The 71,853-nt window shown below is 44.5% G+C and overlaps 2 protein-coding genes across 2 annotated transcripts; one reads left to right on the top strand and one right to left on the bottom strand.

Annotated features, from left to right (window-relative positions):
- Window positions 1–35,207: 35,207 nt before the first annotated feature.
- On the top strand, window positions 35,208–36,025 carry LOC124025688 (thymosin beta-b). Its single transcript, XM_046339030.1, has 3 exons — window positions 35,208–35,357; window positions 35,504–35,617; window positions 35,867–36,025. Exons 2-3 carry the CDS (start codon window positions 35,518–35,520, stop codon window positions 35,896–35,898), a joined length of 132 nt encoding a protein of 43 aa, XP_046194986.1. The 5' UTR covers window positions 35,208–35,357; window positions 35,504–35,517; the 3' UTR covers window positions 35,899–36,025.
- A 2,955-nt stretch (window positions 36,026–38,980) lies between these two features.
- LOC124025687 (high affinity choline transporter 1-like) lies at window positions 38,981–67,940 on the bottom strand. The gene is made up of 9 exons (XM_046339029.1): window positions 67,695–67,940; window positions 66,220–66,333; window positions 56,407–56,562; window positions 49,446–49,594; window positions 47,716–47,859; window positions 45,233–45,386; window positions 44,747–44,964; window positions 42,308–42,478; window positions 38,981–42,013 (listed from the first exon to the last, which is right to left on the bottom strand). Exons 1-9 carry the CDS (start codon window positions 67,879–67,881, stop codon window positions 41,606–41,608), a joined length of 1,701 nt encoding a protein of 566 aa, XP_046194985.1. The 5' UTR covers window positions 67,882–67,940; the 3' UTR covers window positions 38,981–41,605.
- Between the last annotated feature and the right edge of the window lie 3,913 nt (window positions 67,941–71,853).

The raw sequence follows: 71,853 nt of genomic DNA, 5'->3' as shown, positions 1-71,853 counted from the left end.
TTAATCTGACTGGGTATAGTAGGAAAAGGGTTTATTCATGTTAATCTGACTGGGTATAGTAGGAAAAGGGTTTATTCATGTTAATCTGACTGGGTATAGTAGGAAAAAAAGGGTTTATTCATGTTAATCTGACTGGGTATAGTAGGAAAAGGGTTTATTCATGTTAATCTGACTGGGGGTATAGTAGGAAAAGGGTTTATTCATGTAATCTGACTGGGTAAAAAAGGGTTTATTCATGTTAATCTGACTGGGTATAGTAGGAAAAGGGTTTATTCATGTTAATCTGACTGGGTATAGTAGGAAAAGGGTTTATTCATGTTAATCTGACTGGGTATAGTAGGAAAAGGGTTTATTCATGTTAATCTGACTGGGTATAGTAGGAAAAGGGTTTATTCATGTTAATCTGACTGGGTATAGTAGGAAAAGGGTTTATTCATGTTAATCTGACTGGGTATGTAGGAAAAGGGTTTATTCATGTTAATCTGACTGGGTATAGTAGGAAAAGGGTTTATTCATGTTAATCTGACTGGGTATAGTAGGAAAAGGGTTTATTCATGTTAATCTGACTGGGTATAGTAGGAAAAGGGTTTATTCATGTTAATCTGACTGGGTATAGTAGGAAAAGGGTTTATTCATGTTAATCTGACTGGGTATAGTAGGAAAAGGGTTTATTCATGTTAATCTGACTGGGTAGGAAAAGGGTTTATTCATGTAGGAAAGGAAAAGGGTTTATTCATGTTAATCTGACTGGGTATAGTAGGAAAAGGGTTTATTCATGTTAATCTGACTGGGTATAGTAGGAAAAGGGTTTATTCATGTTAATCTGACTGGGTATAGTAGGAAAAGGGTTTATTCATGTTAATCTGACTGGGTATAGTAGGAAAAGGGTTTATTCATGTTAATCTGACTGGGTATAGTAGGAAAAGGGTTTATTCATGTTAATCTGACTGGGTATAGTAGGAAAAGGGTTTATTCATGTTAATCTGACTCTGGGTATAGTAGGAAAAGGGTTTATTCATGTTAATCTGACTGGGTATAGTAGGAAAAGGGTTTATTCATGTTAATCTGACTCTGGGTATAGTAGGAAAAGGGTTTATTCATGTTAATCTGACTCTGGGTATAGTAGGAAAAGGGTTTATTCATGTTAATCTGACTGGGTATAGTAGGAAAAGGGTTTATTCATGTTAATCTGACTGGGTATAGTAGGAAAAGGGTTTATTCATGTTAATCTGACTGGGTATAGTAGGAAAAGGGTTTATTCATGTTAATCTGACTGGGTATAGTAGGAAAAGGGTTTATTCATGTTAATCTGACTGGGTATAGTAGGAAAAGGGTTTATTCATGTTAATCTGACTTATAGTAGGAAAAGGGTTTATTCATGTTAATCTGACTGGGTATAGTAGGAAAAGGGTTTATTCATGTTAATCTGACTGGGTACATGTTAATCTGACTGGGTATAGTAGGAAAAGGGTTTATTCATGTTAATCTGACTGGGTATCATGAATCTGACTGGGTATAGTAGGAAAAGGGTTTATTCATGTTAATCTGACTGGGTATAGTAGGAAAAGGGTTTATTCATGTTAATCTGACTGGGTATAGTAGGAAAAGGGTTTATTCATGTTAATCTGACTGGGTATAGTAGGAAAAGGGTTTATTCATGTTAATCTGACTGGGTATAGTAGGAAAAGGGTTTATTCATGTTAATCTGACTGGGTATAGTAGGAAAAGGGTTTATTCATGTTAATCTGACTGGGTATAGTAGGAAAAGGGTTTATTCATGTTAATCTGACTGGGTATAGTAGGAAAAGGGTTTATTCATGTTAATCTGACTCTGGGTAAGTAGGAAAAGGGTTTATTCATGTTAATCTGTATAGTAGGAAAAGGGTTTATTCATGTTAATCTGACTGGGTATAGTAGGAAAAGGGTTTATTCATGTTAATCTGACTGGGTATAGTAGGAAAAGGGTTTATTCATGTTAATCTGACTGGGTATAGTAGGAAAAGGGTTTATTCATGTTAATCTGACTGGGTATAGTAGGAAAAGGGTTTATTCATGTTAATCTGACTGGGTATAGTAGGAAAAGGGTTTATTCATGTTAATCTGACTGGGTATAGTAGGAAAAGGGTTTATTCATGTTAATCTGACTGGGTATAGTAGGAAAAGGGTTTATTCATGTTAATCTGACTGGGTATAGTAGGAAAAGGGTTTATTCATGTTAATCTGACTGGGTATAGTAGGAAAAGGGTTTATTCATGTTAATCTGACTGGGTATAGTAGGAAAAGGGTTTATTCATGTTAATCTGACTGGGTATAGTAGGAAAATTCATGGGTTTATTCATGTTAATCTGGTATAGTAGGAAAAGGGTTTATTCATGTTAATCTGACTGGGTATAGTAGGAAAAGGGTTTATTCATGTTAATCTGACTTAGTAGGAAAAGGGTTTATTCATGTTAATCTGACTGGGTATAGTAGGAAAAGGGTTTATTCATGTTAATCTGACTGGGTATAGTAGGAAAAGGGTTTATTCATGTTAATCTGACTGGGTATAGTAGGAAAAGGGTTTATTCATGTTAATCTGACTGGGTATAGTAGGAAAAGGGTTTATTCATGTTAATCTGACTCTGGGTATAGTAGGAAAAGGGTTTATTCATGTTAATCTGACTGGGTATAGTAGGAAAAGGGTTTATTCATGTTAATCTGACTGGGTATAGTAGGAAAAGGGTTTATTCATGTTAATCTGACTGGGTATAGTAGGAAAAGGGTTTATTCATGTTAATCTGACTGTATAAGGAAAAGGGTTTATTCATGTTAATCTGACTGGGTATAGTAGGAAAAGGGTTTATTCATGTTAATCTGACTGGGTATAGTAGGAAAAGGGTTTATTCATGTTAATCTGACTCTGGGTATAGTAGGAAAAGGGTTTATTCATGTTAATCTGACTGGGTATAGTAGGAAAAGGGTTTATTCATGTTAATCTGACATGTTAATCTGACTGGGTATAGTAGGAAAAGGGTTTATTCATGTTAATCTGACTTTATTCATGTTAATCTGACTGGGTATAGTAGGAAAAGGGTTTATTCATGTTAATCTGACTGGGTATAGTAGGAAAAGGGTTTATTCATGTTAATCATGTAGTAGTAGGAAAAGGGTTTATTCATGTTAATCTGACTCTGGGTATAGTAGGAAAAGGGTTTATTCATGTTAATCTGACTGGGTAAGTAGGAAAAGGGTTTATTCATGTTAATCTGACTTTAGGAAAAGGGTTTATTCATGTTAATCTGACTGGGTATAGTAGGAAAAGGGTTTATTCATGTTAATCTGACTGGGTATAGTAGGAAAATTCATGGGTAGGAAAAGGGTCATGTTAATCTGTAGGAAAAGGGTTTATTCATGTTAATCTGACTGGGTATAGTAGGAAAAGGGTTTATTCATGTTAATCTGACTGGGTATAGTAGGAAAAGGGTTTATTCATGTTAATCTGACTCTGGGTATAGTAGGAAAAGGGTTTATTCATGTTAATCTGACTGGGTATAGTAGGAAAAGGGTTTATTCATGTTAATCTGACTGGGTATAGTAGGAAAAGGGTTTATTCATGTTAATCTGACTGGGTATAGTAGGAAAAGGGTTTATTCATGTTAATCTGACTCTGGGTATAGTAGGAAAAGGGTTTATTCATGTTAATCTGACTCTGGGTATAGTAGGAAAAGGTTTATTCATGTTAATCTGACTGTAGGAAAAGGGTTTATTCATGTTAATCTGACTGGGTATAGTAGGAAAAGGGTTTATTCATGTTAATCTGACTCTGGGTATAGTAGGAAAAGGGTTTATTCATGTTAATCTGACTGGGTATAGTAGGAAAAGGGTTTATTCATGTTAATCTGACTGGGTATAGTAGGAAAAGGGTTTATTCATGTTAGTAGGAAAAGGGTTTATTCATGTTAATCTGACTGGGTATAGTAGGAAAAGGGTTTATTCATGTTAATCTGACTGGGTATAGTAGGAAAAGGGTTTATTCATGTTAATCTGACTGGGTATAGTAGGAAAAGGGTTTATTCATGTTAATCTGACTGGGTATAGTAGGAAAAGGGTTTATTCATGTTAATCTGACTGGGTATAGTAGGAAAAGGGTTTATTCATGTTAATCTGACTGGGTATAGTAGGAAAAGGGTTTATTCATGTTAATCTGACTGGGTATAGTAGGAAAAGGGTTTATTCATGTTAATCTGACTGGGTATAGTAGGAAAAGGGTTTATTCATGTTAATCTGACTGGGTATAGTAGGAAAAGGGTTTATTCATGTTAATCTGACTGGGTATAGTAGGAAAAGGGTTTATTCATGTTAATCTGACTGGGTATAGTAGGAAAAGGTTTATTCATGTTAATCTGATCTGACTGGGTATAGTAGGAAAAGGGTTTATTCATGTTAATCTGACTGGGTATAGTAGGAAAAGGGTTTATTCATGTTAATCTGACTGGGTATAGTAGGAAAAGGGTTTATTCATGTTAATCTGACTCTGGGTATAGTAGGAAAAGGGTTTATTCATGTTAATCTGACTCTGGGTATAGTAGGAAAAGGGTTTATTCATGTTAATCTGACTGGGTATAGTAGGAAAAGGGTTTATTCATGTTAATCTGACTGGGTATAGTAGGAAAAGGGTTTATTCATGTTAATCTGACTGGGTATAGTAGGAAAAGGGTTTATTCATGTTAATCTGACTGGGTATAGTAGGAAAAGGGTTTATTCATGTTAATCTGACTGGGTATAGTAGGAAAAGGGTTTATTCATGTTAATCTGACTGGGTATAGTAGGAAAAGGGTTTATTCATGTTAATCTGACTGGGTATAGTAGGAAAAGGGTTTATTCATGTTAATCTGACTGGGTATAGTAGGAAAAGGGTTTATTCATGTTAATCTGACTCTGGTATAGTAGGAAAAGGGTTTATTCATGTTAATCTGACTGGGTATAGTAGGAAAAGGGTTTATTCATGTTAATCTGACTGGGTATAGTAGGAAAAGGGTTTATTCATGTTAATCTGACTGGGTATAGTAGGAAAAGGGTTTATTCATGTTAATCTGACTGGGTATAGTAGGAAAAGGGTTTATTCATGTTAATCTGACTGGGTATAGTAGGAAAAGGGTTTATTCATGTTAATCTGACTCTGGGTATAGTAGGAAAAGGGTTTATTCATGTTAATCTGACTCTGGGTATAGTAGGAAAAGGGTTTATTCATGTTAATCTGACTGGGTATAGTAGGAAAAGGGTTTATTCATGTTAATCTGACTGGGTATAGTAGGAAAAGGGTTTATTCATGTTAATCTGACTGGGTATAGTAGGAAAAGGGTTTATTCATGTTAATCTGACTGGGTATAGTAGGAAAAGGGTTTATTCATGTTAATCTGACTGGGTATAGTAGGAAAATGGGTTTATTCATGTTAATCTGACTGGGTATAGTAGGAAAAGGGTTTATTCATGTTAATCTGACTGGGTATAGGGAAAAGGGTTTATTCATGTTAATCTGACTCTGGGTATAGTAGGAAAAGGGTTTATTCATGTTAATCTGACTCTGGGTAAGTAGGAAAAGGGTTTATTCATGTTAATCTGACTCTGGGTATAGTAGGAAAAGGGTTTATTCATGTTAATCTGACTCTGGGTAATTCATGTTAATCTGACTCTGGGTATAGTAGGAAAAGGGTTTATTCATGTTAATCTGACTGGGTATAGTAGGAAAAGGGTTTATTCATGTTAATCTGACTGGGTATAGTAGGAAAAGGGTTTATTCATGTTAATCTGACTGGGTATAGTAGGAAAAGGGTTTATTCATGTTAATCTGACTGGGTATAGTAGGAAAAGGGTTTATTCATGTTAACTGGGTATAGTAGGAAAAGGGTTTATTCTGTTAATCTGACTGGGTATAGTAGGAAAAGGGTTTATTCATGTTAATCTGACTCTGGGTATAGTAGGAAAAGGGTTTATTCATGTTAATCTGACTGGGTATAGTAGGAAAAGGGTTTATTCATGTTAATCTGACTGGGTATAGTAGGAAAAGGGTTTATTCATGTTAATCTGACTCTGGGTATAGTAGGAAAAGGGTTTATTCATGTTAATCTGACTGGGTATAGTAGGAAAAGGGTTTATTCATGTTAATCTGACTGGGTATAGTAGGAAAAGGGTTTATTCATGTTAATCTGACTCTGGGTATAGTAGGAAAAGGGTTTATTCATGTTAATCTGACTCTGGGTATAGTAGGAAAAGGGTTTATTCATGTTAATCTGACTCTGGGTATAGTAGGAAAAGGGTTTATTCATGTTAATCTGACTGGGTATAGTAGGAAAAGGGTTTATTCATGTTAATCTGACTGGGTATAGTAGGAAAAGGGTTTATTCATGTTAATCTGACTGGGTATAGTAGGAAAAGGGTTTATTCATGTTAATCTGACTGGGTATAGTAGGAAAAGGGTTTATTCATGTTAATCTGACTGGGTATAGTAGGAAAAGGGTTTATTCATGTTAATCTGACTCTGGGTATAGTAGGAAAAGGGTTTATTCATGTTAATCTGACTTAAGTAGGAAAAGGGTTTATTCATGTTAATCTGACTCTGGGTATAGTAGGAAAAGGGTTTATTCATGTTAATCTGACTGGGTATTTAGTAATCTGGAAAAGGAAAAGGGTTTATTCATGTTAATCTGACTGGGTATAGTAGGAAAAGGGTTTATTCATGTTAATCTGACTCTGGGTATAGTAGGAAAAGGGTTTATTCATGTTAATCTGACTGGGTATAGTAGGAAAAGGGTTTATTCATGTTAATCTGACTGGGTATAGTAGGAAAAGGGTTTATTCATGTTAATCTGACTCTGGGTATAGTAGGAAAAGGGTTTATTCATGTTAATCTGACTCTGGGTATAGTAGGAAAAGGGTTTATTCATGTTAATCTGACTGGGTATAGTAGGAAAAGGGTTTATTCATGTTAATCTGACTGGGTATAGTAGGAAAAGGGTTTATTCATGTTAATCTGACTGGGTATAGTAGGAAAAGGGTTTATTCATGTTAATCTGACTGGGTATAGTAGGAAAAGGGTTTATTCATGTTAATCTGACTGGGTTAGTAGGAAAAGGGTTTATTCATGTTAATCTGACTGGGTATAGTAGGAAAAGGGTTTATTCATGTTAATCTGACTGGGTATAGTAGGAAAAGGGTTTATTCATGTTAATCTGACTGGGTATAGTAGGAAAAGGGTTTATTCATGTTAATCTGACTGGGTATAGTAGGAAAAGGGTTTATTCATGTTAATCTGACTGGGTATAGTAGGAAAAGGGTTTATTCATGTTAATCTGACTGGGTATAGTAGGAAAAGGGTTTATTATTCATGTTAATCTGACTGGGTATAGTAGGAAAAGGGTTTATTCATGTTAATCTGACTCTGGGTATAGTAGGAAAAGGTTAATCTGACTTATATAGGAAAAGGGTTTATTCATGTTAATCTGACTGGGTATAGTAGGAAAAGGGTTTATTCATGTTAATCTGACTGGGTATAGTAGGAAAAGGGTTTATTCATGTTAATCTGACTCTGGGTATAGTAGGAAAAGGGTTTATTCATGTTAATCTGACTGGGTATAGTAGGAAAAGGGTTTATTCATGTTAATCTGACTGGGTATAGTAGGAAAAAAAGGGTTTATTCATGTTAATCTGACTGGGTATAGTAGGAAAAGGGGTTTATTCATGTTAATCTGACTGGGTATAGTAGGAAAAGGGTTTATTCATGTTAATCTGACTGTTAGTAGGAAAAGGGTTTATTCATGTTAATCTGACTCTGGGTATAGTAGGAAAAGGGTTTATTCATGTTAATCTGACTCTGGGTATAGTAGGAAAAGGGTTTATTCTCTGGGTATAGTAGGAAAAGGGTTTATTCATGTTAATCTGACTGGGTATAGTAGGAAAAGGGTTTATTCATGTTAATCTGACTGGGTAAATAGGAAAAGGGTTTATTCATGTTAATCTGACTCTGGGTATAGTAGGAAAAGGGTTTATTCATGTTAATCTGACTGGGTATAGTAGGAAAAGGGTTTATTCATGTTAATCTGACTGGGTATAGTAGGAAAAGGGTTTATTCATGTTAATCTGACTGGGTATAGTAGGAAAAGGGTTTATTCATGTTAATCTGACTGGGTATAGTAGGAAAAGGGTTTATTCATGTTAATCTGACTCTGGGTATAGTAGGAAAAGGGTTTATTCATGTTAATCTGACTGGGTATAGTAGGAAAAGGGTTTATTCATGTTAATCTGACTGGGTATAGTAGGAAAAGGGTTTATTCATGTTAATCTGACTGGGTATAGTAGGAAAAGGGTTTATTCATGTTAATCTGACTGGGTATAGTAGGAAAAGGGTTTATTCATGTTAATCTGACTGGGTATAGTAGGAAAAGGGTTTATTCATGTTAATCTGACTGGGTATAGTAGGAAAAGGGTTTATTCATGTTAATCTGACTGGGTATAGTAGGAAAAGGGTTTATTCATGTTAATCTGACTCTGGGTATAGTAGGAAAAGGGTTTATTCATGTTAATCTGACTCTGGGTATAGTAGGAAAAGGGTTTATTCATGTTAATCTGACTCTGGGTATAGTAGGAAAAGGGTTTATTCATGTTAATCTGACTGGGTATAGTAGGAAAAGGGTTTATTCATATTTTATTCATGTTAATCTGACTCTGGGTATAGTAGGAAAAGGGTTTATTCATGTTAATCTGACTGGGTATAGTAGGAAAAGGGTTTATTCATGTTAATCTGACTCTGGGTATAGTAGGAAAAGGGTTTATTCATGTTAATCTGACTTAAAAGGGTTTATTCATGTTAATCTGGAAAAGGGTTTATTCATGTTAATCTGACTGGGTATAGTAGGAAAAGGGTTTATTCATGTTAATCTGACTGGGTATAGTAGGAAAAGGGTTTATTCATGTTAATCTGACTCTGGGTATAGTAGGAAAAGGGTTTATTCATGTTAATCTGACTGGGTATAGTAGGAAAAGGGTTTATTCATGTTAATCTGACTGGGTATAGTAGGAAAAGGGTTTATTCATGTTAATCTGAATCTGACTGGGTATAGTAGGAAAAGGGTTTATTCATGTTAATCTGACTGGGTATAGTAGGAAAAGGGTTTATTCATGTTAATCTGACTGACTGGGTATAGTAGGAAAAGGGTTTATTCATGTTAATCTGACTTTATAGTAGGAAAAGGGTTTATTCATGTTAATCTGACTGGGTATAGTAGGAAAAGGGTTTATTCATGTTAATCTGACTGGGTATAGTAGGAAAAGGGTTTATTCATGTTAATCTGACTCTGGGTATAGTAGGAAAAGGGTTTATTCATGTTAAAATAGTAGGAAAAGGGTTTATTCATGTTAATCTGACTGGGTTTATTTATTCATGTTAATCTGACTGGGTATAGTAGGAAAAGGGTTTATTCATGTTAATCTGACTCTGGGTATAGTAGGAAAAGGGTTTATTCATGTTAATCTGACTCTGGGTATAGTAGGAAAAGGGTTTATTCATGTTAATCTGACTCTGGGTATAGTAGGAAAAGGGTTTATTCATGTTTAATCTGACTGGGTATAGTAGGAAAAGGGTTTATTCATGTTAATCTGACTGGGTATAGTAGGAAAAGGGTTTATTCATGTTAATCTGACTGGGTAAGTAGGAAAAGGGTTTATTCATGTTAATCTGACTGGGTATAGTAGGAAAAGGGTTTATTCATGTTAATCTGACTGGGTATAGTAGGAAAAGGGTTTATTCATGTTAATCTGACTCTGGGTAAGGAAAAGGGTTTATTCATGTTAATCTGACTGGGTATAGTAGGAAAAGGGTTTATTCATGTTAATCTGACTCTGGGTATAGTAGGAAAAGGGTTTATTCATGTTAATCTGACTGGGTATAGTAGGAAAAGGGTTTATTCATGTTAATCTGACTGGGTATAGTAGGAAAAGGGTTTATTCATGTTAATCTGACTCTGGGTATAGTAGGAAAAGGGTTTATTCATGTTAATCTGACTCTGGGTATAGTAGGAAAAGGGTTTATTCATGTTAATCTGACTCTGGGTATAGTAGGAAAAGGGTTTATTCATGTTAATCTGGCTCTGGGTATAGTAGGAAAAGGGTTTATTCATGTTAATCTGACTCTTTATTCATGGGTATAGTAGGAAAAGGGTTTATTCATGTTAATCTGACTCTGGGTATAGTAGGAAAAGGGTTTATTCATGTTAATCTGACTCTGGGTAAGTAGGAAAAGGGTTTATTCATGTTAATCTGACTCTGGGTAAGTAGGAAAAGGGTTTATTCATGTTAATCTGACTCTGGGTAAAAAAGGGTTTATTCATGTTAATCTGACTCTGGGTATAGTAGGAAAAGGGTTTATTCATGTTAATCTGACTATAGTAAAAATTCATGGTTTATTCATGTTAATCTGACTCTGGGTATAGTAGGAAAAGGGTTTATTCATGTTAATCTGGCTCTGGGTATAGTAGGAAAATGGTTTATTCATGTTAATCTGACTGGGTATAGTAGGAAAAGGGTTTATTCATGTTAATCTGACTGGGTAAATAGGAAAAGGGTTTATTCATGTTAATCTGACTCTGGGTATAGTAGGAAAAGGGTTTATTCATGTTAATCTGACTATAGTAGGAAAAGGGTTTATTCATGTTAATCTGACTGGGTATAGTAGGAAAAGGGTTTATTCATGTTAATCTGTAGGGAAAAGGGTTTATTCATGTTAATCTGACTCTGGGTATAGTAGGAAAAGGGTTTAATGTTAATCTGGGTTTATTTATTCATGTTAATCTGACTCTGGGTATAGTAGGAAAAGGGTTTATTCATGTTAATCTGACTCTGGGTATAGTAGGAAAAGGGTTTATTCATGTTAATCTGACTCTGGGTATAGTAGGAAAAGGGTTTATTCATGTTAATCTGACTCTGGGTAAGTAGGAAAAGGGTTTATTCATGTTAATCTGACTCTGGGTATAGTAGGAAAAGGGTTTATTCATGTTAATCTGACTCTGGGTATAGTAGGAAAAGGGTTTATTCATGTTAATCTGACTCTGGGTATAGTAGGAAAAGGGTTTATTCATGTTAATCTGACTCTGGGTAAGTAGGAAAAGGGTTTATTCATGTTAATCTGACTCTGGGTAAGTAGGAAAAGGGTTTATTCATGTTAATCTGACTCTGGGTAAGTAGGAAAAGGGTTTATTCATGTTAATCTGACTCTGGGTATAGTAGGAAAAGGGTTTATTCATGTTAATCTGACTCTGGGTATAGTAGGAAAAGGGTTTATTCATGTTAATCTGACTCATGTTAATCTGACTCTGGGTATGTAGGAAAAGGGTTTATTCATGTTAATCTGACTCTGGGTATAGTAGGAAAAGGGTTTATTCATGTTAATCTGACTCTGGGTATAGTAGGAAAAGGGTTTATTCATGTTAATCTGACTCTGGGTATAGTAGGAAAAGGGTTTATTCATGTTAATCTGACTCTGGGTATAGTAGGAAAAGGGTTTATTCATGTTAATCTGACTCTGGGTATAGTAGGAAAAGGGTTTATTCATGTTAATCTGACTCTGGGTATAGTAGGAAAAGGGTTTATTCATGTTAATCTGACTCTGGGTATAGTAGGAAAAGGGTTTATTCATGTTAATCTGACTCTGGGTAAGTAGGAAAAGGGTTTATTCATGTTAATCTGACTCTGGGTATAGTAGGAAAAGGACTCTGTTTATTCATGTTAATCTGACTCTGGGTAAGTAGGAAAAGGGTTTATTCATGTTAATCTGACTCTGGGTATGTTAATCTGAGTAGGAAAAGGGTTTATTCATGTTAATCTGACTCTGGGTATAGTAGGAAAAGGGTTTATTCATGTTAATCTGACTCTGGGTATAGTAGGAAAAGGGTTTATTCATGTTAATCTGACTCTGGGTATAGTAGGAAAAGGGTTTATTCATGTTAATCTGACTCTGGGTATAGTAGGAAAAGGGTTTATTCATGTTAATCTGACTCTGGGTATAGTTTATTCATGTTAAACTCTGGGTAAGTAGGAAAAGTTTATTCATGTTAATCTGACTGGGTATAGTAGGAAAAGGGTTTATTCATGTTAATCTGACTGGGTATAGTAGGAAAAGGGTTTATTCATGTTAATCTGACTCTGGGTAAGTAGGAAAAGGGTTTATTCATGTTAATCTGACTCTGGGTAAGTAGGAAAAGGGTTTATTCATGTTAATCTGACTCTGGGTATAGTAGGAAAAGGGTTTATTCATGTTAATCTGACTCTGGGTAAGTAGGAAAAGGGTTTATTCATGTTAATCTGACTGGGTATAGTAGGAAAAGGGTTTATTCATGTTAATCTGACTCTGGGTATAGTAGGAAAAGGGTTTATTCATGTTAATCTGACTCTGGGTATTCATGTTAGTAGGAAAAGGGTTTATTCATGTTAATCTGACTCTGGGTATAGTAGGAAAAGGGTTTATTCATGTTAATCTGACTCTGGGTATAGTAGGAAAAGGGTTTATTCATGTTAATCTGACTCTGGGTAAGTAGGAAAAGGGTTTATTCATGTTAATCTGACTCTGGGTAAGTAGGAAAAGGGTTTATTCATGTTAATCTGACTCTGGGTATAGTAGGAAAAGGGTTTATTCATGTTAATCTGACTCTGGGTAAGTACGAAAATGGTTTATTCATGTTAATCTGACTCTGGGTATAGTAGGAAAAGGGTTTATTCATGTTAATCTGACTCTGGGTAAGTATGAAAAGGGTTTATTCATGTTAATCTGACTGGGTATAGTAGGAAAAGGGTTTATTCATGTTAATCTGACTCTGGGTAAGTAGGAAAAGGGTTTATTCATGTTAATCTGACTCTGGGTAAGTAGGAAAAGGGTTTATTCATGTTAATCTGACTCTGGGTATAGTAGGAAAAGGGTTTATTCATGTTAATCTGACTCTGGGTATAGTAGGAAAAGGGTTTATTCATGTTAATCTGACTGGGTATAGTAGGAAAAGGGTTTATTCATGTTAATCTGACTGGGTATAGTAGGAAAAGGGTTTATTCATGTTAATCTGACTGGGTATAGTAGGAAAAGGGTTTATTCATGTTAATCTGACTGGGTATAGTAGGAAAAGGGTTTATTCATGTTAATCTGACTGGGTATAGTAGGAAAAGGGTTTATTCATGTTAATCTGACTCTGGGTATAGTAGGAAAAGGGTTTATTAATGTTATCCATGAGTTACTCTGGGTAAGTATGAAAAGGGTTTATTAATTGCCAAAATGTGTCACTATCCCTTTAAGGAGGAAATACAGGAGATTGGATGTAGGCCAACAAGCTGGGCTGCATCTCGTGTGTTTGAAGTCAGCCATTGTAAATATAGACAAACTTCCCTCAAAGGATTTAGGAAATATGGATATATATAATATACATCTTGCTTTTTATAACGTACCACCACACCTTTTATTGGAATAAGGTATGAAGCCATTGTGACACTTGGCAAACCTAGTGTGTGTGTAAGCTGATATGGTGACAGAGGAGGTGAAGGCAGTCAACTGGTGCGAGTTGAGTCATAGGAACACAATGGCTTAGGGCTCTGGGTATAGTATGGTTTGCTTTCACCGCAAAGCTTTTTTGAAATCTGACATGCTAGGTGGATGAACAACAAGCTATGTTGTGTTTTGGTATATGCACACAGCAGTAAGGCAGAGGGCTGGCTGACAAGACTTTATCATCTGGCAGAGGGCTGGCTGACAACACTTTATCATCTGGCAGAGGGCTGGCTGACAACACGTTAACATCTGGCAGAGGGCTGGCTGACAACACGTTAACATCTGGCAGAGGGCTGGCTGACAACACTATCACACAGCAGTAAGGCAGAGGGCTGAATCATATGGTTTGCTTTCACCGTAAAGCTTTTTGGTAATTGAATGTTCACTATTTCTGTCTTTGGATTTTCCATTAATCATTGTAACATCAGCAATAACACACAAAAACAACTATTGATCGGCTCTGTCGATCGGCTCTGTCGATCGGCTCTGTTGATTGGCTCTTCAAACTCGAGATGTGTTCATCCTTGACGCACCCATTCCTTCAACAGGATCATTTGTCAACAGCCGGTGAATTGCAGAGCACCAAATTCAAGTTACATTTATGAAATCACAAGTGCAATATACCAAAACACAGCGTCGCTTGTTCATCCACCTGGCATGTCAGATTTCAAAAAAGCTTTACAGTGAAAGCAAACCATGTGATTGTGAGGACAGCTCTCAGCAGGCAAAACATTAAGCAGCAAATTAGGTTAGTCACAAAAATCAGAAAAGCAAAAATCAGAAAAGCAATAAAATGACTCACTTACCTTTGATTTTTGTAGTCACAAGACAAACATTAAAACACATTAAATAAAGATTTACATAAAAAAAAACACTGAATTTGGTTGGCGCATATTGTTTCGTAATCCACAGGCTCGTGCAGTTACGACGAGCAGATAAATTCCAAATAGTATCCGTTAAGTTCATGGAAACATGTCAAATGTTTATTATAATCAATCCTCATGTTTTTACAATAAATAATATTTCAACCGGAGAGAGAAAGGCCTTGCTGCAGTGGAGCGCGCATGAACAAATCTAAGGACATCTGGCTATCCACTGACACCATGTGATCATTCTAGCTCATTTTTCAGAATAAAAGCCTGAAACTACAATGGGGAGAAGTAGTATTTTACACACTACCGATTTTCCTACTTACAAAGCATTTAGAGGTCTGTCATTTTTTATAATAGGTTCACTTGAACTGTGATACGGAATCTATAACAAACATACAGAAAATCATTTTGTATGATTTAAGTAATCAATTTGCATTGTGGGGGGGGGGGGGGGGGGTCCAAAACAGAATGCCTGTGTAAACAGCCTTAATATGAACATAAGGTCATTCAAGATATATTTAACAAATGCCAGCAACACATTGATTAGTCTACATGGCTTTTATTGAGTCGGTGAGTTCAGGTTTGAGAAACAGTCCCTCTGGGATGTAGCTTGTGAGTAATGACAGCAGCCATTTTAGGATTCCACCTGCTTCTCCTGGTCAATGTCTGTAGGTGAGAAGAATGGCTTTAACGGACAGCAATAGAGAATTGTGACATCAATGCTAACGTGACAAAGTTAACCACAAAGCACCGAAATTCAAGTTCACATACCCATCAGAGTGCCTTAATTCAAGGTCTAGTAGTTCTGGTTACCAACAGGTTTCATAATAAAACCAGTGGCTACTAAGGCATTGTATTTACCCTCTTTGGTAGGTAGAGTGTTCTTCTCCTCAGTCTCAGTCTTCTTCAGTTTAGTCATGTCAAACTGAGCGATCTCACTCACATCTGGTTTGTCTGCCATTGTTGATTTGGGTTCTAATGAAACAGATCGGTGTTAAATATACAGCCAGTATGATAAAGTTCCCAGACTTGATGTGGACTAATACTATTAGGCAAACATTTTACTGAAGTTATACACCTGCTGACAGTCTAAAACATAAGCTATTGACACACAGGCCTACCTTAAACCTCCACAGCTACTGCACCACACAAAATGATTTGTAAATAAGGAAGGAATGAACACCTTCATTTCCGGAATCTATTTATGAGAATGGAATCCTTTGAAAACGCTGATTACTAGCAGGAGGGGCCTTCTAAATTTCTAAGTGGTGGCACCTGTTCATTCACCTGTTTAACACATAATTAGCATAATTGGATCGGCTACTGTGGAACACCGAATGAAGTGAGCACCCAACTGTAGGATTTAGAATTAACATTAAAAACAAATTGGTTCTGTCACCTGTAATTTATTGTAAAAACCAAACCAAAGAACCGAACTGGAGACTCCGTGTAAGAGCAGAAAGTCAAGACGTAAAGGTGACCAAAAGTGTCCCCTGTTAAGTGTTTCATTTAGCGACTTAGTAACGGTTTGATTTAGGGACTGTTGGGTTTAAAACCGTGGCGTGAAACATTATTCAGTCAGAGCACCCTGTGCTATTGTGTGTTTGTTGTCACTGTAAATATATCAACACGACTGTATTTCCAACCATCTGTATACAGTCATAACATCATCATGCCCAGTCGTCATTCTCGAGCTGGTATTGACAAGGCTTCTATGTCACTGGCTTCAATGTAGAATATTTGGCTTCATGTCATGTTGGAATAGCCAATAATAAGAGTAGCAAACAAAAGCTAGCTGACCAAAGATGGTATATAGCTACTGTATCAATATTATCCAGCTAGCTGATCAAAGATGGTATATAGCTACTGTATCAATATTATCCAGCTAGCTGATCAAAGATGGTATATAGCTACTGTATCAGTATTATCCAGCTAGCTGATCAAAGATGGTATATAGCTACTGTATCAGTATTATCCAGCTAGCTGATCAAAGATGGTCTATAGCTACTGTATCGGTATTATCCAGCTAGCTGATTAAAGATGGTATATAGCTACTGTATCAGTATTATCCAGCTAGCTGATCAAAGATGGTATATAGAAACTGTATCAGTATTATCCAGCTAGCTGATCAAAGATGGTATATAGCTACTGTATCAGTATTATCCAGCTAGCTGATCAAAGATGGTATATAGCTACTGTATCAATATTATCCAGCTAGCTGATCAAAGATGGTCTATAGCTACTGTTTCAGTATTATCCAGCTAGCTGATCAAAGATGGTATATAGAAACTGTATCAGTATTATCCAGCTAGCTGATCAAAGATGGTATATAGAAACTGTATCAGTATTATCCAGCTAGCTGATCAAAGATGGTATATAGAAACTGTATCAGTATTATCCAGCTAGCTGATCAAAGATGGTATATAGCTACTGTATCAGTATTATCCAGCTAGCTGATCAAAGACGGTATATAGAAACTGTATCAGTATTATCCAGCTAGCTGATCAAAGATGATATTGCTACTGTATCAATATTATCCAGCTAGCTGATCAAAGATGATATAGCTACTGTATCAGTATTATCCAGCTAGCATACCAAAGATGGTATATAGAAACTGTATCAGTATTGTTCTGACACTTGTGTGTTGAGTGCATATTGTACACTTGCATATGTATGTGTGACAGTGTGTGAGACTACAAATCACAGGAGGTTGGTGGAACCGTAATTGGAGAGGAGGGGCTCGTTGTAATGACTGGAACGGAATCAGTGGAATGGGATCAAATACATAAAACATGGTTCCAATGTGTTGGATGCCGTTCCATTTGCTCTGTTCCATCCATTATTATGAGCCGTCCTCCCCTCTGCAGCCTCCTGTGGAAGAAATGCAAGTCAGGGCTTCATTGAGAGGAAGAAGGGCTGGGTAGGTGGGGGTGTCTCCCTGCTTTTTTCTTTGGGTTGTTTGCCAATTCGTTCTTCCTTGTTAATATCTGCTCTTCTATCTAATTTGTGTATATGTCTGTCGCTCCCTGTTCATCTCCATAGCTGTGTCAGCGTTCTACATGTAGCTGTATGGTGTTCTGAATGGAGGACCATCTTTTGGCACCAGAGTGCTGATATCTGTTGTGATGCTGTTGAATGGGGCCCGTTTTCCTGTCCTTCTCCCTCCTTTTCTCTCTGTCCTCCAATACAGGAGGGGGAACAGACTATAGACAGTAGAGGAGGGGGAACAGACTATAGACAGTAGAGGGGGAACAGACTATAGACAGTAGAGGAGGGGGAACAGACTATAGACAGTAGAGGAGGGGGAACAGACTATAGACAGTAGAGGAGGGGGAACAGACTATAGACAGTAGAGGAGGGGGAACAGACTATAGACAGTAGAGGAGGGGGAACAGACTATAGACAGTAGAGGAGGGGGAACAGACTATAGACAGTAGAGGAGGGGGAACAGACTATAGACAGTAGAGGAGGGGGAGAACAGACTATAGACAGTACAGGATGGGGAACAGACTATAGACAGTAGACAGTACAGGAGGGGGAACAGACTATATAGGATGACTAAAGACAGTACAGTATTCTTTGTTTGGCCCTGTCCTATTCGGTGTCCTGTGTGAATTTAAGTGTGCTCTCTCTAATTCTCTTTCTTTCTCTGAAGACCTGAGCCCTAGGATCATGCCTCAGGACTACCTGACATGACTCCTTGCTGTCCCGCCTTACTATTATTTGACCATGCTTGTCATTTACGAACATTTCAACATGTTATAATCTCCACCCGGCACAGCCAGAAGAGGACTGGCCACCCCATATAGCCTGGTTCCTCTCTAGGTTTCTTCCTAGGTTTTGGCCTTTCTAGGGAGTTTTTCCTAGCCACCGTGCTTCTACACCTGCATTGCTTGCTGTTTGGGGTTTTAGGCTGGGTTTCTGTACAGCACATTGAGATATCAGCTGATGTACGAAGGGCTATGTAAATACATTTGATTTGATACAGGATGGGGAACACAGACAACTGAAATATTACATTTCAATGTCATTTCCTATTTATCTATTGATTACTTCCCAAAGTGGACCTGACAGAGACAATGGAATATTTAACATGTTTTGTCTCTTCAAAATCAAGTTGTTTTTAATTCTTTACGCACCCATTCCTTCAACGGGATCATTTGTCAACAGCCGGTGAATCGCAGAGTGCCAAATTCAAATTACATTTATGAAATCACAAGTGCAATATACCAAAACACAGCGTAGCTTGTTCATCCACCTGGCATGTCAGATTTCAAAAAAGCTTTACGGTGAAAGCAAACCATGTGATTATGTGACAGCTCTAAGCAGACAAAACATTACACAGCTAGCAGCAAAGTAGATTGCTTTTCTGACCCTTCAAATGAATCACTTACCTTTATTTTATATTTCACATGACATGTTTGTTTTGTTCGATAATTATTTCTATCCAAAAAACTCCATTTGGTTGGCGTGTTTTGTTTAGTAATCCACAGGCTCGTGCGGTCACGACGGGCAGACAAATCACAAATAGGTATCCGTAAAGTTCGTAGCGACATGTAAAATGTTTATTATAATCAATCCTCAGGTTGTTTTTACAATAAATAATATTTCAACTGGACAGTAGCCTTTTTCATTAGGAGAGAGAAAGTGTCTTGCTGCTGTGGTGCGCACATGAACAAATCTAAGGACATCTGGCTATCCACTGACACCATGTGATCATTCTAGCTCATTTTTCAGAATAAAAGCCTAAAACTAGTGGGGAGAAAGAGTATTTTACACACTGCCGATTTTCCTACTTACAAAGCACGTAGAGGTCTGTCATTTATCATAGGTACACTTCAACTGTGAGACGGAATCTATAACGAAATTCCAGAAAAATCACATTGTATGATTAAAGTCATTAATTTCCATGGGAGGGGTCCACAACAGAATGCCTGTGTTAACAGCCTAGTAGAAATGCCTTAATATGAACACAAGATCAGTCAAGATTAATTGAACAAATGCCAGCAACACATTGATTAGTCTACATGGCTTTTATTGAGTCAGTGACTTAGGCAGCCATGAGGATCCATTCCAGAACAGAGAGTTCAGGTTGGAGAAACAGTTCCTCTGGGATGTAGCTTGTGAGTAATGACAGCAGCCATTTTAGGACTCCACCTGCTTCTCCTGGTCAATGACTGTAGGTGAGAAGAACGGCTTAAAAACGGACAGCAATAGAGAATTGGGACATCGACGCTAACGTGACAAAGTTAACCACCAAAATACAAGTTCACATACCCATCAGAGTGCCTTAATTCAAGGTCTAGTAGTTCTAGTTGCCATCAGGTTTCATAATAAAACCAGTGGCTACTAAGGCATTGTATTTACCCTCTTTGGTAGGTAGAGTGTTCTTCTCCTCAGTCTCAGTCTTCTTCAGTTTAGTCATGTCAAACTGAGCGATCTCACTCACATCTGGTTTGTCTGCCATTGTTGATTTGGGTTCTAATGAAACAGATTGGTATTAAATATACAGCCAGTATGATAAAGTTCCCAGAGTTGATGTGGAGTAATACTATTAGGCAAACATTTTACTGAAGTTATTCACCTGCTGACAGTCTAAAACATAAGCTATTGACACACAGGCCTACCTTAAACCTCCACAGCTACTGCACCACACAAAATGGTTTGTAAATAAGGAAGGAATGAACACCTTCATTTCCGGAATCTATTTATGAGAATGGAAAGGAACGCTGATTACTAGCAGGAGGGGCCTTCTAAATTTCTAAGTGGTGGCACCTGTTCATTCACCTGTTTAACATCCAATTAGCATAATTGGATCGCTACTGTGGAACACCAAATGAAGTGAGTGTGAGACAAATCACAGGAGGTTGGTGGAACCGTAATTGGAGAGGAGGGGCTCGTTGTAATGACTGGAACGGAATCAGTGGAATGGGATCAAATACATAAAACATGGTTCCAATGTGTTTGATGCCGTTCCATTTGCTCTGTTCCATCCATTATTATGAGCCGTCCTCCCCTCTGCAGCCTCCTGTGGAAGAAATGCAAGTCAGGGCATCATTGAGAGGAAGAAGGGCTGGGTAGGTGGGGGTGTCTCCCTGCTTTTTTCTTTGGGTTGTTTGCCAATTCGTTCTTCCTTGTTAATATCTGCTCTTCTATCTAATTTGTGTATATGTCTGTCGCTCCCTGTTCATCTCCATAGCTGTGTCAGCGTTCTACATGTAGCTGTATGGTGTTCTGAATGGAGAACCATCTTTTGGTACCAGAGTGCTGATATCTGTTGTGCTGCTGTTGAATGGGGCCCGTTTTCCTGTCCTCCTCCTCTCCTCTCTCCCTCTTCCCACCTCTCTCTCTTCCTCCTTTTCCCCTTCTGTCTTCTCAGATAAAATACAGCTTCTTATCTTAATCCCGGGGACAAACCCAGTGTACCGTGGTCACAGACGCAGAAGTCTGCATCTTCATATCACAATAACAGCTTTCTAATGCAACTGGAGGTGTCTGAATATCACCACACAGGACAACAACTCCCATTGTCAGAGACATAGACATCTTGTCACTATATACAGATCTCTGGACGCTTGGATACACTTTTCCACCTGCTACGTCAGGTTAGATACACACAGACCACATGACAGAGGGATGTACACAACACAACAACCTTGGCGTGATCCTGGACAACACCCTGTCGTTCTCAACCAACATCAAGGCGGTGGCCCGTTCCTGTAGGTTCATGCTCTACAACATCCGCAGAGTACGACCCTGCCTCACACAGGAAGCGGCGCAGGTCCTAATCCAGGCACTTGTCATCTCCCGTCTGGATTACTGCAACTCGCTGTTGGCTGGGCTCCCTGCCTGTGCCATTAAACCCCTTCAACTCATCCAGAACGCCGCAGCCCGTCTGGTGTTCAACCTTCCCAAGTTCTCTCACGTCACCCCGCTCCTCCGTTCTCTCCACTGGCTTCCAGTTGAAGCTCGCATCCGCTACAAGACCATGGTGCTTGCCTACGGAGCTGTGAGGGGAACGGCACCTCAGTACCTCCAGGCTCTGATCAGGCCCTACACCCAAACAAGGGCACTGCGTTCATCCACCTCTGGCCTGCTCGCCTCCCTACCACTGAGGAAGTACAGCTCCCGCTCAGCCCAGTCAAAACTGTTCGCTGCTCTGGCCCCCCAATGGTGGAACAAACTCCCCCACGACGCCAGGACAGCGGAGTCAATCACCACCTTCCGGAGACACCTGAAACCCCACCTCTTTAAGGAATACCTAGGATAGGATAAGTAATCCCTCTCACCCCCCTTTAAGATTTAGATGCACTATTGTAAAGTGACTGTTCCACTGGATGTCATAAGGTGAAAGCACCAATTTGTAAGTCGCTCTGGATAAGAGCGTCTGCTAAATGACTTAAATGTAAATGATGTAAATGTACAACTATGAGGGGGACAGAGACAGTTGGTGAAAGTTTACCTTATCTACTGTGAAGAACTAGTAAAATGATTAGGTCAGACATTTCTGCAGTAAACTTAGGCTATCTATATAGGACGACTATAGACAGTACAGAATGTGGAACTATCTATATAGGATGACTATAGACAGTACATCCTATCTATTTAGGACGACTATAGACAGTACATGATGTGGAACTATCTATATAGGACGACTATAGACAGTACATGATGTGGAACTATCTATATAGGACGACTATAGACAGTACAAGATGTGGAACTATCTATATAGGACGACTATATACAGTACAGGATGGGGAACAGACTATAGACAGTACAGGAGGGGGAACAGACTATAGACAGTACAGGATGGGGAACAGACTATAGACAGTACAGGATGGGGAACAGACTATAGACAGTACAGGATGGGGAACAGACTATAGACAGTACAGGAGGGGGAACAGACTATAGACAGTACAGGAAGGGGAACAGACTACAGACAGTACAGGATGGGGAACTATCTATATAGGACGACTACTATCTAATCTAATCAAATCAAATTTATTTATATAGCCCTTCGTACATCAGCTGATATCTCAAAGTGCTGTACAGAAACCCAGCCTAAAACCCCAAACAGCAAGCAATGCAGGTGTAGAAGCACGGTGGCTAGGAAAAACTCCCTAGAAAGGCCAAAACTTAGGAAGAAACCTAGAGAGGAACCAGGCTATGTGGGGTGGCCAGTCCTCTTCTGGCTGTGCCGGGTGGAGATTATAACAGAACATGGCCAAGATGTTCATAAATGACCAGCATGGTTGAATAATAATAAGGCAGAACAGTTGAAACTGGAGCAGCAGCACAGTCAGGTGGACTGGGGACAGCAAGGAGTCATCATGTCAGGTAGTCCTGGGGCATGGTTCTAGGGCTCAGGTCCTCCGAGAGAGAGAAAGAAAGAGAGAATTAGAGAGAGCATATGTGTGGTGGCCATTCCTCTTCTGGCTGTGCCGGGTGGAGATTATAACAGAACATGGCCAAGATGTTCAAATGTTCATAAATGACCAGCATGGTCGAATAATAGTAAGGCAGAACAGTTGAAACTGGAGCAGAAGCATGGCCAGGTGGACTGGGGACAGCAAGGAGTCATCATGTCAGGTAGTCCTGGGGCATGGTCCTAGGGCTCAGGTCAGTTGAAACTGGAGCAGCAGCATGGCCAGGTGGACTGGGGACAGCAAGGAGTCATCATGTCAGGTAGTCCTAGGGCATGGTCCTAGGGCTCAGGTCCTCCGAGAGAGAGAAAGAAAGAAGAAGAGAATTAGAGAACGCACACTTAGATTCACACTGGACACCGAATAGGACAGGAGAAGTACTCCAGATATAACAAACTGACCCTAGTCCCCCGACACAAACTACTGCAGCATAAATACTGGAGGCTGAGACAGGAGGGGTCAGGAAACACTGTGGCCCCATCCGAGGACACCCCCGGACAGGGCCAAACAGGAAGGATATAACCCCACCCACTTTGCCAAAGCACAGTCCCCACACCACTAGGGGGATATCTTCAACCACCAACTTACCATCCTGAGACAAGGCTGAGTATAGCCCACAAAGATATCCGCCACGGCACAACCCAAGGGGGGACGCCAACCCAGACAGGATGACCACAACAGTGAATCAACCCACTCAGGTGACGCACCCCCTGCAGGGACGGCATGAGAGAGCCCCAGTAAGCCAGTGAGAGCCAGTAAACGCACAGCAACTCGAAAACAAGCCTGGAAGTTGTGACCGGAAATCTAATAGGATGACTGAAGACAGTACAGGATGGGGAATACAGACAACTGAAATTGAAATAATCTGTCATGTCCTATTTATCTATTGACCACTTCCCAATGTGGACCTGACAGAGACAGTGGAATATTTGACATGTTTTGGTAAATGAATGTTAACTATTTGTCTGGATTTTCCATTAAAAATCTCCAAAATCATTGTAACATCAGCAATAACACAAAAACTTGATTGTCTTTTCAAAATCAAGTTTTAAAATTCTTTAATTCCAGGCGCACACATCCCTTTAGCGGGATCATGTCAACAGCCAGTGAATTGCAGAGCGCCAAAATCAAATTACTGAAAAGGTTACATTTTCATGAAATCACAAGTGCAATATACAAAAACACAGCATAGCTTGTTAATCCACCTGGCGTGTCAGATTTCAAAAAAGCTTTACGGTGAAAGCAAACCATGTGATTGAGGACAGCTCTCAGATAAAACATTAAGCAGCTTGCAGCAAAGGAGATTGATTTATCGCTTTTGTGACACTTAACTTTGATTTTAGTATTTTGCACTCAAGACATGTTCGTTTTGTTCGATAAAGAAAGATAACACCATTTGGTTGGCTCCATTTGTTTAGTAATCCACAGGCTCGTGCTGTCACGACGGGCAGACAAATTACAAATAGTATCCGTAAAGTTCGTAGAGACATGTCAAATGTTTATAATCAATCCTCAGGTTGATTTTACAATAAATAATATTTCAACCGGACAGTAGCCTTTTCATTAGGAGAGAGAAAGAGTCTCGCTGCAGTGGTGCGCACATGAACAAATTTAAGGACATCTGGCTATCCACTGACACCATGTGATCATTCTAGCTAATTTTTCAGAATAAAAGCCTGAAAGTGTGGGGAGAAAGAGTATTTTACACACTGCCGATTTTCCAACTTACAAAACATGTAGAGGTCTGTCATTTTTATCATAGTGTAACGGATGTGAAACTGCTAGCTTAGTTAGCGGTGCGCGCTAAATGGCGGTTCAATCAGTGACGTCACTTGCTCTGAGACCTTGAAGTAGTGGTTCCCCTTGCTCTACAAGGGCCGTGGCTTTTTGTGGAGCGATGCTTCGAGGGTGCGTGTTGTTGATGTGTGCAGAGGGTCCCTGGTTCGCGCAAGGGTATGGGCGAGGGGACGGTCTAAGGTTATACTGTTACAATAGGTCCACTTCAACTGTGACAGACGGAACCCAATACAAAAATCCAGAAAAATCACATTGTATGATTTAAGGAATTAAGTTGCATGGGGGGGGGGGGGGTCCAAAACAGACTGCCTGTGTAAACAGCCAAGTGGAAATGCCTTAATATGAACACGGTCAGTCAAGATTCATTTAACAAATGCCAGCAACACATTGATTAGTCTACATGGCTTTTATTGAGTCAGTGACTTAGGCAGCCATGAGGATCCATTCCAGCACAGAGAGTTCAGGTTGGAGAAACAGTCCCTCTGGGATATAGCTTGTGAGTAATGACAGCAGCCATTTTAGGACTCCACCTGCTTCTCCTGGTCAATGTCTGTAGGTGAGAAGAACGGCTTAAACGGACAGCAATAGAGAATTGTGACATCAATGCTAACTTGACAAAATTAACCACCGAAATTCAAGTTCACATACCCATCAGAGTGCCTTAATTCAAGGTCTAGTAGTTCTAGTTGCCATCAGGTTTCATAATAAAACCAGTGGCTACTAAGGCATTGTATTTACCCTCTTTGGTAGGTAGAGTGTTCTTCTCCTCAGTCTCAGTCTTCTTCAGTTTAGTCATGTCAAACTGAGCGATCTCACTCACATCTGGTTTGTCTGCCATTGTTGATTTGGGTTCTAATGAAACAGATTGGTGTTAAATAAACAGCCTGTATGATAAAGTTCCCAGACTTGATGTGGAGTAATACTATTAGGCAAACATTTTACTGAAGTTATACACCTGCTGACAGTCTAAAACATAAGCTATTGACACACAGACCTACCTTAAACCTCCACAGCTACTGCACCACACAAAATGGTTTGTAAATAAGGAAGGAATGAACACCTTCATTTCCGGAATCTATTTATGAGAATGGAAAGGAACGCTGATTACTAGCAGGAGGGGCCTTCTAATTTTCTAAGTGGTGGCACCTGTTCATTCACCTGTTTAACATCCAATTAGCATAGCATATCATGGTTTTTACAATAAATTACAGGTGACAGAACCAATTTGTTTTTAATGTTAATTCTAAATCCTACAGTTGGGTGCTCACTTCATTCGGTGTTCCACAGTAGCGATCCAATTATGCTAATTGGATGTTAAACAGGTGAATGAACAGGTGCCACCACTTAGAAATTTAGAAGGCCCCTCCTGCTAGTAATCAGCATTCCTTTCCATTCTCATAAATAGATTCCGGAAATGAAGGTGTTCATTCCTTCCTTATTTACAAACCATTTTGTGTGGTACAGTAGCTGTGGAGGTTTAAGGTAGGCCTGTGTGTCAATAGCTTATGGTTTAGACTGTCAGCAGGTGACTAACTTCAGTAAAATGTTTGCCTAATAGTATTACTCCACATCAAGTCTGGGAACTTTATCATACTGGCTGTATATTTAACACCGATCTGTTTCATTAGAACCCAAATCAACAATGGCAGACAAACCAGATGTGAGTGAGATCGCTCAGTTTGACATGACTAAACTGAAGAAGACTGAGACTGAAGAGAAGAACACTCTACCTACCAAAGAGGGTAAATACAATGCCTTAGTAGCCACTGGTTTTATTATGAAACCTGATGGCAACTAGAACTACTAGACCTTGAATTAAGGCACTCTGATGGGTATGCCAACTTGAATTTCGGTGGTTAATTTTGTCAAGTTAGCATTATGTCACAATTCTCTATTGCTGTCCGTTTAAGCCGTTCTTCTCACCTACAGACATTGACCAGGAGAAGCAGGTGGAGTCCTAAAATGGCTGCTGTCATTACTCACAAGCTACATCCCAGAGGGACTGTTTCTCCAACCTGAACTCTCTGTTCTGGAATGGATCCTCATGGCTGCCTAAGTCACTGACTCAATAAAAGCCATGTAGACTAATCAATGTGTTGCTGGCATTTGTTCAATTGATCTTGACTGAGCTTGTGTTCATATTAAGGCATTTCTACTAGGCTGTTAACACAGGCATTCTGTTGTGGACCCCTCCCATGGAAATTAATGACTTTAATCATACAATGTGATTTTTCTGGATTTTTGTATTAGGTTCCGTCTGTCACAGTTGAAGTGGACCTATTGTAACAGTATAACCTTAGACCGTCCCCTCGCCCATACCCTTGCGCGAACCAGGGACCCTCTGCACACATCAACAACAGTCACCCTCGGAGCATCGCTCCACAAAAGCCACGGCCCTTGTAGAGCAAGGGGAACCACTACTTCAAGGTCTCAGAGCAAGTGATGTCACTGATTGAACCGCCATTTAGCGCGCACCGCTAACTAAGCTAGCAGTTTCACATCCGTTACACTATGATAAAAATGACAGACCTCTACATGTTTTGTAAATTGGAAAATCGGCAGTGTGTAAAATATTCTTTCTCCCCACAGTTTCAGGCTTTTATTCTGAAAAATGAGCTAGAATGATCACATGGTGTCAGTGGATAGCCAGATGTCCTTAGATTTGTTCATGTGCGCACCACTGCAGCGAGACTCTTTCTCTCTCCTAATGAAAAGGCTACTGTCCGGTTGAAATATTATTTATTGTAAAAACAACCTGAGGATTGATTATAATAAACTTTTGACATGTCTCTACGAACTTTACGGATACTATTTGTAATTTGTCTGCCCGTCGTGACAGCACGAGCCTGTGGATTACTAAACAAATGGAGCCAACCAAATGGAGGTTTTTTTGGATATAAAAATCTTTATCGAACAAAACGAACATGTCTTGAGTGCAAAATACTAAAATCAAAGTTAAGTGTCACAAAAGCGATAAATCAATCTCCTTTGCTGCAAGCTGCTTAATGTTTTGTCTGCTGAGAGCTGTCCTCAAAATCACATGGTTTGCTTTCACCGTAAAGCTTTTTTGAAATCTGACACGCCAGGTGGATTAACAAGCTACGCTGTGTTTTGGTATATTGCACTTGTGATTTCATAAAAATGTAACCTTTTCAGTAATTTGATTTTGGCGCTCTGCAATTCACCGGCTGTTGACAAATGATCCCGCTAAAGGGATGTGTGCGCCTGGAATTAAAGAATTTTAAAACAACTTGATTTTGAAAAGAAAATCAAGTTTTTGTGTTATTGCTGATGTTACAATGATTTTGGAGATTTTTAATGGAAAATCCAGACAAATAGTTAACATTCATTTACCAAAACATGTCAAATATTCCACTGTCTCTGTCAGGTCCACATTGGGAAGTGGTCAATAGATAAATAGGACATGACAGATTATTTCAATTTCAGTTGTCTGTATTCCCCATCCTGTACTGTCTTTAGTCATCCTATTAGATTTCTGGTCACAACTTGCAGGCTTGTTTTCCAGTTGCTGTGCATTTTGTTGCCAACCTATTTTGCTACGTGACGACTTTACGGTTTTCACTTTTTAATTTCCGTTCATTTATTTTTTTCCTCAACTTTTTCACTCCGGACGCTTTATCTGGACACGATTCGTCAGGACCTCCAACAGCCGAAGCTAAGTAGTAACATTAACATGATGCCTTCTAATTGTAGTCGCTGTACTGGCCTTACGGCGAGGATAGCTGTGCTACAAGCCCAGCTTCAGACGCAATCGTTAGGCAAGGGTAATTTCAGTGTAGGAAAGGATGAAACAGCGTCTGTGCCACCAGTAAGTACAGATAGTAGTATAAATCCCCTGGCACAGTCCCCGCAGCCGGACAACTTTCTCAAGGTTTCTGGAAGGAACGCTGTAGGAAAGCTCAACCGGTGTCGCGTTACTCCTCCCGTTACGGGGTCTGAGACTCCGAAGCTTCCCACCATTAGCTCTGACAAATTGAAAACTCTAGTCATTGGCGACTCCATTACCCGCAGTATTAGACTTAAAACGAATCATCCAGCGATCATACACTGTTTACCAGGGGGGCAGGGCTACCGACGTTAAGGCTAATCTGAAGATGGTGCTGGCTAAAGCTAAAACTGGCGAGTATAGAGATATTGTTATCCACGTCGGCACCAACGATGTTAGGATGAAACAGTCAGAGATCACCAAGCGCAACAGCTTCTGTGTGCATATCAGCTAGAAAGATGTGTCGGCATCGAGTAATTGTCTCTGGCCCCCTCCCAGTTAGGGGGAGTGATGAGCTCTACAGCAGTCTCACAACTCAATCACTGGTTGAAAACTGTTTTCTGCCCCTCCCAAAAGATAGAATTTGTAGATAATTGGCCCTCTTTCTGGGACTCACTGGGACTCACCCACAAACAGGACCAAGCCTGACCTGCTGAGGATCTTAATGGACTCCATCCTGGAGCTGGAGGACGTGCTCTCATTTTACATTTACATTTACATTTAAGTCATTTAGCAGACGCTCTTATCCAGAGCGACTTACAAATTGTGCATTCACCTTATGACATCCAGGGGAACAGTCACTTTACAATAGTGCATCTACATCTTAAAGGGGGGAGGACAAAATTACTTATCCTATCCTAGGTATTCCTTAAAGAGGTGGGGTTTCAGTTGTCTCCGGAAGGTGGTGATTAACTCCGCTGTCCTGGCGTCGTGAGGGAGTTTGTTCCACCATTGGGGGGCCAGAGCAGCGAACAGTTTTGACTGGGCTGGAAAGACGGGAACTCTCATTTTATCTACCAACATAGACAGGGCTCTAACTCCTCTAGCTCCACAATGAAATAGGGTGCAGGCCAGGCAGCAGGCTGTTAGCCAAAGCTAACTAAAAAGCAGCATTCCCCAAGAGAGGATGACTTTCACTTTAGCCAGTGATAAATTCATGAACTTCTGGAAAAGTCTGCCATTAGCACAGTCAGTGTAGTAGCTCAGCTATCACCATTGAGACCGTGTCTGTGCCTCGACCTAGGTTGGGCAAAACTAAACATGGCGGTGTTTTAGCAATCTCACTAGGATAAAGACCACCTCCATTCCTGTCATTACTGAAAGAGATCATGATACCTCAAATCTCAAAATAGGGCTACTTAATATTAGATCCCTTACTTCAAAGGCAATTCTAGTCAATGAACTAATCACTGATCATAATCTTGATGTGATTGGCCTGAAAATAAAAAATGGCTTCAGCCTGATGAATTTACTGTTTTAAATGAGGCCTCACCTCCTGGCTACACTAGTGACCATATCCCCCCCGTGCATCCCGAAAGGCGGAGGTGTTGCTAACATTTACGATAGCAAATTTCAATTTACAAAAAAAAAAAAAAAAAAAAAAGAAAGACGTTTGCGCAGCAACTGACTTCCTTCATGAAACAAACAATGTAACAAATGCTTTTTGAGTCTGGTTTTAGACCCCATCATAGCACTGAGACGGCACCTGGGCCAAGGTATAAATTCTCACTGAGTTCCCTTAATTCCTATCGGACCTTGTAGTCATGTCCTCAGATAATATTCTCATCTTTGGTGACTTTAATATTCACATGGAAAAGTCCACAGACCCACTCAAATTCTTTTGGAGCCATCATCCTCAGTGGGTTTTGTCAACATGTCTCTGGACCCACTCACTGTCAAAGATCATACGCTGGACCTAGTTTTTGTCCCATGGAATAAATGTTGTGGATCTTAATGTTTTTCCACTCATAATCATGGACTATCGGACCACATAATTTAACTTTCACTGCTATGCGGATGACACACAGCTTTGAAACAATTGTGAAGCCCCAAAATTGCGCTCACTAGAAGCATGTGTTTCAGACATAAGGAAGTGGATGGCTGCAAACTTTTTACCAAGGACAGAGATGCTTGTTCTAGGTCCCAAAAAGAGATCTTCTGTTGAATCTGACAATTCATCTTAATGGTAAATTCACAGACAAAACAAAGATTCCTTGATGCCCTTCCAGACTCCCTCTGCCTACCAAAGGACGCCAGAGGACAAAAATCAGTTAACCACCTAACTGAGGATCTCAATTTAACCTTGTGCAATACCCTAGATGCAGTTGAACCCGGATAAAACTAAAAACATTTCTCATAAGAAACTAGCTCCCTGGTACACAGAAAATACCCGAGCTCTGAAGCAAGCTTCCAGAAAATTAGAACAAATGGCGCCACACCAAACTGGAAGTCTTCAGTTTAGCTTGACATCCAGTAGAACCCTTACTGCTGCTCGATCATCCTATTTTTCTAGAGGAAAATAAGATCTAAATCTTAAAGGGGGGTGAGAAGGATTACTTATCCTATCCTAGGTATTCCTTAAAGAGGTGGGGTTTCAGGTGTCTTCAGTTAGTGCTAAATACGGCTGCTAGAAAATGACTAGAACAAAAATTTGATCATATTACTCCAGTGCCCTCTCTAAACTGGCTTCCTGTCAAAGAAGGGCTGATTTCACTTTACTGATAAATTCATGAACTTCTTTGAGGAAAAGATTATGATTATTAGAAAGCAAATTTGGACTCCTCTTTAAACCTGCTTATTCCTCCAAACCTCAGTTGTCCTGAGTCTGCAAAACTCTGCCAGGACCTAGGATCAAGAGAGAGCTCAAGTGTTTTAGTACTATATCTCTTGACACAATGATGAAAATAATCATGGCCTCTAAACCTTCAAGCTGCATACTGGATCCTATTCCAACTAAACTACTGAAAGAGCTGCTTCCTTGCTTGGCTTTCCTATGATTGAACATAATAAACGTCTGGCTATCCACTGGATGTGTACCAAACTCACTAAAAGTGGCAGTAATAAAGCCTGTTGAAGGTGAACGGAAAGGCTCTGGAATAAACCTGTCTCTGCCTGGCCGAAACTGGGATTCTCTGCCTCTAACCCTATTACAGGGGCTGAGTCAGAAAATATAAAAAACTATCGGCCTATATCAAATCTTCCATTCCTCTCAAAAATTTTAGATCCTGTTGCGCAGCAACCCATTGCCTTCCTGAAGAGAAACAATTTATACAAATGCTTCAGTCTGGTTTTGGTTGAAGACCCCATCATAGCACTGGGACGGCACTTGTGAAGGTGGTAAATGACATTTCAATGGCATGGCCCTGACCGGGGTGCTCTGCATCTGTCCTCGTGCTCCTAGACCTTAGTGCTGCTTTTGATACCATCGATCACCACATTCTTTTGGAGTATTTAAACCCAAATTGTCTTGTGTCGGACATGTTCTGGCCTGGTTTGTTTATCTGTCGAGATCTTCTCCTGTCCTATTCGGTGTCATGATGTGAATATCAGTTTGTCTCTGTGAATGGTTTGTCCTCTGACAAATCAACTGTAAATTTCTTTGTTCCTCAAGGTTCCGTTTTAGGACCACTATTGTTTTCACTATACATTTTACCTCTTGGGGATGTTATTTCAAAACATAATGTTAACTTTCACTGCTATGACATGATGATACACAGCTGTACATTTCAATGAAACATGGTGAAGCCCCAAAATTGCGCTCACTAGAAGCATGTGTTTCAGACATAAGGAAGTGGATGGCTGCAAACTTTCTACTATTAAACTCGGACAAAACAGAGATGCTTGTTCTAGGTCCCAAGCCCCAGAAACAACTGATGATGAATCTTCTGTTGTACCCCAGTCTGACAATGTGCTGCTGCTAATGTTTTCAATCTGTCTTATAATTATTCAAGTTTTTGTAGCCACCGTGCTCAAATGCAACTGTGAAGGACCTTTAGGCTTACTTTCTGACCCTGATCTCTCTTTTGAAGAACATATCAAGACCATTTCGAGGACAGCTTTTTTCTCCATCTGTACTGTCTAAAAATCAGAAACTTTCTGTCCAAAAATGATGCAGAAAAATTAATCCATGCTTTTGTCACTTCTAGGTTAGACTACTGCAATGCTCTATAGTCTTTCCCCATCCTGTACTGTCTATAAAGCACTAAATAAACTTCAGTTAGTGCTAAATCCTGCTGCTAGAATCTGACTAGAACCCCAAAATGTGATCATATTATAGTCTAGTTCCCCACTCCTGTCCTGTCTAAAGTCTGATTTCAAGGTTTTACTGCTAACCTACAAAGCATTACTGGGCTTGCTCCTACTATCTATAGTCTGATTTGGTCCATCATGTACTGCTATAGTCTGTTCCCCATCCTGTACTACTGTCTTCCCATCCTCTATATAGGCTGTCTATAGTTGTCTATGCTGTCTATAGTAGTTCCCCATCATGTACTGTCTATAGTCTGTTCCTACCTATCTGTCTGATTTGGTCCCCATCCTGTACTACCTATACGTTCCCCATCCTGCTACGGTCACAAGACTGTTCAGGCCTCTGTCTAATTGTCCCTAGAATTTCTAAGCAAACAGCTGGAGGCAGGGCTTTCTCCTATAGAACTCCATTTTTATGGAACGGTCTGCCTACCCATGTCAGAGGCGCAAACCCCGGTCTCATGTCCTTTAAGTCTTTACTGAAGACTCATCTCTTCAGTGGGTCATATGATTGAGTTAGTCTGGTCCAGGAGTGGGAAGGTGAATCATGTACTGTATCTGGAGCCTATACGATACCACCCTCATGTACTGTCTATGCCTGGCCTATTCCCCTAGTTCCACATCATGTACTGTCTATAGTCCCTGATATAGATAGTTCCATATACATAGTTCTCATGTACTGTCTTAGTCGGGCTCTCTCATAGATAGTTCCCTGCATCATGGGTGTCTATAGTCACCTGAGTGGGTTGATTCACTGTTGTGGTCATCCTGTACTGGTTGGCGCCCCCTGTCTATAGGTTGTGCCTATATAGGAGATCTTTGTGGGTCTATAGTCAGCCTTGTCTCAGGATGGTAAGTTGGTGGTCATCCTATATAGTCGTTCCTCATGTAGATAGTTCCACATCATGTACTGTCTATAATCGTCCTATATAGATAGTTCCACATCATGTACTGTCTATAGTCTGTTCCCCATCCTGTCTGTCCTATATAGATAGTTCCACATCTTGTACTGTCTATAGTCGTCCTATATAGATAGTTCCACATCATGTACTGTCTATAGTTGTCCTATATAGATAGTTCCACATCATGTACTGTCTATAGTCGTCCTAAATAGATAGGATGTACTGTCTATAGTCATCCTATATAGATAGTTCCACATCATGTACTGTCTATAGTCGTCCTAAATAGATAGGATGTACTGTCTATAGTCATCCTATATAGATAGTTCCACATCATGTACTGTCTATAGTCGTCCTAAATAGATAGGATGTACTGTCTATAGTCATCCTATATAGATAGTTCCACATCATGTACTGTCTATAGTCGTCCTATATAGATAGTTCCACATCTTGTACTGTCTATAGTCGTCCTATATAGATAGTTCCACATCATGTACTGTCTATAGTTGTCCTATATAGATAGTTCCACATCATGTACTGTCTATAGTCGTCCTAAATAGATAGGATGTACTGTCTATAGTCATCCTATATAGATAGTTCCACATTCTGTACTGTCTATAGTCGTCCTATATAGATAGCCTAAGTTTACTGCAGAAATGTCTGACCTAATCATTTTACTAGTTCTTCACAGTAGATAAGGTAAACGTTCACCAACTGTCTCTGTCCCCCTCGTAGTTGTTGTGTACATCCCTCTGTCATGTGGTCTGTGTGTATCTAACCTGACGTAGCAGGTGGAAAAGTGTATCCAAGCGTCCAGAGATCTGTATATAGTGACAAGATGTCTATGTCTCTGACAATGGGAGTTGTTGTCCTGTGTGGTGATATTCAGACACCTCCAGTTGCATTAGAAAGCTGTTATTGTGATATGAAGATGCAGAATTCTGCGTCTGTGACCACAGTACACTGGGTTTGTCCCCGGGATTAAGATAAGAAGCTGTATTTTATCTGAGAAGACAGAAGGGGAAAAGGAGGAAGAGAGAGAGGTGGGAAGAGGGAGAGAGGAGAGGAGGAGGACAGGAAAACGGGCCCCATTCAACAGCAGCACAACAGATATCAGCACTCTGGTACCAAAAGATGGTCCTCCATTCAGAACACCATACAACTACATGTAGAACGCTGACACAGCTATGGAGATGAACAGGGAGCGACAGACATACACACATTAGATAGAAGAGCAGATATTTACAAGGAACTGATGGCAGCCCAGATAGAACACATTGGTAAACAACCCAAAGAAAAAAGCAGGGAGACACCCCCACCTACCCAGCCCTTCTTCCTCTCAATGATGCCCTGACTTGCATTTCTTCCACAGGAGGCTGCAGAGGGGAGGACGGCTCATAATAATGGATGGAACAGAGCAAATGGAACGGCATCAAACACATTGGAACCATGTTTTATGTATTTGATCCCATTCCACTGATTCCGTTCCAGTCATTACAACGAGCCCCTCCTCTCCAATTATGGTTCCACCAACCTCCTGTGATTTGTCTCACACTCACTTCATTTGGTGTTCCACAGTAGCGATCCAATTATGCTAATTGGATGTTAAACAGGTGAATGAACAGGTGCCACCACTTAGAAAATTAGAAGGCCCCTCCTGCTAGTAATCAGCGTTCCTTTCCATTCTCATAAATAGATTCTGGAAATGAAGGTGTTCATTCCTTCCTTATTTACAAACCATTTTGTGTGGTGCAGTAGCTGTGGAGGTTTAAGGTAGGCCTGTGTGTCAATAGCTTATGTTTTAGACTGTCAGCAGGTGAATAACTTCAGTAAAATGTTTGCCTAATAGTATTAGTCCACATCAAGTCTGGGAACTTTATCATACAGGCTGTTTATTTAACACCAATCTGTTTCATTAGAACCCAAATCAACAATGGCAGACAAACCAGATGTGAGTGAGATCGCTCAGTTTGACATGACTAAACTGAAGAAGACTGAGACTGAAGAGAAGAACACTCTACCTACCAAAGAGGGTAAATACAATGCCTTAGTAGCCACTGGTTTTATTATGAAACCTGTTGGTAACCAGAACTACTAGACCTTGAATTAAGGCACTCTGATGGGTATGCCAACTTGAATTTCGGTTGTAGAACTTGAAATAAGGTACTCTGATGGGTATGTGAACTTTAATTTCGGGGCTTTCTGGTTAACTTTGTCACTTTAGCATTGATGTCACAATTCTCTATTGCTGTCCGTTTTTAAGCCGTTTTTCTCACCTACAGTCATTGACCAGGAGAAGCAGGTGGAGTCCTAAAATGGCTGCTGTCATTACTCACAAGCTACATCCCAGAGGGACTGTTTCTCCAACCTGAACTCTCCGTTCTGGACTGGATCCTCATGGCTGCCTAAGTCACTGACTCAATAAAAGCCATGTAGACTAATCAATGTGTTGCTGGCATTTGTTCAATATATCTTGACTGATCTTGTGTTTGTATTAAGGCATTTCTACTAGGCTGTTAACACAGGCAGTCTGTTTTGGACCCCCCCCCCCCCACCAATTGGTCTATTTACTAATCAGTTCTCTTGCTAATTGTTCTTAACTTTTATCTAGCCAGCCTGTGTGACTGCAGTATTCATTGGATTTTTCTAATCCCGCCATGAATTTGTGCAGTTTTCCATTTGACCCTCATATAATTGATGGCTGTAAGTGACATAACGATATACAATGTAACTGAAAGACAGGCTTTGTTTCCCAGGTTACAGTCCCTCCCTGACGACAAGGGAACACAGATTTAGTTAAGAATAACGTCATTTTAATTCAACTGTTTATTCACTGTACTGAACAACCCCTTTGGGGATTTACAATGTACAACCTCTCGCTAGGACGGGCAGCCTCGCATAACCTCTGTCTGTCTTAGACCACATGCACGTTTATGAGAGGGAGAAATGGATGTCGTTAATGTTGGGTTACGATTAGCAAGGTCCCTAAGAAAAAAAAGCAGTATAATTGAATTCATGTTAAAACTTTGCCGCTACATTAGAACCTAGGAAATCGAATAGCTGTAAGCGTTCTAGGAAATCACTTTATACTGAACAAAAAATATAAATGCGTACATTGTTACAGTTCGTATTTGGAAGTCAGCCAATTGAAATGAATTCGGCCTTCATCTATGAATTTCACTCCCAAGGCAGGGGTGCAGTAATAGGTGGGCCTGGGAGGGCAGCCAATCAATCAGTTTCTACCCACATGGGCTTGATTAGACTTCTCCCCCACCCCTCCGATGATCCCACAGGTGAAGAAGCTGAGTGTGGCAGTCCTGGGTTGGCATGGTTACATCTGTTCTGTGGTTGAGGCCGGTTGAACGCACTTCCAAATTCTCTAATATGACGGCGGCAGTTTATGGAGAAATGAAGTTCTCATTTACAACAGCGCTGGTGGGCTTCCCTGCAGTCAGCATGCTGCCACCTGACAGAATACTCATTACAACAGCGCTGGTGGGCTTCCCTGCAGTCAGCATGCAGCTACCTGACAGATTACAGAATACTCATTACAACAGCGCTGGTGGGCTTCCCTGCAGTCAGCATGCTGCCACCTGACAGAATACTCATTACAACAGCGCTGGTGGGCTTCCCTGCAGTCAGCATGCTGCCACCTGACAGAATACTCATTACAACAGCGCTGGTGGGCTTCCCTGCAGTCAGCATGCTGCCACCTGACAGAATACAGAATACTCATTACAACAGCGCTGGTGGGCTTCCCTGCAGTCAGCATGCCAATAGCTCCCTAAACGTTAGATACCTGTGGCATGTGTAGTGACAGAACTGTACATTTTAAAGTGGCCTTTTATTGTCCCCAGAACAAGGTGCACCTGTGTAATGAGGATTCTGTTTAACCAGATTCTTGATATGCCACACCGGTCAGGTGGCTGGATTATTTTAGCAAAGACAAAATGCTCACGAACAGGGATATTAAATTTGTGCTCAATTTTAAGTTAAGCTTTTTGTACATATGGAACATTTCTGTGATTTTGTTTTATTTCAGCTCATGAAACACGGGACCAACACTTTACATGTTGCGTTTTATATTTTTGTTCATTGTATGTTCCCGTGAGGCAACTTCTGGTTTTGGAGTAGCTCAAGCTGGAAATGGGGATGATTCTCGATTACATTTACATTTACATTTAGTCATTTAGCAGACGCTCTTATCCAGAGCAACTTACATCTCAAGTTACATTTCCATCTACAGCTCTCCAGTCTTCCCCCACTGATTAAAGCCTCCCATCTACAGCTCTCCAGTCTTCCCCCACTGATTAAAGCCTCCCATCTACAGCTCTCCAGTCTTCCCCCACTGATTAAAGCCTCCCATCTACACTCTCCAGTCTTCCCCCACTGATTAAAGCCTCCCATCTACAGCTCTCCAGTCTTCCCCCACTGATTAAAGCCTCCCATCTACACTCTCCAGTCTTCCCCCACTGATTAAAGCCTCCATACTGCTGCACAGAATACCACCGATGCTTTTTGAATTCAACTACATGTGGTAACTAAGTACATAACACAACTGGGTTGTGTTCATTAGGACACGAAATGGATAGGGATTTGCAACACACAATGAAAAATAGTCCAGGTAGTCTTTCCCTGTTTCAGTCCGTTTGGTGCCTAATGAACACGACCCTGGAGGTACGACATAAACCTAAGACCTTTCACACATTCTAGTTCACAATCTGAGGTGTTTTTATTCTGTTGCAAACTGAATGTGTTGCAACCAAAAATAGTTTCTATTGGACAAATTCTGTTAAGTCCCTCCCCCTTTCATTTGCTTCCATTTTAAGAAGCATTTTGCAACAGAACTGTTCTTTGGCTACATGTCGCTCTTTGATAAAGCAGTAGATAATATATACTTCATAATATCTAAAGCGAAGACTGTACAGTGCAAGAGTATATTACAAATCACAATTGACACGTATAAAAAGAGGCCTGGTTGTCCGTCCGCAGGGTCCTCAGTGCTGTATCAGTTCTGTTCATGTCGCAGGGAAACTAAACACATCATTCAATAACTAGCTAAAGCATGTCTGTTCTTACTGGATGTGTCCCAAAAGGTACCCTATTCACTATGTAGTGTACTACTTTAGACCAGAGCCCTTTGGGTCCAGGAGCCGATGTCCCAAAAAAAAGCATCTTAAGGCAAAGTTAATCGGAAACTGGATCCTGGTTAATAGTATAGACTGCCTCAAGGCACACCTGTTAATTGAAATGCATTCCAGGTGACTACCTCATGAAGCTGGTTGAGAGAATGCCTAGAGTGTGCAAAGCTGTCATGAAGGCAAAGGGTGGCTACTTTGAAGAATATACATGATCCCATATGTGTTATTCCATAGTTTTGACGTCTTCACTATTATTCTACAATGACAAAAATAGTGCAAATAAAGAAAACACTCTTGAATGAGTAGGTGTGTCCAAAATGTCTGACTGGTGCTATATATATATATATACACATATACATATACATACATACACATACATATGGTGTCGCTTTGTGATACAGTCAATGTCAGGTAAAGTGAAAATGTATTTCCAATGAAATCAAGGAAACAATATAATAGACCCCTTCTACAACTGTCACTCAAACATTCTGAATTCCAAATCAGGCACTGTAGCCCCTCCCTCCTGGCCACTACTGTAGATCTGAGAGGATCTGATTGGTGGAAGCATTAGGGTGACAGTTCCACCCAGCCAATCATAAAAAGGCCAGATGAAAGCGTCACCGTGATGCTGATATGAGATCCATAGGAGTGTCTAGGACAGGGGTGTCAAACTCATTCTCTGGAGGGCCTCGTTGTCTGCTGGTTTTAGGTTTTTCCTTTCAATTAAGCCCTCGGAAACCAGGTGAGGGGAGTTCCTTACTAATTAGTGACCTTAATTCATCAGTCAAGTACAAGGCAGCAACGAAACCCTGCAGACACTCTGCCCTCCGTGGAATGAGTTTGACATCTAGGGGCTAAGATGTAGGGGTTAAGTAGTAGAAGCTAAGGCATAGGGGCTAGACTGTAGGGGCCTAGTTTAAAGGGACTAGAGTGTAGGGGCCTAGTTTAAAGGGGCTAGACTGTAGGGGCCCAGTTTAAAGGGGCTAGACTGTAGGGCCCTAGTTTAGAGGGGCTAGACTGTAGGGGCCTAGTTTAAAGGGGCTAGGGTGTAGGGGCCTAGTTTAAAGGGGCTAGACTGTAGGGGCCTAGTTTAAAGGGGCTAGACTGTAGGGCCCTAGTTTAGAGGGGCTAGACTGTAGGGGCCTAGTTTAAAGGGGCTAGGGTGTAGGGGCCTAGTTTAAAGGGGCTAGACTGTAGGGGCCTAGTTTAAAGGGGCTAGGGTGTAGGGCCCTAGTTTAAAGGGGCTAGGGTGTAGGGGCCTAGTTTAAAGGGGCTAGGGTGTAGGGGCCTAGTTTAAAGGGGCTAGGGTGTAGGGCCCTAGTTTAAAGGGGCTAGGGTGTAGGGCCCTAGTTTAAAGGGTGTAAGGCCCTAGTTTAAAGGGTGTAGGGCCCTAGTTTAAAGGGTGTAGGGCCCTAGGAATTAGGGGCTTGTACATTTGGAGTTCAGAAATAGAGAGGTTCTCTCTGTACAACACTTTGTTTGGTATTAAAATGAAAATAAAAAACACACAAACAAAAAGAGGCTGGACCTCCATGTAAACCACAGCTCTGCATATAGAACCATAGAACACAACTATACTACAAAAACCTCTTAGAAAACAGAGAAAGGTTTTGTTTGCATTGCTGAATCTGGCCAGAGAAGGGGAGAGAGTGGAAGTGAAAAAGAGTGAAAAAGGGGAGTAGAGGGGATGAGGTGAAGGAGAAAGATGAGGGGGGGGGGTGGAGAGGAGTATCTAGGCAAGTCAGTTAAGAACAATTAACAATTAACAAATTCTTATTTACAATGACGGCCTCCCCCGGCCAAACCCGGACGGCGCTGGGACAACTGAGTGCCGTCCAATCACGGCCGGATGCGATACAGCCACTAGGGAGCCAGAGTTACAGTATAAAAGTTATATTCAGAGAGGATCAATCGGATAGTTGTTTCTCAGTCTCTACCCTTCACCCCCCAAATCACAGTGTCAAAACTGACCCACAAAACAAACAAACACACACAAAAAAAATGTCCGTGAACTTTTGTCGAGATGTAGAAAGTTGGACTAGAAGACAGATGCCTGTTAAGGTGTGTTTCCATTCAAATGTCTTGTGTTGATAACAACTGGACGTAGTGAGGTCACACCTACAACAACACATTTTGCGTGAGAATTGACTAATAGTTGCCATATGTGAATCATTCTCATGTGCCTAGTTGTTGCCACGGTGAAACGTCCTCTCCTGTAGATCTGTAATAATTGGATGGTGAAACTTGCATCCAGCCAATCAGAAAAGCAAAGCGAGGGCAATTCAGGCATTTTTGAAAGTCAAGACAATCCTTTTCCCTGCAAATAAACATTTAAAACACGTTGTAGTTTAAAAATAGATTTAGCAAGCAGTAGGCATTTAGAACCGTAGGGTATAAACTGCTTTATAGTTGTGTGATGACATCACGTGCCCCGTGTACCTTCTCAAAGTTATTCGGCAAAATCATCGTTGATTTGAAAAAAAAAACACAGTTTCGATCATTTGTCGCAATAAAGAAAGTCAGACAAAATAAAACTCCACCCCTTGTGGAATAGGAAATGTCGTTTCTCCCAGAGCTGCCGTTGGTCTTCGCGACATTGTTTTTGTGTAACTAGCCCGGTTCACTGGAAACTGCAGAGTGTCTGGCCATTTTTTTTTACCAGCAACACAATGCTTTATGATGTCATAATGGGTGTTCTTTCTGTTGTTGTTGTTGTTGTTGTTGTTGCGTGTTTTTCGACCATCCTCCCGTCTCCAAAATCCTTCGAGTCCTCAGCAGAAACACAAAATGTCCGCCCGACCAAACAAAACACTTTGCCTCAACATGGACCCTCAGCAGCCTCCTGTGATGCTCACCCACTCAATCCACCCATGGCCTTCCTCAGTTTCCATCGTCCCCCTCTGTCCAGCAGCTGGTGTCCAGAAGCTGCTTGTTCACCACCGCCTCCTTGGCCTCCACACAGTCCTTTTTACTCTCTTCTTTCTTCACCCTGGTCAGCGCTGTCACTTTGGCCTGCGACCTCTTGATCTGAAACACGTCCCACCTCTCCGACAGCAGGCCCTTGTTGAAGATGTCGGAGGTGACGCCGGAGGCGACGAGGATGGAGCAGAGAGACGTCAACATGATGGTGGTACGGAACGGGAAGAACTGGGTCATCACGCCCTCCGCGTCCTTCCTGAACCCAGGGAAGTGGATGACAGGGGGAAGGTTGATGAGGGGTTCCCCACTCAGGATACGGAGGACCAACGCTAGGAGATACCCCACACTGGCACCGTAGCCGTTGGACACCTAGCGGAATGAATGAACCAATCACTTAGATAGATGAATAGATACTGTAGATGGATATCACGACATGCAGAATTCACAAATAATCTCTACACACATCCACCACAGGAGGCTGGTGCCACTATAATTAGGGAGGACGTGCTGGTGGTAATGGCTGGAGCGGAATGGGTGGAATGGTATCAAACACACGGTTTACAGGTGTTTGATGCAAGTCCATTTGCTCCGATTGGGCCATTGTTATGAGCCGTTCTCCCCTCAGCAGCCTCCTGTGATGCTCACCCACTCATCCAGCCCTACCTTGAAGAAGAGGACACAGACCAGCTGTGGGAACATGATTGTGTATGACATGTCGACGCCCACCAGCCAGAAAACCAGAACACTGTTATCCAGGAAGGTCAGGGCCGTCCCCGCCAGGCCACACACCACCACCGAGGTACGGATCACCCACTGTATCTCCCTGTCTGAGGCCTGGAGGAGAGATAGACACAAGATGGAGGCACAGTGGTCAGCACAGATCAAGACAGATCCAAGATGAAGGCACATTGGTCAGGCCAGATCCAAAATGGAGGCACAGTAGTCAGCACAGATGAAGACAGATCCAAGATGTAGCCACAGTAGTCAGCACAGATCAAGACAAATCCAAAATGAAGGCACATTGGTCAGGCCAGATCCAAAATGGAGGCACAGTAGTCAGCACAGATGAAGACAGATCCAAGATGTAGCCACAGTAGTCAGCACAGATCAAGACAAATCCAAGATGGAGCCACAGTGGTCAGGACAGATCCAAGATGGAGCCACAGTGGTCAGGACAGATCAAGACAAATCCAAGATGGAGCCACAGTGGTCAGGACAGATCCCAAATGGAGGCACAGTGGTCAGGACAGATCCCAAATGGAGGCACAGTGGTTATGAGAAACACAATACATGAATTCAGGAAGCGGATGATGCTGTCTGGTCAGAAAGAGGACGATGCTGTCTGGTCAGAAAGAGGACGATGCTGTCTGGTCAGAAAGAGGACGATGCTGTCTGGTCAGAAAGAGGATGATGCTGTCTGGTCAGAACGAGGATGATGCTGTCTGGTCAGAAAGAGGACGATGCTGTCTGGTCAGAAAGAGGACGATGCTGTCTGGTCAGAACGAGGACGATGCTGTCTGGTCAGAAAGAGGACGATGCTGTCTGGTCAGAACGAGGACGATGCTGTCTGGTCAGAAAGAGGACGATGCTGTCTGGTCAGAACGAGGGCGATGCTGTCTGGTCAGAAAGAGGATGATGCTGTCTGGTCAGAAAGAGGATGATGCTGTCTGGACAGAAAGAGGACAATGCTGTCTGGTCAGAATGAGGATGATGCTGTCTGGTCAGAAAGAGGATGATGCTGTCTGGTCAGAAAGAGGATGATGCTGTCTGTCTGTCTGTCTGTCTGTCTGTCTGTCTGTCTGTCTGTCTGTCTGTCTGTCTGTCTGTCTGTCTGTCTGTCTGTCTGTCTGTCTGTCTGTCTGTCTGTCTGTCTGTCTGTCTGTATTACTTCTCGAAGCCGGCAGTAGGCATGTCTGTGTAATATAGTGGTTAGATAATGTAGCAGTAGGCATGTCTGTGTAATATAGTGGTTAGATAATGTAGCAGTAGGCATGTCTGTGTAATATAGTGGTTAGATAATGTAGCAGTAGGCATGTCTGTGTAATATAGTGGTTAGATAATGTAGCAGTAGGCATGTCTGTGTAATATAGTGGTTAGATAATGTAGCAGTAGGCATGTCTGTGTAATATAGTGGTTAGATAATGTAGCAGTAGGTATGTGTGTGTAATATAGTGGTTAGATAATGTAGCAGTAGGTATGTGTGTGTAATATAGTGGTTAGATAATGTAGCAGTAGGTATGTGTGTGTAATATAGTGGTGTGATAATCTGGCAGTAGGTATGTGTGTGTATAATATGTAATATAGTGATTGGCTGTAAATATCATGCAGCTGCCCACACAACACAAGGTTGTCTATACATAGTGCTCTTAACCAATCAAAAGCCCTCATTTTCAGACCCCCAACAGAGAAAAACAGGAACGAAAAACATGTTTCCTAAGAAACCCTCCAAAAAAGATTAAATCCTCTGTCTCCTAAAACAGCAGGAGGGCCAAATGGAGAGAGTGTGTGTGTGTGTGTGTGTGTGTGTGTGTGTGTGTGTGTGTGTGTGTGTGTGTGTGTGTGTGTGTGTGTGTGTGTGTGTGTGTGTGTGTGTGTGTGTGTGTGTGTGTGTGTGTGTGTGTGTGTGTGTGTGTCAAAATAGAAGTGCTTGCTATAACAGGATTGTGGTTGTTTTGCCAACAGTCTGTTTTCTGTCTCAATGTATGCTAGTGGTGTTGATGTTTGTTCGGTCATTTGGGGGACGTTTTGGTGGTTCTGTGATGTTTTATGACGACTTGTTGGTGTTTGTGACATTTTAAGAGCCCTTAGGATGACTTTCTAACGTCACAATAAAGTCCACTGATGGGTTTTGTGACGTCGAAGTGACGTTGAAACAACAATGAAGTGACGTTGAAACAACAATGAAGTGACGTTGAAACAACAATGAAGTGACGTTGAAACAACAATGAAGTGACGTTGAAACAACAATGAAGTGACGTTGAAACAACAATGAAGTGACGTTGAAACAACAATGTGCCGTGAAACAACAATGAAGTGACGTTGAAACAACAATGAAGTGACGTTGAAACAACAATGAAGTGACGTTTTGTAATGTTCTCCGACCTGATTCCTGATGATGTTCTTGTAGATGTTGGAGGAGAACATGGAGGCGGAGCTGAGGAGGGCGGAGTCCATGGATGACATCACGGCGGCAGAGACGGCCCCGATGCCGATGATGGAGACGTAGGAGGGGGTGAGGTATTGCAGGGCGATGGGGAGGATGGACCCGGCCTGGCCACGCTCGTATGGGGTCGGAGAACCATAGCTAGTCAGGTTCCAGTCTGAACAACACATAAATAAACATTAGTCCAGTTTGTGAAATAACCTTTTTATTGTGTGGTGCGTGTGGTGCGTGTGGTGCGTGTGGTGCGTGTGGTGCGTGTGGTGTGGTGTGCGTGTAGTGTGGTGCGTGTGGTGCGTGTGGTGCGCGTGGTGCGTGTGGTGCGCGTGGTGCGTGTGGTGCGCGTGCTGCGTGTGGTGCGTGTGGTGTGGTGCGTGTGGTGCGTGTGGTGCGCGTGCTGCGTGTGGTGCACGTGGTGCGCGTGTTACCTGTGGATGCAGCGACAGCCCCCACCAAGACAGACGGGATGCCCAGCACCAGGCAGAAAGCTGAGGAGGCGAAGCAGGTGACCTGAGCCTGGGTGTAGGACGACGCTGATAGGATCCTCTGGTAGAAGGCCTGATAGGCCAGGCCTCCCAGAGCCTGAGAACACAACATCTCATCACTAACAGGTGATAAGTGATAGGATCCTCTGGTAGAAGGCCTGATAGGCCAGGCCTCCCAGAGCCTGAGAACACAACATCTCATCACTAACAGGTGATAAGTGACATAAACACACCCACATCCAGCCACCTGTGTGGGTTTGACATTTTAAAAAGCCTTTAATGAGGACATTATTAAATTACACCAATGTGTATTGTCCTACACCTTCATCAAGGTGTCTGTTTTGTCATTTAGAGAATATAGTGATATTTTTTACCTTTATTTAACTAGGCAAGTCAGTTAAGAACAAATCCTTATTTTCAATGATGGCCTAGGAACAGCTCAGGGATTTGAACTTGCAACTTTCCGGTTATTAGTCCAACGCTCTACCCACTAGGCTACCCTGCCGCATAATGACTTTGGTAATTCTTCAACACTAGGACTTCAATATAACATCTTGAGTTGTTCTATTATGAAATGGAAACAAGCTGATCTGAATGTTGTACCCGGTTTTGATGACACTCCCGGCACATACACATTAAAAGACTGTAGAATGAATGTGCGTTAATTAGCCACACCCCTACAAATGTAATCAGGAAGTGGGATTGAATGGAATGGCACGGCTATACCATGGTGCAGCAGGGGCTCTCTAGAGGAGAATGGAATGGCACGGCTATACCATGGTGCAGCAGGGGCTCTCTAGAGGAGAATGGAATGGCACGGCTATACCATGGTGCAGCAGGGGCTCTCTAGAGGAGAATGGAATGGCACGGCTATACCATGGTGCAGCAGGGGCTCTCTAGAGGAGAATGGAATGGCACGGCTATGCCATGGTGCAGCAGGGGCTCTCTAGAGGAGAATGGAATGGCACGGCTATACCATGGTGCAGCAGGGGCTCTCTAGAGGAGAATGGAATGGCACGGCTATGCCATGGTGCATCAGGGCTCCCAGAGAGGAGAATGGAATGGCACGGCTATGCCATGGTGCTTCAGGGCTCCCAGAGAGGAGAATGGAATGGCACGGCTATACCATGGTGCAGCAGGGGCTCTCTAGAGGAGAATGGAATGGCACGGCTATGCCATGGTGCAGCGGGGGCTCCCAGAGAGGAGAATGGAATGGCACGGCTATACCATGGTGCAGCAGGGGCTCCCAGAGAGGAGAATGGAATGGCACGGCTATACCATGGTGCAGCAGGGGCTCTCTAGAGGAGAATGGAATGGCATGGCTATACCATGGTGCAGCAGGGGCTCTCTAGAGGAGAATGGAATGGCATGGCTATACCATGGTGCAGCAGGGGCTCTCTAGAGGAGAATGGAATGGCACGGCTATACCATGGTGCAGCAGGGGCTCTCTAGAGGAGAATGGAATGGCATGGCTATACCATGGTGCAGCAGGGGCTCTCTAGAGGAGAATGGAATGGCATGGCTATACCATGGTGCAGCAGGGGCTCTCTAGAGGAGAATGGAATGGCACGGCTATACCATGGTGCAGCAGGGGCTCTCTAGAGGAGAATGGAATGGCATGGCTATACCATGGTGCAGCAGGGGCTCTCTAGAGGAGAATGGAATGGCACGGCTATACCATGGTGCAGCAGGGGCTCTCTAGAGGAGAATGGAATGGCATGGCTATACCATGGTGCAGCAGGGGCTCTCCGGTGGAGAATGGAATGGCACGGCTATGCCATGGTGCAGCAGGGGCTCTCTAGAGGAGAATGGAATGGCACGGCTATACCATGGTGCAGCAGGGGCTCTCTAGAGGAGAATGGAATGGCACGGCTATACCATGGTGCAGCAGGGGCTCTCTAGAGGAGAATGGAATGGCACGGCTATGCCATGGTGCAGCAGGGGCTCTCTAGAGGAGAATGGAATGGCACGGCTATACCATGGTGCAGCAGGGGCTCTCTAGAGGAGAATGGAATGGCACGGCTATACCATGGTGCAGCAGGGGCTCTCTAGAGGAGAATGGAATGGCACGGCTATGCCATGGTGCAGCAGGGGCTCTCCGGTGGAGAATGGAATGGCACGGCTATACCATGGTGCAGCAGGGGCTCTCTAGAGGAGAATGGAATGGCACGGCTATACCATGGTGTAGCAGGGGCTCCCAGAGAGTAGAATTCACCTGCCCCTCATGTGGCAAACCATGTGGGTGTCGCATGGACCTGCACAGCCACATGCAATGGCACAAACGCAACCTCATCAATAACCACAATTGGGAGCAGTTTCATCATCAAAATTGACTGCAGCCTCAAGTTAGTGTCTGTACCTATGATACTTGTGTGTGTGGGTGTACCTACGTCTGTGCGTGCGTCTGTGTGCTTTCGGTCACTCACCAGGACCATGAAGTCGTCAATCCACTTCCCCGCGTCTCTAAGCTCCAGCTTGCCGACCCAGGGGGCCTGGAACGTCTCGTTGAATGCGGTCAGAGTGATGTCCATTGAGTTTGGGTTGGTCATCATAAATGGCACACAGATCCACTGTTAGAGGAGAGTAGAGGTGAGGGGAGGGGGGGAGAGGTGATGCAAGGGGATGGGATGGGAGGAGAGGGGGAGGAGTTAGGGTTGGTCATCATAACAGATCCACTATGACAACAACATGAGGATCAGTGAGTATTCTACTTCCAGAACATTGCAAATACATGTTCCAACCTACAGTAGAACACTCCATGTCCTCCAACCTACAGTAGAACACTGACTTACATGTCCTCCAACCTACAGTAGAACACTGACTAATACATGTCCTCCAACCTACAGTAGAACACTGACTAATACATGTCCTCCAACCTACAGTAGAACACTGACTAATACATGTCCTCCAACCTACAGTAGAACACTGACTCCAACCTATACATGTCCTCCAACCTACAGTAGAACACTGACTAATACATGTCCTCCAACCTACAGTAGAACACTGACTAATACATGTCCTCCAACCTACAGTAGAACACTGACTAATACATGTCCTCCAACCTACAGTAGAACACTGACTAATACATGTCCTCCAACCTACAGTAGAACACTGACTAATACATGTCCTCCAACCTACAGTAGAACACTGACTAATACATGTCCTCCAACCTACAGTAGAACACTGACTAATACATGTCCTCCAACCTAATAGAACATGTCATGTCCTCCAACCTACAGTAGAACACTGACTAATACATGTCCTCCAACCTACAGTAGAACACTGACTAATACATGTCCTCCAACCTACAGTAGAACACTGACTAATACATGTCCTCCAACCTACAGTAGAACACTGACTAATACATGTCCTCCAACCTACAGTAGAACACTGACTAATACATGTCCTCCAACCTACAGTAGAACACTGACTAATACATGTCCTCCAACCTACAGTAGAACACTGACTAATACATGTCCTCCAACCTACAGTAGAAAGCTGACAAAGACACATGATTAAAGGTCCAATTTATTTTTTTACATCTCAATATCAAATAATTAAGTGCTGTAATTGTTTTCAATTAAAATGGTAATAAAAAAGTAGAACAACTAATACATGTCACTTCTTAACAAACCTACAGTAGAACACTTTATCGGAAAGCTGACAAAGACACATGATTAAAGGTCCAATTTATTTTTTAAAATCTCAATATCAAATAATTAAGTGCTGTAATTGTTTTCAATTAAAATGGTAATAAAAAAACAAAAATCACTTCTTAACAAAGAATTTATCGGTCTGTTATTGTCTGAGAGGTTTGGAACTCTTTCTTATTGGTCTATTAACTCATTTCCCGCTTGGTGATGTCACCAGCCAGGCCAAAACTCCATCCTAGAACAACTAGCAGAAACTTCAGTTGGCCCTTACACTAAAATGGCATTATCATAATTTTCACAATTTCACAGTATTATTCCAGCCTAGTGTGGAAATATATATAAAACACAAGAACATCTCGATTTACTGCACTGGGCCTGTAAGTATATTGGCATTTCCTTTCAAATAAAGTTGGATTCGATTTGAATGGCTATGACTGATCATCAGGCTGAAATATTCTTTAAATAAAGTTGGATTGGATTCAAAATGGCCGCCTGTCACTCACCAGACTGAGGAAGATGAGGATGAGCTGGATGACATCGGTGTAGGCTACAGAGTAGAGTCCTCCCAGTAGAGTGTAGACGATGGCCACCACAGAGCTGATACAGATGGAGTAGACATAGGGCAGGTCCAGAATCACACTCATAGTGCCACCTGCAGCACACAGGGAGGGCAACGGAACACTGAGCTACGGAACACTGAGCCAAGGAACACTGAGCTACGGAACACTCAGAACACTGAGCTACGGAACACTGAGCTACGGAACACTCAAAACACTGAGCCACGGAACACTGAGCTACGGAACACTCAGAACACTGAGCTACGGAACACTGAGCTACGGAACACCAACGGGTAGTATAACTTTTTCATTATATTTCATTATATCACAACGGTTTGATTTGTCTTATCTTAGCAATTTCTTCTCAACTAGCTACATAGCCGTCTTTGTATCAAAGATAATTGCGTAATTATCGTATTTCGCCGTCCTAACGTAGTCTTCACTAGCCAGCTAGCTAACGTCCACTGATTAGCTGCACTGGAGAAACTATTACACTCAACTGAACGACTTGATTAGTTTAGTGTTAGCTAGCTACATAGCTGTCTTTGCTGTCTTCGTATCATCGTATCATCGTATCGAAGATAATTGTGTTGTTTAGGTTTAGAGTGTGTAGTCTTAGAGTGATTATCTTAATTTACCGAGGTTAGCTAGCCAGCTATTTGTCGTCCTTAACGTAGGAGACTCTGCTAGCTAGCCAACAGCTAGCCAACGCTAGCCAACGTCTTCTGTATAGAACTCAACTACCCGGTCGCATTCACAGGTTGTATCACATTTTCACTTCATTTCATTACAGTACAACGGTTTGATTTGTTTGATCGTAGCTAGCTACTTAGCTAGCTACATAGCCGTCTTTGTATCAAAGATAATTGTGTAGTCTAGAGCGATTTTCTAGGTTCGCTAGCCATCTATTGTCGTTCTTTTAACGCAACGTAACGTAAACAACACTGCTAGCTAGCCTGCTAGCCCCCGAATAGCAACACTGCAGAAACTATTACACTCAACGGAACGACTTGATTAGTGTAGTGTCAACAACGCACCCACTGCCAGCTGGCCTACTTCAGCAGTACTGTATCATTTTAATCATTTTAGTCAATAAGATTCTTGCTACGTAGCTTAACTTTCTGAACATTCGAGACGTGTAGTCCACTTGTCATTCCAATCTCCTTTGCATTAGCGTAGCCTCTTCTGTAGCCTGTCAACTATGTGTCTGTTTATCCCTGTTCTCTCCTCTCTGCACAGACCATACAAACGCTCCTCACCGCGTGGCCGCGGCCACCCTACTCTGGTGGTCCCAGCGCGCACGACCCACGTGGAGTTCCAGGTCTCCGGTAGCCTCTGGAACTGCCAATCTGCGGTCAACAAGGCAGAGTTCATCTCAGCCTATGCCTCCCTCCAGTCCCTCGACTTCTTGGCACTGACGGAAACATGGATCACCACAGACAACACTGCTACTCCTACTGCTCTCTTCGTCCGCCCACGTGTTCTCGCACACCCCGAGAGCGTCTGGTCAGCGGGGTGGTGGCACCGGGATCCTCATCTCTCCCAAGTGGTCATTCTCTCTTTCTCCCCTTACCCATCTGTCTATCGCCTCCTTTGAATTCCATGCTGTCACAGTTACTAGCCCTTTTAAGCTTAACATCCTTATCATTTATCGCCCTCCAGGTTCCCTCGGAGAGTTCATCAATGAGCTTGATGCCTTGATAAGCTCCTTTCCTGAGGACGGCTCACCTCTCACAGTTCTGGGCGACTTTAACCTCCCCACGTCTACCTTTGACTCTTTCCTCTCTGCCTCCTTCTTTCCACTCCTCTCCTCTTTTGACCTCACCCTCTCACCTTCCCCCTACTCACAAGGCAGGCAATACGCTCGACCTCATCTTTACTAGATGCTGTTCTTCCACTAACCTCATTGCAACTCCCCTCCAAGTCTCCGACCACTGCCTTGTATCCTTTTCCCTCTCGCTCTCATCCAACACCTCCCACACTGCCCCTACTCGGATGGTATCGCGCCGTCCCAACCTTCGCTCTCTCTCCCCCGCTACTCTCTCCTCTTCCATCCTATCATCTCTTCCCTCCGCTCAAACCTTCTCCCACCTATCTCCTGATTCTGCCTCCTCAACCCTCCTCTCCTCCCTCTCTGCATCCCTTGACTCTCTATGTCCCCTATCCTCCAGGCCGGCTCGGTCCTCCCTCCCGCTCCGTGGCTCGATGACTCATTCCGAGCTCACAGAACAGGGCTCCGGGCAGCCGAGCGGAAATGGAGGAAAACTCGCCTCCCTGCGGACCTGGCATCCTTTCACTCCCTCCTCTCTACATTTTCCTCCTCTGTCTCTGCTGCTAAAGCCACTTTCTACCACGCTAAATTCCAAGCATCTGCCTCTAACCCTAGGAAGCTCTTTGCCACCTTCTCCTCCCTCCTGAATCCTCCGCCCCCTCCCCCCTCCTCCCCTCTCTGCAGATGACTTCGTCAACCATTTTGAAAAGAAGGTCGACGACATCCGATCCTCGTTTGCTAAGTCAAACGACACCGCTGGTTCTGCTCACACTGCCCTACCCTGTGCTCTGACCTCTTTCTCCCTCTCTCTCCAGATGAAATCTCGCGTCTTGTGACGGCCGGCCGCCCAACAACCTGCCCGCTTGACCCTATCCCCTCCTCTCTTCTCCAGACCATTTCCGGAGACCTTCTCCCTTACCTCACCTCGCTCATCAACTCATCCCTGACCGTTGGCTACGTCCCTTCCGTCTTCAAGAGAGCGAGAGTTGCACCCTTCTGAAAAAACCTACACTCGATCCCTCCGATGTCAACAATTACAGACCAGTATCCCTTCTTTCTTTTCTCTCCAAAACTCTTGAACGTGCCGTCCTTGGCCAGCTCTCCCGCTATCTCTCTCTGAATGACCTTCTTGATCCAAATCAGTCAGGTTTCAAGACTAGTCATTCAACTGAGACTGCTCTCCTCTGTATCACGGAGGCGCTCCGCACTGCTAAAGCTAACTCTCTCTCCTCTGCTCTCATCCTTCTAGATCTATCGGCTGCCTTCGATACTGTGAACCATCAGATCCTCCTCTCCACCCTCTCCGAGTTGGGCATCTCCGGCGCGGCCCACGCTTGGATTGCGTCCTACCTGACAGGTCGCTCCTACCAGGTGGCGTGGCGAGAATCTGTCTCCTCACCACGCGCTCTCACCACTGGTGTCCCCAGGGCTCTGTTCTTGGCCCTCTCCTATTCTCGCTATACACCAAGTCACTTGGCTCTGTCATAACCTCATATGGTCTCTCTTATCATTGCTATGCAGACGACACACAATTAATCTTCTCCTTTCCCCCTTCTGATGACCAGGTGGCGAATCGCATCTCTGCATGTCTGGCAGACATATCAGTGTGGATGACGGATCACCACCTCAAGCTGAACCTCGGCAAGACGGAGCTGCTCTTCCTCCCGGGAAGGACTGCCCGTTCCATGATCTCGCCATCACGGTTGACAACTCCATTGTGTCCTCCTCCCAGAGCGCCAAGAACCTTGGCGTGATCCTGGACAACACCCTGTCGTTCTCAACTAACATCAAGGCGGTGGCCCGTTCCTGTAGGTTCATGCTCTACAACATCCGCAGAGTACGACCCTGCCTCACACAGGAAGCGGCGCAGGTCCTAATCCAGGCACTTGTCATCTCCCGTCTGGATTACTGCAACTCGCTGTTGGCTGGGCTCCCTGCCTGTGCCATTAAACCCCTTCAACTCATCCAGAACGCCGCAGCCCGTCTGGTGTTCAACCTTCCCAAGTTCTCTCACGTCACCCCGCTCCTCCGTTCTCTCCACTGGCTTCCAGTTGAAGCTCGCATCCGCTACAAGACCATGGTGCTTGCCTACGGAGCTGTGAGGGGAACGGCACCTCAGTACCTCCAGGCTCTGATCAGGCCCTACACCCAAACAAGGGCACTGCGTTCATCCACCTCTGGCCTGCTCGCCTCCCTACCACTGAGGAAGTACAGCTCCCGCTCAGCCCAGTCAAAACTGTTCGCTGCCCTGGCCCCCCAATGGTGGAACAAACTCCCTCACGACGCCAGGACAGCGGAGTCAATCACCACCTTCCGGAGACACCTGAAACCCCACCTCTTTAAGGAATACCTAGGATAGGTTAAGTAATCCCTCTCACCCCACCCCCCTAAGTTTTAGATGCACTATTGTTAAGTGACTGTCCCACTGGATGTCATAAGGTGAATGCACCAATTTGTAAGTCGCTCTGGATAAGAGCGTCTGCTAAATGACTTAAATGTAAATGTAAATATGGAACACTGAGCTACGGAACACTGAGCTACGGAACACTGAGCTACGGAACACTCAGAACACTGAGCATCATCAGCAATAGAATGTTCACTGACCGTTATCAGTGATTAGCTGATAACCTACTGCTGTATAGATGAACCACTCTGCTTCTCCTTCTGGAGACTAAATGCTGGTTCTAATACTGCATAAATGTACTGCAAATACTAAAGTAATATCCTAGAAACAGTGGTGAGCCTGGTCAAGTACAGTATGATACTTTTCTATTGCTATATACTATTAACAGTCCATATTATAAATGTCACTTTTTTAAATACATACAGTTGAAGTCGGAAGTTTACATACACCTTAGCCAAGTACATTTAAACTCAGTTTTTCATCATTCCTGACATTTAATCCTTGTAAAAACTCCCTGTCTTAGGTCAATTAGGATCACCACCTTATTTTAATTAAGAATGTGAAATGTCAGAATAATAGTAGAGAAAATGATTTATTTCAGCTTTGATTTCTTTCATCACATTCCCAGTGAGTCAGATGTTTACATACACTCAATTAGTATTTGGTAGCATTGCCTTTTAAATTGCTTAACTTGGGTCAAACGTTTCAGGTAGCCTTCCACAAGCTTCCCACAATAATCTGGGTGAATTTTGGCCCATTCCTCCTGACAGAGCTGTTGTAACTGAGTCAGGTTTGCAGGCCTCCTTGCTCAGGGCTTGTGATGGCCCTGAGCAAGTATGCTTGGGGTCATTGTCCATTTGGAAGACCCATTTGCGACCAAGCTTTAACTTCCTGACTGATGTCTTGAGATGTTGCTTCAATATATATAATTTTCCAACCTCATGATGCCATCTCCTGCAGCAAAGCACCCCCACAACATGATGCTGCCACCCCCGTGCTTCACGGTTGGGATGGTGTTCTTCGGCTTGCAAGCCTCCACCCTTCTTCTTCCAAACTTATCGATGGTCATTATGGCCAAACAGTTTCATCAGAGCAGAGGACATTTCTCCAAAAGTCCGATCTTTGTCCCCATGTGTAGATGCAAACCGTAGTCTGGTTTTTTATTGCTGTTTTGGAGCAGTGGCTTCTTCCCTGCGGAGTGGCCTTTCAGGTTATGTCGATATAGGACTCGTTTTACTGTGGATATAGATACTTTTGTACCTGTTTCCTCCAGCATCTTCACAAGGTCCTATGCTGTTGTTCTGGGATTGATTTGCACTTTACACACCAAAGTACGTTCATCTCTAAGAGACAGAACACATCTCCTTCCTGAGCGGTATGACGGCTGCGTGGTCCCATGGTGTTTATACTTGTGTACTATTGTTTGTACAGATGAACATGGTACCTTCAGGCGTTTGGAAATTGCTCCCAAGGATGAACCAGACTCGTGGAGGTCTACAATTTATTTCCTGATGTCTTGGTTGATTTCTTTTAATTTTCGCATGATGGCAAAACGATGTCAATTAGCCTATCAGAGGCTTCTAAAGCCATGACAACATTTTCTGGAATTTTCCAAGCTGTTTAAAGGCACAGTCCACTTAGTGTATGTAAACATCTGACCCACTGGAATCTGGAGTCTGTAAACAATTGTTGGAAAAATGACTTGTGTCATGCACAAAGTAGATGTCCTAACCAACTTGCCAAAACTGTAGTTTGTTAACAAGACATTTGTGGAGCGGTTGAAAAACTAGTATTAATGACTCCTGTCTAAGTATATGTAAACTCCCGACTTCAACTGTACATACTGTCTGTCCATGATGCAACCGAAGAGCAATGGTCAAGCAAAAGGCCAAAATGTATATTTTAAACAGAAGAAAGCAAAACTGTTCATATCGGAAGAAGCCTACTGAGTCTCTGAGTTGCTTCTCTCACTCGAAGATTCATCATAAATCACCATCATCAGGTTACATCACAACTATTAAGAACTAAGGAACTAAAGAATATTAAATAATAATAATAATGCACAAATAAATATAAAAAAAAAAAAAAAAAATAGAGAAAATAATGAATCAATCAATAAGTAGATAAACATGACTAAATCCAGGTCTACCTCTCTCCAATCAGGGCCAGGGTCAGCTCGGCCCCGCCCCGCCCAGCTCGGCCCCGCCCAGCTCGGCTCCACCCAGCTCGGCCCCACCCCGCCCAGCTCGGCCCCGCCCCGCCCGCCTGGCCAAGACGCACCTTCGACCTTAAACAGAAAAGTGTCAGATCGCCACATCGCTGACTACTAGGTTTTTCAGCCTGCCTGTGACCTTTTGACCTCTGCTCTTGAGCTTTGACTTGAACTTCACCCCATATATTTAAATGTTTGACGAGGAGTATCTCTTTTTTATATTTTCTTTAGCCCCTTCAGAGATTGTGTGTGTGTGTGTGTGTGTGTGTGTGTGTGTGTGTGTGTGTGTGTGTGTGTGTGTGTGTGTGTGTGTGTGTGTGTGTGTGTGTGTGTGTGTGTGTGTGTGTGTGTGTGTGTGTGTGTGTGTGCGCGTGCGTGCGTGCGGGTGGGGGTGTGTGTGTGTGTCGAGGGTTGGAGAACATACTGTACTGCAGGACCAGTTGGTTACCTAGGCAACATTCAAACGTTGTATCAGTTGGTCATTCTTGGTCCACAATAAAACATTGAAACAGTTGGTTACCTAGGCTGACCAGCGTCCTAGCGACCCACAGGACGTCTGCAATGAGCGCTGGGAAGATGAGCAGGCTGCTCAGGACGTTGCCATACTTTATCTGGAATGGATCCATCATCGTCACGTACTTGTTTTCCCTCATTGGCTTGGCAAAGAAAAAACCACCTGCGTCAGAAAAGAGAGAAAAGAGAGAGAGGAGGAGGCGGATGGAGGGGGGAGAGAGAGAGGAGGAGAGGGGGATGGAGGGGTGAGAGAGAGGAGGAGAGGGGGATGGAGGGGAGAGAGAGGAGGAGAGGGGGAGAGGGAGAGAGAGGAGGAGAGGGGGATGGTGGGGAGAGAGAGGAGGAGGATGGAGGGGGAGAGAGAGGAGGAGAGGGGGATGGAGGGGAGAGAGAGGAGGAGGGAGGGGAGAGAGGGAGAGAGAGGAGGAGAGGGGGATGGTGGGGAGAGAGAGGAGGAGGATGGAGGGGGAGAGAGAGGAGGAGAGGGGGATGGAGGAGAGGAGGAGGATGGAGGGGGAGAGAGAGGAGGGGGATGGAGGGGGAGAGAGAGGAGGATGGAGGGGGAGAGAGAGGAGGAGGATGGATGGAGGGGGAGAGAGAGGAGGAGGGGATGGAGGGGGAGAGAGAGAGGAGGCGGATGGAGGGGGAGAGAGGAGGAGAGGGGGATGGTGGGGAGAGAGAGGAGGAGGATGGAGGGGGAGAGAGAGGAGGAGAGGGGGATGGTGGGGAGAGAGAGGAGGAGGATGGAGGGGGAGAGAGAGGGAGGGGGATGGAGGGGGAGAGAGAGGAGGCGGATGGAGGGGGAGGAGAGGAGGAGGCGGATGGAGGGGGAGAGAGAGGAGGAGGCGGATGGAGGGGGAGAGAGAGAGGAGGCGGATGGAGGGGGAGAGAGAGAGGAGGCGGATGGAGGGAGGGAGAGAGGAGAGGCGGATGGAGGGGGAGAGAGAGGAGGAGGCGGATGGAGGGGGAGAGAGAGGAGGAGGCGGATGGAGGGGGAGAGAGAGAGGAGGCGGATGGAGGGGGAGAGAGAGAGAGGAGGCGGATGGAGGGGGAGAGAGAGGAGGAGGCGGATGGAGGGGGAGAGAGAGAGGGGGATGGAGGGGGAGAGAGGGAGGAGGCGGATGGAGGGGGAGAGAGAGGAGGAGGCGGATGGAGGGGAGAGAGAGAGAGGATGGAGGGGGAGATGGAGGGGGGAGGAGAGAGAGGAGTATGGGGATGGAGGGGTGAGAGAGAGGAGGAGAGGGGGATGGAGGGGGAGAGAGAGGAGTATGGGGATGGAAGGGTGAGAGAGAGGAGGGGGATGGAGGGGGAGAGAGAGGAGTATGGGGATGGAGGGGTGAGAGAGAGGAGGAGAGGGGGATGGTGGGGGGAGAGAGAGGAGGGGGATGGAGGGGGAGAGAGAGGAGGAGGAGAGGGGGATGGAGGGGGAGAGAGAGGAGTATGGGGATGGAGGGGTGAGAGAGAGGAGTATGGGGATGGAGGGGTGAGAGAGAGGAGGAGAGGGGGATGGAGGGGGAGAGAGAGGAGTATGGGGATGGAGGGGTGAGAGAGAGGAGTATGGGGATGGAGGGGTGAGAGAGAGGAGGAGAGGGGGATGGAGGGGGAGAGAGAGGAGTATGGGGATGGAAGGGTGAGAGAGAGGAGGGGGATGGAGGGGGAGAGAGAGGAGTATGGGGATGGAGGGGTGAGAGAGAGGAGGAGAGGGGGATGGTGGGGGAGGAGAGGAGGGGGAGGAGGGGGAGAGAGAGGAGGGGGATGGAGGGTGGAGAGATGGAGGGAGAGAGGAGGAGGTTGGATGGAGGGGGAGAGAGAGGGAGGGGGATGGAGGGGAGGGAGGAGGAGGGGGATGGAGCGGGGAGAGAGAGGAGGGGGATGGAGGGGAGGGGGAGGAGGGGGATGGAGGGGGGAGAGAGAGGAGGGGGGAGAGAGGAGGAGAGGAGGATGGAGGGGGAGAGAGAGGAGGGGGATGGAGGGGGAGAGAGAGGAGGGGGGGATGGAGGGTGGAGAGAGGAGGAGGTTGGATGGAGGGGGAGAGAGAGGAGGGGGGGAGGGGGGGATGGAGGGGGAGGGAGGAGGAGGGGGATGGAGGGGGAGAGAGAGGAGGGAGATGGAGGGGAGGGGGAGGAGGGGGATGGAGGGGGAGAGAGAGGAGGGGGGGAGAGAGGAGGAGAGGAGGTTGGAGGGGGAGAGAGAGGAGGGGATGGAGGGGGAGAGAGAGGAGGGGGATGGAGGGGGAGAGAGGAGAGGGGGATGGAGGGGAGGAGGAGGAGGGGGATGGAGGGGAGAGAGAGAGGGGGGGATGAGGGGGAGAGAGAGGAGGGGGTAGAGGGGGATAGAGAGGGGGGGATGGAGGGGGAGAGAGGAGGAGGGGGATGGAGGGGGAGAGAGAGGAGGGGGATGGAGGGGGAGAGAGAGGAGGGGGATGGAGGGGGAGAGAGAGGGGGGGGGAGGGGGAGAGGAGGGGGAGGATGGAGGGGGGTGAGAGAGAGGAGGGGATGGAGGGGGATGGAGGGGGAGAGGGATGGATGGAGGGGGAGAGAGAGGAGGGGGATGGAGGGGGAGAGAGATGGAGGGGGATGGAGGGGGAGAGAGAGGAGGAGAGGGGGATGGAGGGGGGGGAGAGAGGAGGAGGGGGATGGAGGGGGAGAGAGATGGAGGGGGATGGAGGGGGAGAGAGAGGAGGAGAGATGGGGGGGGGGAGGGGGATGGAGGGGGAGAGAGAGGGAGGAGAGGGGGATGGAGGGGGGAGGGAGGAGGGGGGGGATGGAGGGGGAGAGAGAGGAGGTGGATGGAGGGGGGGATGGGGGGAGAGGAGGAGAAGGGGATGGAGGGGTGAGAGAGAGGAGGAGAGGGGGATGGAGGGGGAGGGAGAAGGGGGATGGAGGGGGAGGGGGAGAGAGAGGAGGGGGATGGAGGGGGAGAGAGAGGAGGAGGAGGGGGATGGAGGGGGAGAGAGAGGAGGAGAGGGGGATGGAGGGGGAGAGAGAGGAGGAGGGAGGGAGAGGAGGAGGGGGATGGGGTTGGGGGGGAGAGGAGTATGGGGGGGAGAGAGAGGAGGGGGAGGGGGATAGAGGGGGGGAGGGGGAGAGGAGTGTAGGGACGGAGGGTGGAGAGAGAGGAGCAGGGGGATAGAGAGGGATGGTGGGAGAGAGAGGAGGAGAGGGGGATGGAGGGGGAGAGAGGAGGGGGAGGGGGGGGATGGGGAGGAGTATGGGGATGGAGGGGGAGAGAGAGGAGGAGGGTGATAGAGAGGGGGAGAGAGAGGAGGAGGGAGATAGAGGGCGGGGAGAGAGAGAGGAGGAGGAGGAGGGGGAGAGGAGGAGGAGAAGGGGGAGAGGGGGAGGAGGAGGGGGATGGGGATGGAGGGGGGGGGAGGGGGGATAGAGAGGAGAGGAGGGGGGGATAGAGAGGAGGAGGGGGATAGAGGGTGAGAGAGAGGAGTATGGGGATGGGGGAGAGAGAGGAGGAGGGGAGAGAGAGGAGGAGGGGCATGGAGGGGAGAGAGAGAGGAGGGGGATGGAGGGGGAAGAGAGCGGAGGGGGTGGAGGGGGAGAAGAGAGGGTGGAGAGGGAGAGAGAGAGGAGAGAGAGGAAGAGGGGGGAGAGAGAGGAAGAGGGGTATGGAGGGAGGAGAGAGAGAGAGAGAGAGAGAGGAAGAATGGGAGAGAGAGGAAGAGGGGGATGGAGGGGGAAGAGAGAGGGGGATAGAGCGAGGGATGGAGGGGGAGCGAGAAGAAGAGGGGGAGAGAGAGGAAGAGGGGGGAGAGAGAGAGGAAGAGGGGATGAGAGAGAGAGGAAGAGGGGGATGGAGGGGAGAGAGAGGAAGAGGGGGATGGAGGGGGAGAGAGAGGAAGAGGGGGATGGAGGGGGAGAGAGAGGAAGAGGGGGATGGAGGGGGGAGAGAGAGGAAGAGGGGGATGGAGGGGGAGAGAGAGGCGGGATAATAAAACATAAAACAAACAGGTGTGACCTCTGATAACACAACACCTGTTTCTGTTCTGTTATTGCCAGCGGAGTGGATAAACAATGGATCCAAACAGCACCAATGTGTGCATGTGCGTGTGCGTGTGCGTGTGCGTGTGCGTGTGCGTGCGTGTGCATGTATGTGTGTGCGTGTGCGTGAGTGTGCATGTATGTGTGTGCGTGTGCGTGCGTGTGCGTGTGCGTGTGCGTGCGTGTGCATGTATGTGTGTGCGTGTGCGTGCGTGTGCATGTATGTGTGTGCGTGTGCGTGCGTGTGCGTGTGCGTGTGCGCGTGCGTTGGGAGCATTCTGCTCCAGCGATCCAGTCACGTTCCAAATGGCACCCTATTCCCTGTAGTTTGACCAGGGCCCAGAGGGGAGTAGGGTGTAGTTTGACCAGGGCCCATAGGGGAGTAGGGTGTAGTTTGACCAGGGCCCATAGGGGAGTAGGGTGTAGTTTGACCAGGGCCCATAGGGGAGTAGGGTGTAGTTTGACCAGGGCCCAGAGGGGAGTAGGGTGTAGTTTGACCAGGGCCCATAGGGGAGTAGGGTGTAGTTTGACCAGGGCCCAGAGGGGAGTAGGGTGTAGTTTGACCAGGGCCCAGAGGGGAGTAGGGTGTAGTTTGACCAGGGCCCAGAGGGGAGTAGGGTGTAGTTTGACCAGGGCCCAGAGGGGAGTAGGGTGTAGTTTGACCAGGGCCCATAGGGGAGTAGGGTGTATGCGTGCTTAGTGCTGCTTTTGATACCATCGATCACCACATTCTTTTGGAGAGATTGGAAACCCAAATTGGTCTACACGGACATGTTCTGGCCTGGTTTAGATCTTATCTGTCGGAAAGATATCAGTTTGTCTCTGTGAATGGTTTGTCCTCTGACAAATCAACTGTAAATGTTGGTGTTCCTCAAGGTTCCATTTTAGGACCACTATTGTTTTCACTATACATTTTACCTCTTGGGGATGTTATTCGAAAACATAATGTTAACTTTCATTGCTATGCGGATGACACACAGCTGTACATTTCAATGAAACATGGTGAAGCCCCAAAATTGCCCTCTCTAGAAGCATGTGTTTCAGACATAAGGAAGTGGATGGCTGCAAACTTTCTACTATTAAACTCGGAAAAAACAGAGATGCTTGTTCTAGGTCCCGAGAAACAAAGAGATCTTCTGTTGAATCTGACAATTAATCTTAATGGTTGTACAGTCGTCTCAAATAAAACTGTGAAGGACCTCGGCGTTACTCTGGACCCTGATCTCTCTTTTGAAGAACATATCAAGACCATTTCGAGGACAGCTTTTTTCCATCTACGTAATATTGCAAAAATCAGAAACTTTCTGTCCAAAAATAAAGCAGAAAAATTAATCCATGCTTTTGTCACTTCTAGGTTAGACTACTGCAATGCTCTACTTTCCGGCTACCCGGATAAAGCACTAAATAAACTTCAGTTAGTGCTAAATACGGCTGCTAGAATCCTGACTAGAACCCAAAAATTTGATCATATTACTCCAGTGCTAGCCTCTCTACACTGGCTTCCTGTCAAAGGAAGGGCTGATTTCAAGGTTTTACTGCTAACCTACAAAGCATTACATGGGCTTGCTCCTACCTATCTCTCTGATTTGGTCCTGCCGTACATACCTACACGTATGCTACGGTCACAAGACACAGGCCTCCTAATTGTCCCTAGAATTTCTAAGCAAACAGCTGGAGGCAGGGCTTTCTCCTATAGAGCTCCATTTTTATGGAACGGTCTGCCTACCCATGTCAGAGACGCAAACTTGGTCTCAACCTTTAAGTCTTTACTGAAGACTCATCTCTTCAGTGGGTCATATGATTGAGTGTAGTCTGGCCCAGGAGTGGGAAGGTGAACGGAAAGGCTCTGGAGCAACGAACCGCCCTTGCTGTCTCTGCCTGGCCGGTTCCCCTCTTTCCACTGGGATTCTCTGCCTCTAACCCTATTACAGGGGCTGAGTCACTGTCTTACTGGGGCTCTCTCATGCCGTCCCTGCAGGGGGTGCGTCACCTGAGTGGGTTGATTCACTGTTGTGGTCATCCTGTCTGGGTTGGCACCCCCCCTTGGGTTGTGCCGTGGTGGAGATCTTTGTGGGCTATACTCAGCCTTGTCTCAGGATGGTAAGTTGGTGGTTGAAGATATCCCTCTAGTGGTGTGGGGGCTGTGCTTTGGCAAAGTGGGTGGGGTTATATCCTTCCTGTTTGGCCCTGTCCGGGGGTGTCCTCGGATGGGGCCACAGTGTCTCCTGACTCCTCCTGTCTCAGCCTCCAGTATTTATGCTGCAGTAGTTTGTGTCAGGGTGCTAGGGTCAGTTTGTTATATCTGGAGTACTTCTCCTGTCCTATTCGGTGTCCTGTGTGAATCTAAGTGTGCGTTCTCTAATTCTCTCCTTCTTTCTTTCTCTCTCTCGGAGGACCTGAGCCCTAGGACCGTGCCCCAGGACTACCTGACATGATGACTCCTTGCTGTCCCCAGTCCACCTGACTGTGCTGCTGCTCCAGTTTCAACTGTTCTGCCTTGTTATTATTCGACCATGCTGGTCATTTATGAACATTTGAACATCTTGGCCATGTTCTGTTATAATCTCCACCCGGCACAGCCAGAAGAGGACTGGCCACCCCACATAGCCTGGTTCCTCTCTAGGTTTCTTCCTAGGTTTTGGCCTTTCTAGGGAGTTTTTCCTAGCCACCGTGCTTCTACACCTGCATTGCTTGCTGTTTGGGGTTTTAGGCTGCGTTTCTGTACAGCACTTTGAGATATCAGCTGATGTACGAAGGGCTATATAAATACATTTGATTTGATTTGATTTGGTGTAGTTTGACCAGGGCCCATATGGGAGTAGGGTGTAGTTTGACCAGTGCCCATAGGGGAATAGGGTGTAGTTTGACCAGGGCCCATAGGGGAGTAGGGTGTAGTTTGAACAGGGCCCATAGGGGAGTAGGGTGTAGTTTGAACATGGCCCATAGGGGAGTAGGGTGTAGTTTGAACAGGGCCCATAGGGGAGTAGGGTGTAGTTTGAACAGGGCCCATAGGGGAGTAGGGTGTAGTTTGAACATGGCCCATAGGGGAATAGGGTGTAGTTTGAACAGGCCCGTAGGGGAGTAGGGTGTAGTTTGACCAGGGCCCATAGGGGAATAGGGTGTAGTTTGAACAGGGCCCATAGGGGAGTAGGGTGTAGTTTGACCAGGGCCCAGAGGAGAGCAGAGTGTAGTTTGAACATGGCCCATAGGGGAGTAGGGTGTAGTTTGAACAGGGCCCAGAGGGGAGAAGGGTGTAGTTTGACCAGGGCCCATAGGGGAGTAGGGTGTAGTTTGACCAGGGCCCATAGGGGAGTAGGGTGTAGTTTGAACAGGGCCCATAGGGGAGTAGGGTGTAGTTTGACCAGGGCCCATAGGGGAGTAGGGTGTAGTTTGACCAGGGCCCATAGGGGAGTAGGGTGTAGTTTGACCAGGGCCAATAGGGGAGTAGGGTGTAGTTTGACCAGGGCCCATAGGGGAGTAGGGTGTAGTTTGACCAGGGCCCATAGGGGAGTAGGGTGTAGTTAGACCAGGGCCAATAGGGGAGTAGGGTGTAGTTTGAACAGGGCCCATAGGGGAGTAGGGTGTAGTTTGAACAGGGCCCATAGGGGAGTAGGGTTTAGTTTGACCAGGGCCCATAGGGGAGTAGGGTGTAGTTTAACCAGGGCCCAGAGGGGAGTAGGGTGTAGTTTGAACATGGCCCAGAGGGGAGTAGGGTGTAGTTTGAACAGGGCCCAGAGGGGAGAAGGGTGTAGTTTGAACAGGGCCCAGAGGGGAGTAGGGTGTAGTTTGACCAGGGCCCATAGGGGAGTAGGGTGTAGTTTAACCAGGGCCCAAAGGGGATTAGGGTGTAGTTTGACCAGGTCCCATAGGGGAGTAGAGTGTAGTTTGACCAGGGCCCATAGGGGAGTAGGGTGTAGTTTGACCAGGGCCCAGAGGGGAGTAGGGTGTAGTTTGACCAGGGCCCATAGGGGAGTAGGGTGTAGTTTGAACAGGGCCCATAGGGGAGTAGGGTGTAGTTTGACCAGGGCCCAGAGGGGAGTAGGGTGTAGTTTGAACAGGGCCCAGTTGGGAGTAGGGTGCAGTTTGAACAGGGCCCAGAGGGGAGTAGGGTGTAGTTTGAACAGGGCCCAGTTGGGAGTAGGGTGCAGTTTGAACAGGGCCCATAGGGGAGTAGGGTGTAGTTTGACCATGGCCCATAGGGGAGTAGGGTGTAGTTTGACCAGGGCCCATAGGGGAGTAGGGTGTAGTTTGAACAGGGCCCATACTTTAGACCAGAGCCTTATTCCCTATATAGTGCACTACTTTAGACCAGAGCCCTATTCCCTATATAGTGCACTACTTTAGACCAGAGCCCTGTTCCCTATATAGTGCACTACTTTAGACCAGAGCCCTATTCTCTATATAGTGAACTACTAGTGACCAGAGCCCTATTCCCTATATAGTGCACTACTTTAGAACAGAGCCCTATTCCATATATAGCGCACTACTTTAGACCAGAGCCCTATTCCCTATATAGTGCACTACTTTAGACCAGAGCCCTATTCCCTATATAGTGCACTGCTTTAGACCAGAGCCTTGTTCCCTATATAGTGCACTTTAGACCAGAGCCCTTTCCGTATATAGACCAGAGCCCTATTCCGTATAGTAGTGCACTACTTTAGACCAGAGCCCTATTCCCTATATAGTGCACTACTTTAGACCAGAGCCCTATTCCCTATATAGTGCACTACTTTAGACCAGAGCCCTATTCCCTATATAGTGCACTACTTTAGACCAGAGCCCTATTCCCTATATAGTGCACTACTTTAGACCAGAGCCCTATTCCCTATATAGTGCACTACTTTAGACCAGAGCCCTATTCCCTATTATAGTGCACTACTTTAGACCAGAGCCCTATTCCCTATATAGTGCACTACTTTAGACCAGAGCCCTATTCCGTATATAGTGCACTACTTTAGACCAGAGCCCTGTTCCCTATATAGTGCCCTACTTTAGACCAGAGCCCTATTCCCTATTATAGTGCACTACTTTAGACCAGAGCCCTATTCCGTATATAGTGCACTACTTTAGACCAGAGCCCTGTTCCCTATATAGTGCCCTACTTTAGACCAGAGCCCTATTCCCTATTATAGTGCACTACTTTAGACCAGAGCCCTGTTCCCTATTATAGTGCACTACTTTAGACCAGAGCCCTATTCCCTATATAGTGCACTACTTTAGACCAGAGCCCTGTTCCCTATATAGTGCACTACTATAGACCAGAGCCCTATTCCCTATTATAGTGCACTACTATAGACCAGAGCCCTATTCCCTATATAGTGCACTACTATAGACCAGAGCCCTATTCCCTATTATAGTGCACTACTTTAGACCAGAGCCCTATCTGTGCCACAGTCGATAAGGGCAGAGAACATTTCTTAGCTTTAGTACCTCACTCTACTGTTTCATAACGTGTATCCTGTTTCTGCTGAGCACGTTTAGTACCTCACTCTACTGTTTCATAACACGTATCCTGTTTCTGCTGAGCACGTTTAGTACCTCACTCTACTGTTCCATTACGCGTATCCTGTTTCTGCTGAGCACGTTTAGTACCTCACTCTACTGTTTCATAACGTGTATCCTGTTTCTGCTGAGCACGTTTCCAGATGACCTCATAGCACACAGGTGTGTTTAGAACTGTGTTACTGGGTCACATAAGGGTTAGTGCTAGAGTGGATGAGGTGAAGATACGTCTAAAATTGGGCCCCTCTTCCGTATATACAGCTCACATCAGCTATTAGTACCAGGATCAGACCGTGGGGTTAGAGGTTAGAGGTCATATGACTCACCCAGGAAGAAGGTGAGTACGTAGGGGACTGGCATCAGAGCCCAGACCAGACCCAGGGTAGGGTTGTAGACAGCCTCCGCTATACCCAGGATAAACCCTCCTCCAACCCACGTAGCTGTAGGGAGGAGAGGGAGGGAGGGAGGGAGGGAGGGAGGGAGGGAGGGAGGGAGGGAGGGAGGGAGGGAGGGAGGGAGGGAGGGAGGGAGGGAGGGAGGGAGAGGGAGGTGGGAGAGAGAGTGGGAGAGAGGGAGAGAGAGTGGGAGAGAGGGAGAGAGAGTGGGAGAGAGGGAGAGAGGGAGAGAGAGTGGGAGAGAGGAGAGAGAGTGGGAGAGAGGGAGAGAGAGTGGGAGAGAGGGAGAGAGAGTGGGAGAGAGGAGAGAAAAACACACATAAACATGGGCCAATACATACCAATGCAGTAACACCTACTTCTGAGAGTCCCACTGTAGACGCTCAACTAACTACCAACAAGCTGTCAGTGACAAGTTAACAGATGTTTAGTGGCGTCCAGTAGGCCTGCAGTCGAAAGACATCTGATATTCAACACTTCCCCCAGTGCTCGTAAACAGATATGCAGTTGTTGATATTTGTGTAAAAGCTCTCAGAATAAACTGATCCTTCATGTCTTATCTATTTCTATGCTGCAATCTCTTTCCCTCCCTCTCTCCTTCCTTCCCTCCCTCTCTCCTTCCCTCCCTCCTTCCCTCCCTCTCTCATTCCCTCCCTCCCTCCTTCCCTCCCTCTCTCCTTCCCTCCCTCTTTCCCCCTTTCCCTCCCTCCCTCCCTCCCTCCCTCCTCCTTCCCTCCCTCTCTCCCCCTCCCTCTCCCCCTCCCTCCCTCCCTTTTCCCTCTTTCCCTCCCTCTCTCCTTCTTTCCCTCCCTCTTTCCCTCCCTCTAACCTTCCCTCCCTCCCTCTTTCCCTCTTTCCCTCCCTCTCTCCTTCCCTCCCTCCCTCTTTCCCTCCCTCTCTCCTTCCTTCCCTACCTCTCTCTTTCCCTCCCTCTCTCCTTCCCTCCTTCCCTCCCTCCCTCTTTCCCTCTGTTCCTCCCTCTTTCCCTCCCTCCCTCCCTCTCTCCTTCCCTCCTTCCCTCCCTCCCTCTTTCCCTCTGTCCCTCCCTCTTTCCCTCCCTCCCTCTCTCCTTCCCTCCTTCCCTCCCTCTTTCCCTTCCACTTTCCCTCCCTCTCTCTTTCCCTCCTTCCCTCCCTAATTCCCTCTTTCCCTCCCTCTTTCCCTCCCTCTCTCCTTCCCTCCTTCCCTCTTTCCCTCCCTCCCTCTTTCCCTCTTTCCCTCCCTCTCTCCCTCCCTCCCTCCCTCCTTCCCTCCCCCCTCTTTCCCTTCCTCTTTCCCCCCATCCCACCAATCAGTGTGATGATTCCGACCAGTATATTGAAGATACTTGTCAGGTTTACGGTAACAGTAAACCCCACTCTGTTTGGGCATGGTCTCTACAAGCCCCAATCTGATTGGCTGCTTACCAGTCAGAGTGAAGATCCCCACCAGCAGGTTGATGTTGCGTCCGGCGAGCAGCGTGATCTCCATCCCGTCCGACCCTGTACACTTCCTCTCCACCTTCTTGGAGCGCATTGAGGCCCAGATCCCCGTGCCTAGGATCAGCAAGTAGAAGATCGCCATGACGATCAGGCCCGGAACGTTCAGAGACATTTTAACCTCGTTCTTCTTCCTCTTCTCACCGAAGCAAATGATTGTTCAACTAGAGAGAGAAAGAGAAAAGAGAGAAAGAGAGAAAGAGAGAAAGAGAGAGAGAGAGAAAGAGAGACAGAGACAGAGACAGAGACAGAGACAGAGACAGAGAGAGAGAGAGAGAGAGAGAGAGAGAGAGAGAGAGAGAGAGAGAGAGAGAGAGAGAGAGAGAGAGAGAGAGAGAGAGAGAGAGAGAGAGAGAGAGAGAGAGAGAGAGAGAGAGAGAGAGAGAGAGAGAGAGAGAGAGAGAGAGAGAGAGATATCTGTAAACAAAGAAAGACGAAGGTTTCATGCATTCATGCATATTCATAGTTGAAAAGCATTGAAGATGATTGGAATTGGAATTTCAGGGTACTTCCTGAATGGACTGTAGTTTAAATGGAATGGAGCCCAACCCTGAGTTGACCATTCCTGCTGTACACTACCATGCAAACAGCAGAGAATACAGCATCAAAGAAAGGAAGGGAAAGTTCAGAATATACATATAGATACATAGATATACTATAGGAACACTTCCAATAACCTCATGACTGTAAAACAGGGAGTGGGGCTGAGGGAGGGTAACAGAGGGGGGTTTTGGGATGGGGCTGAGGGAGGGTAAGCAGAGGGGGTGTTGGGATGGGGCTGAGGGAGGGTAAGCAGAGGGGTGTGTATTGGGATGGGCCTGAGGGTGGGTAAGCACAGGGGGGTGTTGGGATGGGGCTGAGGGAGGGTAAGCACAGGGGGGTGTTGCACAAATAGAACTGACATCTTAACAGAACCACATGACAAAATAGTTGATCGCTGAGGAACATTCACGACGTGCACACTGTCAAGCTCAATTACAATAAACAAACAACGAATAAATAAACAAGGAACTCAACGACAGGAAGCCAGTCCATGATCAGCTGATAAAGGGTCAGGAGGCCCGTAAGGATGTGGAAGAACAAAAATAAAAAAGTTTTACAGGTCATGGAGGGCAGTGGGCATGTGGAGGGAGTGGGGGGCATGAGGAGGGAGTGGGGGGGCATGAAGGAGGGAGTGGGGGGGGCATGTTGGATGTTCAGGGAGGGAGTGGAGGGGGGCATAGAGGGTGATTGGTGTATATAGAGGAGAAGTGTATTGGTGTATATAGAGGCCTGTTGTGTTGTTCAGGTAGAAGTGTATTGGTGTATAAGAGGCCCGTTGTGGTGTTCAGGTAGAAGTGTATTGGTGTATATAGAGGCCTGTTGTGGGGTTCAGGGAGAAGTGTATTGGAGGGATATAGAGGCATGTTGTGGGAGTTCAGGGTGTATGAGGAGTGTATAGGGGGGCATAGGAGGGAGGTATACATAGTGGGGGGCATGTAGGAGGGAGTGTGGGGGCATGAAGGAGGTATAGAGTCTATAGGGAGTTGTAGGAGAAGTGTATTGGAGGAGTCTATAGGAGGGAGTGTGGGGGCATGTAGGAGGGAGTGGGGGGGCAGGTGTGGGAGTGGGGGGGGCATGTAGGAGGGAGTGTGAGGGGGGCATGTAGGAGTGTATAGGGTCTATAGAGGGAGTGGGGGGGGCATGTAGGAGAGGTGTGGAGGGGTCATATAGGAGGGAGTGTTGGCATGTTTAGGAGGGTGGGAGGGTGGGGGCATGTAGGAGGGAATGGGGGGGCATGGAGGTGGAGGGAGTGGGAGGGGGTATACATAGGAGGGAGTGGGGGACTGTGTGTTCAGGAGAAGTGGATTGGGTCTATAGAGGGAGTGTTGTGGGTTCAGGTAGAAGTGTATTGGTGTATATAGAGGCCTGTTGTGGTGTTTATAGGGTAGAAGTGTATTGGGTGTATAGAGGCCTGTTGTGTTGTTCAGGTAGAAGTGTATTGGTGTATATAGAGGCCTGTTGTGGTGTTCAGGTAGAAGTGTATTGGTGTATATAGAGGCCTGTTGTGGTGTTTAGGTAGAAGTGTATTGGTGTATATAGAGGCCTGTTGTGGTGTTCAGGTAGAAGTGTATTGGTGTATATAGAGGCCTGTTGTGGTGTTCAGGTAGAAGTGTATTGGTGTATATAGAGGCCTGTTGTGGTGTTCAGGTAGAAGTGTATTGGTGTATATAGAGGCCTGTTGTGGTGTTCAGGTAGAAGTGTATTGGTGTATATAGAGGCCTGTTGTGGTGTTCAGGTAGAAGTGTATTGGTGTATATAGAGGCCTGTTGTGGTTTAGTTCAGGTAGAGGCCTGTGTATTGGTGTATAGTATATAGAGGCCTGTTGTGTGTTCAGGTAGAAGTGTATTGGTGTATATAGAGGCCTGTTGTGTTCAGGTGTGTATTGGTAGAGAGACCTGTTGTGTATTAGAAGTGTATATAGAGGCCTGTTGTGTGTTCAGGTAGAAGTATAGAGGTGTATTGTTCAGGACTGTGTGTATACATAGAGGTGTTAGTGTCTATAGAGACTGTGTGTTACATAGAGGTGTATAGAGGTCTATAGAGACTGTGTGTATACATAGAGTGTATAGAGGTCTATAGAGACTTGTGTGTATACATAGAGGTGTATAGAGGTATATAGAGACTGTGTGTATACATAGTTTATAGAGTCTATAGAGACTGTGTGTATACATAGAGGTGTATAGTCTATAGAGACTGTGTGTATACATAGAGGTGTATAGAGGTCTATAGAGACTGTGTGTATACATAGAGGTAGAGGTGTATAGAGACTGTGTGTATATAGAGACTGTGACTGTGTGTACATAGAGGTGTGTAGAGGTCTATAGAGACTGTGTGTATACATAGAGTGTGTAGAGGTCTATAGAGAGACTGTGTGTATACATAGAGGTGTATAGAGGTCTATAGAGACTGTGTGTATACATAGAGGTGTATAGAGGTCTATAGAGACTGTGTGTATACATAGAGGTGTATAGAGGTCTATAGAGACTGTGTGTATACATAGAGGTGTGTAGAGGTCTATAGAGACTGTGTGTATACATAGAGGTGTATAGAGGTCTATAGAGACTGTGTGTATACATAGAGGTGTGTAGAGGTCTATAGAGACTGTGTGTATACATAGAGGTGTATAGAGGTCTATAGAGACTGTGTGTATACATAGAGGTGTATAGTCAGGTGTGTAGAGGTCTATGGAGACTGTGTGTATACATAGAGGTGTGTAGAGGTCTATAGAGACTGTGTGTATACATAGAGGTGTCTATAGAGACTGTGTGTAGAGGTCTATAGAGACTGTGTGTATACATAGAGGTGTATAGAGGTCTATAGAGACTGTGTGTATACATAGAGGTGTATAGAGGTCTATAGAGACTGTGTGTATACATAGAGGTGTATAGAGGTCTATAGAGACTGTGTGTATACATAGAGGTGTATAGAGGTCTATAGAGACTGTGTGTATACATAGAGGTGTATAGAGGTCTATAGAGACTGTGTGTATACATAGAGGTGTATAGAGGTCTATAGAGACTGTGTGTATACATAGAGGTGTATAGAGGTCTATAGAGACTGTGTGTATACATAGAGGTGTATAGAGGTCTATAGAGACTGTGTGTATACATAGAGGTGTATAGAGGTCTATAGAGACTGTGTGTATACATAGAGGTGTATAGAGGTCTATAGAGACTGTGTGTATACATAGAGGTGTATAGAGGTCTATAGAGACTGTGTGTATACATAGAGGTGTATAGAGGTCTATAGAGACTGTGTGTATACATAGAGGTGTATAGAGGTCTATAGAGACTGTGTGTATACATAGAGGTGTATAGAGGTCTATAGAGACTGTGTGTATACATAGAGGTTTATAGAGGTCTATAGAGACTGTGTGTATACATAGAGGTGTATAGTCAGGTGTGTAGAGGTCTATACGTGTTGTGGAAGTGAAGGAGGAGAAGAACCTACCCCATCTTTGGTCAGGTGAGCGTAGACATGTAGTCTACTGTATGTATAGATAGGAATGTATTGTGGCTGTCCAAGAGAAGAGATGCATTGACTG

The sequence above is a fragment of the Oncorhynchus gorbuscha genome, unplaced genomic scaffold (genome assembly GCF_021184085.1).
Source record: "Oncorhynchus gorbuscha isolate QuinsamMale2020 ecotype Even-year unplaced genomic scaffold, OgorEven_v1.0 Un_scaffold_2345, whole genome shotgun sequence".
Lineage (NCBI taxonomy): Eukaryota > Metazoa > Chordata > Actinopteri > Salmoniformes > Salmonidae > Oncorhynchus > Oncorhynchus gorbuscha.
Note: the sequence above shows the minus strand (reverse complement) of the source record. Positions and strands in the feature narration are given on the sequence as shown.

Coding starts and splice junctions, on each gene's coding strand:
- LOC124025687 (XM_046339029.1), bottom strand. CDS start 67,881: ATGTCTCTGAACGTTCCGGGCCTGATCGTCATGGCGATCTTCTACTTG. Junction 66,334..67,694: donor GGGGATCTTCACTCTGACTG/GTAAGCAGCCAA, acceptor TCCTCCCTACAG/CTACGTGGGTTGGAGGAGGG. Junction 47,860..49,445: donor TCCTCATCTTCCTCAGTCTG/GTGAGTGACAGG, acceptor CTCCTCTAACAG/TGGATCTGTGTGCCATTTAT.
- LOC124025688 (XM_046339030.1), top strand. CDS start 35,518: ATGGCAGACAAACCAGATGTGAGTGAGATCGCTCAGTTTGACATGACT. Junction 35,618..35,866: donor CACTCTACCTACCAAAGAGG/GTAAATACAATG, acceptor TCTCACCTACAG/TCATTGACCAGGAGAAGCAG.